Source organism: Pongo abelii, chromosome 8, assembly GCF_028885655.2.
Source record: "Pongo abelii isolate AG06213 chromosome 8, NHGRI_mPonAbe1-v2.0_pri, whole genome shotgun sequence".
NCBI lineage: Eukaryota > Metazoa > Chordata > Mammalia > Primates > Hominidae > Pongo > Pongo abelii.
Genome location: NC_071993.2, coordinates 10,181,066 through 10,253,154, shown reverse-complemented (window position 1 = coordinate 10,253,154; position 72,089 = coordinate 10,181,066). Strand labels below are relative to the sequence as shown.

The 72,089-nt window shown below is 37.7% G+C and overlaps 1 long non-coding RNA gene across 1 annotated transcript; it reads right to left on the bottom strand.

Annotated features, from left to right (window-relative positions):
* Positions 1-48,343: 48,343 nt before the first annotated feature.
* Positions 48,344-53,121, bottom strand: LOC103891583 (uncharacterized). The gene is made up of 4 exons (XR_655834.1): positions 53,046-53,121; positions 52,374-52,553; positions 50,083-50,194; positions 48,344-48,550 (listed from the first exon to the last, which is right to left on the bottom strand). It is a non-coding gene; the product is annotated as an uncharacterized LOC103891583 (long non-coding RNA).
* Positions 53,122-72,089: the final 18,968 nt, after the last annotated feature.

Genomic DNA, 72,089 nt, shown 5'->3' with positions numbered 1-72,089 from the left:
AGGCAGCCAGGGTTTTGCATCTATGTATCAGCCAGTCATCGGATAAAAGCCACCTCTAGAATTTTTGGGTGAGATAGCGTGCATCTACAGGTGATGGAAGTTCTTTGGAGAAGGGAGAGCTGTGTGCCATTAGTCACAGCAGCTGGAGATGAGTGCATTGACCCAGTAAAGGAGATGTAGGCGGGTCACCAACAGTAGCTACTAATGAGGGGGAAAGGGTTTACACAAATGTGGGAGGAGCTGGCAGAATGAAGATCTGCAAAGCTCCAGCCAGAAGCTAGGAAAAGCAGCCATAAGATCTCAGCCTCCTGCCCTGGAGCGGAAAGGAACACTGCTGCTACTAGGAAAGCCTATGATGTGCTGTAGAGTGCAGCATGGACTTGTGTTCAGGTCTGGAAGCTGCACCTGGCTGCCATGGCCTCCTGAAACCTGCCTTCTGTTCCACTTCTGACTTCCAAATCTTCCAAAGTTCTCCTCTTTGGAAAATAGTAACCAGGGAATTATGTTCTGGAAAATGAGATTGTTGGTAATAGTGCCCAGGTGACAACCATCAATCCAGCGCGTATGTCAATTAAGTCAAATTTGCTGACCATGTTTTTAGATTTTGTACATCATCATTAATATCTTGTCATTTTGCCTTATCAGTCATTATGAGAGATGTGTTAAATGTCTCCCACTGCTATTGTGGTCTGGAGTATTTATTCTTTTGGTTACATCAACTGTCTTTTATATATTTTGAGGTTATATTATTAGGTGAATGCAGATTCAGAATTGTACGTCTTCTTGGTTGTTTGATCCAATTTATTATCCCTTTTTATATCTCCATGTTATGTTTATTAATTTTATTTGCTTTAAAATCTGCTGTGATTGTTATTATTGTAGTGACACCAGTGATCTTTGGCTAGTGTTTGTGTGGTATAACTTTTTCCAAACTTTTATTTCAGTCTTTCTGTGTTTTTGTATTCGAGGTGTGTTTTTAAAAAAGGCATTAAAGAAGTTCATTATGGGCCAGGTGTGGTGGCTCATGCCTGTAATCCCAGCACTTTGGGAGGCCAAGGTGGGAGAATCACAAGGTCAGGAGTTTAAAACCAGACTGGCCAACATGGTGAAACCCCGTTTCTACTAAAAATACAAAATTTAGCCTGGCATGGTGGCGGGCACCTGTAATCCCAGCTACTCGGGAGGCTGAGGCTGAAGAATCACTTGAACCCAGGAGGCGAAAGTTGCAGTGAGCCGAGATTGTGCCACTGCACTCCAGGCTGGGTGACAAGAGCAAGACTTTGCCTCAAAAAATAAAAAGAAATCCATTCTGATAATCTTTATTCATTGGAGTCTTTGTCCCATTTAACATAAAATGCTATTACTGATCTATTTGTGGTTATTCTCATCTCCTATTTTCTTTTTATTCATCTCACTTGTTTTATTTTCCTTTCTCCTTTTTTTCTTTCACAATGATTTTTATTATTCTTCTTGTTAGTACCTTATTGATTAGACATTATTTTACTATTTTATGTCATACCTCAGACTTATAATATGCATTTGAAATGTATTACAATATGACATAAATATTACCATCATTTTCCAGAAAATGTGAGAATCTTAGAACTCTAACTACACTGTCCTGTCACAATGCAATATATTGAAAATAAAAACTAAATATATTGCTTTAAAGCAGTTATCACTGAGGAGAGGACTAATGTAGTGAAGACAGTTCAATAAAAATATTATACAAAAGCACAGACCACATAAAAGAAGAAGGAAAGTATCCAAAATAAAACTATTCACATTTTAGCAAACCTTATGAAAACCAAACTGTAAGAGTAACGGTAATCTTATAAGCAGCAAAAGTTAAAAAGGACATGTCGTTTTCAAAGGAACAACATGTAGATTGACATCTGACTATTTAACCAAAATAATAAAAACCAGATGATAGTAGAAAATCTTTAAAGTGCTAAAAGCCAATGATTGTCATCTTCTAATTATACCCAGCCAAAATATCACTTGAAAATAAACAGAAAAATATAAAATGGGGGAAAAACCCCATATTTTCAGGCAAGTTAAACCTGAAAATATGTCACCTGTATATGCATTGAACAAAACATTAAAAGTAGTTTTCAGCCAGAAGGAAAATATTCTAAACAGAAAAATTGAAATGTAAGAAAAATGCAGTACAATGGAAATGGCCTATATATGGCTCAATATAAATACTGACAGTGTAAGCAATAGCAATAATGTTTTGTGGATTTTAAAACTATGGTGATGGGGAATATATCACTGATTTTCAGAGGTTGGAATTCAGGGAAGGAGTGACAAATGGGTAGCTTGGGCAAGTTTTTTGTCTTATGGAAAGGTTCTATAGCCTGAGTATGGTAGTGCTTATACGTGTATTAAAACCTGTAGGTTTATACACCAAACAATAAAACTAGGACAATTGCATGAGTATTTTTCTGGTAAAATCTACTTAAGTTTTAGAAGTTGAAAAAAATCATAATTAGAAAGATTCAAACTGTCTGTTGCCTACAATGATGATTTGGTTACTGTTAATCAAAATAGCCAACTCATTCTTGTGAGTTCAAAGAACTTGTGATTGTGGTTTATTTTCTTAATTTATAATTAAAGTTTTCCCAGAATTGTAACATATATACTCATGTGACTCTGAGTCAGTTTCTACTGCTGAAATTCAAGGAGCCTAGTCAATTCACTCACACTTATTACATATATGTGTGTATTATCCATCACCACAAAATTATGAGGATTTAAGTAAAATATTTTTATTTCTCTGTCTATAAGACATTTCTGAAACAAACACTGTTACTACTAAATATGTGTTGAATTGAACTAAATTTTACATTTTGTTTCAGACTCTAAAGTTAAACCAATGAGTATTAATATAATACCAAAGGAAAACACAACTGAAATTTAGAAATCCTGATAATGTAAAAAATTCAAAAATATTATGATATCATCCAATGTAAATCAAAGCTAAAATACATTACTGTAGCTGCAAAATATGAAATACCTAGGAACTCATCTAACCAAGGAGGTGAAAGATCTCTATGAGGAGAACCACAAAATAGAGCTAAAAGAAAGCATAGGTGACACAAATAAATGAAAAACATTCCATGCTCATGGATTGGAAGAGCCAATATTGTTAAAATAACCATACTGCCCAAAGCATTTACAGATTCAATGCTATCCTTATCAAAGTACCAATGTCATTTTTCACATAATTAGAAAAATCTACTCTAAAATTTATGTGGAAACAAAAAGGACCCTTAATAGTCACAACAATCCTAAGCAGAAAGAACAAAGCTGGAGGCATCACATTACCTGACTTCAAACTATACTACAAGGCTACAGTAACCAAAACCACATGGTACTGGTACAAAAACAGACACATAGACCAATGGAACAGAATAGAGAACCCAGAAATAAACTGACATACCCACAAACGTCTGATCTTCAAAAAAAATCAACAAAAATAAGCAATGGAAAAAGGACTCCATATTCAATAAATTGTGCTGGGATAGCTGTCTAGCCATATTCAGAAGAATGAAACTGGACCCAACCTCTCATCATATATAAAAATCAACCAACATGAATTAAAGATTTAAATGTAAAACCTCAAACTATGAAAATCCTAGAAGAAAACTTAGAAAATGCCCTTCTCAACATTGGTTTTGGCAAAGAATTTTTGGTCAAGTCCTCAAAAGCAATTGCAACAAAAACAAAAATTGACAAGTGGGACCTAGTTACACTGAAGAGCTTCTGCACAGCAAAAGAAATTACAAACAGAGTAAACAAACAGCCTATAGAATGGGGGGAAATATTCACAAACTATGCATCTGACAAAGGGTTAATATCTCGAATCTACAAGGAAATTAAACAAATCAACAAGCAAAAAACAAATAATCTCATTAAAAAATAGGCAAAGGACATGGACAGATACTTTGTAAACAAAAATGTACAAGTGGCCAATAAACAAGAAAAAATGCTCAACATCACTAATCATCAGAGGAATGGAAATCAAAACCATGATGAGATAAAATGTCATACCAGCCAGAATGGCTATTACTAAAACGTCAAAAACCAACATGTACTGGCAAGGATTCAGATAAAATGGAACACTTATACACTGTTGGTGGGAATGCAAACTATTTCAGACACTGTGGAAAGCAGTTTGCAATTCCTCAAGAAACCTAAAACAAGACTCTTGTTTGACGCAGTAATCCCAACCCTGGGTATATACCCAAAGGAAAATAATTCATTCTACCAAAAAGAAACATGCACTTTTCTGTTCATTGCAATGCCATTCATAATAGCAAAGACATGAAATCAACCTAGGTGCCCTTCAACAGTGGACTGGAGAAAGAGAATGTGGTACATATACACCATAGAATACTATGCAGCCATAAAAAACGAAATCATATCTTTTGGAGCAACATGGATGGAGCTGGAGGGCATTAACCAGTGAATTAATGCAGGCACAGAAAATCAGTTATTGCATTTTCTCACTTGTAAGTGGGAGCTAAATATTGAATGCACATAGGCATAAATTGGAGAGCAATAGACACTGGAGATTACTAGATGAGGGAGGGAGGGAGGCATGGCCTGAAAAACCACCTATTACATATTCATGCAAATACCTGTGCTCAGTACCTTGGGAGATGGGATAATTTGGACCCCAAAACTTAACATCTTGCAATATACCCATTAACCTGTACATGTACCCTTTAATCTATAATGAAAGTTGAAATTATTTTTAAAAAGCTAAAATACAAATAATACAATAATGCAAATCATGAAAACAAAAGAACAAATGAAAGAAATTGATTTACTGTGCTCATTTATAAACATTCTTATGATTCATTCTGAAATATTGCCTTTATGACACTCATAGTCATATCTAGCCCTTATATAAAGGACATACTAAAAAGCCAATATGTATTCAAAATTATATTTTTACAAGACGTCATGAATAAAACAGCAAAAGCAGAATGATCATTTTTACTCTAAGAATTAGTAACTTTGAATTTAAAAAGTGTTTCTAATGCTGTGTGTATTTCATGCACACAGAAATCGAATAGACTGCTGAAATAAAAGTAGAGATTTCTATAAACATAATAGGTTGTATTAAGCCAGCCATTATGCTGGATATGATTTCCATTTAATGTCAGAAATTGGCTTTTGAAGATGGCACTCTAAAAAATCAAAGCTTTCAATTTTTGCAGCTTCTAAATTGATTAAAGTAGAAAAAGAAATAAGTGTTAAAGAAACATTTTGAGAATATAGGCATTCAAATCTCATTTTTGGCGGGTTGGGGGGAGGTAGTGCTTTGTTTTTGTTATATAAAGAAAGGGAAAGAAATGATGGAGAACAGCAATAAAAAGATAACTGTGTCAGAGAGGGAAAAGTATTCACATCAGAGCTCTCTAGCCCTTCACTATTAGAATATAAATGCTACATCTTGAAATAAACTAGAAAATGAAGGAATATCTCTTTCTCTTTAAAGTGCCACATCAGAAGAGGTGAGCTTTTCTCCAATCAGGAGAGCTGCCTTCTGAGGTTTCTGTGATCAAAAATGGGAAAAGCAGTGATGTGGAAAGACCGATATTTGAATCTCACAAAACTGGTTTTCAATACCAGTAGTGTTCCTAGAAAGGATGTCAGGAGGCTGGGCACTGTCTAACCCATTCACACAATGAATCAGTGCCTGGGCAGCTGGGAAACCTAATCCCAAAAATGACACAGGAGCTCTGCTCAGTAATATTTCTTGTACATGCATATGCCTTATTCATGTAAATTTTTGTTTTATTAAAGCAATAAAGGAGTATTGTTATTTGTTGCAAAATTGATGGCGGGGGGAAGTATCACTATAACACTCTGTGTCTTGAGACTAGGACAGCTTATTCACCAGGAGTTTTGCCTATGTGGGCATTGCCATTATCTCCTAAAGGAACATCTCAGTGGTGTGAGCTCAGCTTTCTCTCAGCTGCGTCACTGATGGAAAATAAATAGGAATATAGACCTCGGGCAGAAAGTTAGCCAAGGCCACTCCTTCTAACTCTCTTCCAGATTTGACGCATCTCTGATATCCTTTCATAAACCATTTCATCTGATTGTGGTCACCCCAATTACTTCCAGGATTTTATTGAAACTGCTTTAGTCTGTGTATCATGCTTTTCTTTTAGTGACTAGTACTTAGCATACATTTCATGCTCAATAAATATTAAATTAAGTAATCATTCTAGTCCACATCTATCTGAATGCCAATAAACCGGCATAAATTAGGATAAGACTACAATTATATAAATCAGTAAGGAACATCATTTACCAGGCATGTGACTTCTACATTGGACACTTTATGTAGCCTTTTTAAATTTCCGTTTTATCATCCATAAAATCCTATGTTATTGTCCTACAAATTACAACACAGCACCTACAAAAGGTCTTTCACAGAGCCTAGCATGTCATACATGTATTGCTATTATTTTTATTGTAAATATTAACATTTGCAAATGACAAATGAGCCTTCCTTTCTCAGATTTGTGAAGCTGCTTTTCCTCTTTATCCACTATCTTAATAAATGATCATTCACAAGAAGTAAAATTTCAAAGAACCAAATCAGCATGGGTCAATGACAAATGGCACTTTGTTTCTTTGGTCAATTTTATTTTTTCCAGGACACACATGCAACTTCATTTGGCCATTAATGGCAGTTTGTATTAGATTTTCCTTTTTTTTTTTTTTTTTTTTTTAAAGACAGAGTCTCACTCTGTTGCTTAGGCTGGAGTGCAATGGCACGATCTCAGCTCATTACAACCTCTGCCTCCTGGGTTCAAGCAATTCTCCTGCCTCAGCCTCCTGAGTAGCTGGGATTATAGGCATGCACCACCACGCCTGGCTAATTTTATTTATTTTTTTATTTTTAGCAGAGACAGGGTTTCACCATGTTGGTCAGGCTGGTCTCGAACTCCTGACCTCGTGATCAGCCCGCCTTAGCCTCCCAAAGTGCTGGGACTACAGACATGAGCAACCGTGCCTGGCCAGATTTTCCATAATTTCTATTCGTGATGCTACTCTTTCTCCTCTGTGTTCATTTAATAAAATGTTGAGGGCGGGCACCTTATTTTCAGTTTTTTTTTTTTTTTAATTCCATAAGGCTTTCATTCACTCTCCTTAAGTGGAAGGCTCAAGAAAAGACACTGAATGGTGTTGTGGTGGTAGTGGTTTTAACACCTCCAGAAATTGATGAGACAAGATGTTTTTGAGAGAGGCTATTCAAGACTACATTTGTTTATTTTTACTTAAATCATTTTTCTGCAACACTAAATATAAAGAATAGGCAATTTAGACTCATAGAACACTACTAAAAGGCAAGGCATTCAGTTTGGAGGAAGAGCATGACAGAGCTGTGCTCAGTTGTGAATGATAAGCTATTTGCTCTACAGAAAATACCAGTACTGGAAGATGACCCAGTTTCAATGAGAAAATCACTGCACACATCCAGCACATGTGTAAGTAGAACAATGGTTAATTTAATCTGTGAGTCACAATGAACAGGTAGTTGCCCTCTAAATTTTACAGGGGAATTTAAACCTACTGGTCATAAAGTAAGGGAAGCACTACTCATGGCTGGAAAAAAAGTGAGGATGAGACACAATGACAGCATTGTCATCAAATAATAGCTGCCACCAGCCTTTTAAACCTTTGCCATTATGATCACCTATGTGAATTCAGTTATATTTATAGGAGATTCATGTTACAAAGGGAACAATATTAAGTCTCTCCTCTCTCTTGCTCCTATTTTTAACCACCTGCCATGTCCTATTATATCTGCCTACTAAAGCTCTGGGGCGAGTAGGGGACAAAGTATTCACATCAGAGCTCTCTAGTTCTTCACTATTAGAATATAAATGTGACATCTTGAAATAAACTAGCAGATGAAGGAATATCTCTTTCTCTTTAAAGTGCCAGATCAGAAGATCTGCAACTCTAAAAACAAAGAACAGGGCCGGGCGTGGTGGCTCACGCCTGCAATCCCAGCACTTTGGGAGGTCGAGGTGGGTGGATCATGAGGTCAGGAGTTCAAGACCAGCCTGGCCAAGATGGTGAAACCCCATCTCTACTAAAAATGTAAAATTAGCCAGGTGCGGTGGCAGGTGCCTGTAATCCCAGCTACTCAGGAGGCTGAGGCAGAACAATTGCTTGAACCCGGGCGGCAGAGGTTACAGTGAGCCAAGATCGCACCACTGCACTCCAGCCTGGGCGACAGACTGAGACTCTGTCTCAAAAACAAACAAACAAACAAAAAAACAAAAAACAAAAAACAGACAATTTAGACTCAGGGAGCACTGCTAAGTGCATCATGTCTGCACTAGCAGTGCCTCAGGACTCACTTGCTACCTTGACTTTGTTTCTGGTTTTGCTCCATTTTAATCCATTCTTCTGATTGCAGAGTAATATTTCTAAGCTAAAAATAATTTACTTCCATGTACTTATTAAATTTCAACCTTTCCTAATTGCTTTCAGAAAGATACTCAGATTTCTTACTATGGCCTCTTCTAATTTTCTAATAAGGCCATATACTAACTTTTTCCTTTTTCAGAGAACAAATGAAACCAGTAGATTGTAGCTGTTACTTTGAAGGCAAGATAAGCCCAGGGGTTTGCATATTGGTAGCGAAAAGAGGGAATTTTCAGTATCTGAAAGTCTCTTTGTCAATGTCTCTCTTTATTTATAGATTATGCTTGCTTGCTTTTTTAGATGAGATGTGTATTTCATGATATATGTGTATTATATGTTTGTATATGTAAATACATATATTACATTAATATTTTCTATTTTGCTCACAGCTAGGACTTGATGTTCTGTTGTTGAACATCAACAATCTCACAAAACAACAACGTTGGAGAAGGCCAATGTGTGACCATGAAATAGAGCGAAATCAAGTCCACTTCATGTTTTTGTCTAATCACAGACAAAAGCAAGGTCACTGTACACCGTACAGCACCTAGCAGCCCCTACTTCTTGGCTAATATGAGTGACTGATGCTTATTTATTAATTATGGCTCCAACCTCACTCTAGTCTGCCTTTTTTCTAGAAAAGATTTATTAACATACCCAACCATAGAATTGTCTCATGACTTCTGATATCCTCCAATCTAGAAAAAATCTCTACTTCCTTATATCTTCACCAAAATCACCTAAACCAAGGCCATCTTAAAGAAGTCCTATCTCACAGCTTTTCACTGAAATGCTTCAACAATTCTCATATTGTGTGGTCTCCCTAGTGGCAACAAGAATGAAACTCAATGTATTCACAACTCTAGGTATGTTCCTGGTAGTCTCTGAACACTGAGCACATATATACATACACGGGTATGTGTGTGTGTGTGTGTGTGTGTGTGTGTGTGTGTGTGTGTGTGTGTGTGCGTGCGCATGTATATTCCATGCCCATCAAAGATTAACTCCTCTTTCCATCCCAATTACTTAGTGAGCACATTCTATAGGAGTCGGAGGTTTTCATGAATGGTTGAAAACACCCACATTTAGGTGGTGTTTTCGCCACCAAAATTCCTTTGCTTTTTAACACAAATATCTTCTTTGTTTACTTCTTAAAGCACACACATCTTGTGTATTTGTCCATTTATCTGTTTTTTCTCTACTTTCGCTAATAAAATAAAACCCCATTGAAGGAAGGGGCTATGACAGTCTTTTCTACTTTTGATTCTGAATGCCTAACATATTGCTTGGCATATAGCACGTGGTCAATACATTTTGTCTGAATGATTGAATGAAGGATATACCAGCAATTGTTTTAAATAAAGCATTCTATTGCAAATGATTACAAAATATAAAACATCCAGTTATAAGTCAACAAGATAATGTCTAATACCTAAAAATAGAAAATTATAAGTTACTTTGAGGAACAAAAGAAAAAATAATAGAAAAACTAAATGTTTCTGGAATCAGAAAAGAAAATTTAAATATATGAGTTCATAAAAATTCTTGATTTGTATTTAAATCTTGATTTTCAGACTTTCCCTGCTTTAAATGAACTTGACAGTTTTAAGGAGTATTGGCCTATCATTTTGCAGAACACTCTTCTCTTGCAAGTTGTATGATGTTTTCTTCATGGGTAGACTGGGGTTATGGATTTTGTTATATCTTTAATATCTTTTATTTATAGAGGCAAAGTGCCATTTTCATCACATCACAGCAAGGATACATTCCATCAAAATCATTTGTCATTATTGATACTGACTTTGATCATTTGATTGGGCTAATGTTTGCCTTCTTTCTCCAAAATACAGTTCCTTTATTATCCCTTTTTAAAATTTTACTGTATTCTCTGGAAGAAAGTGACTATGCACAGGCTGCACGTAAGATAGATTTGTAAAATTTTATCTTATGCTTCCAGTAATAATTCAATGCTATGTAATTTATCTTGTTGCTCAAATTGTTTTAGCTGCAGCCAAACTGCAAGCTCTTTCAGTTGGCTCCTGTATTTTGTTTTGTTTTTGGCATAGCCCATTAAGGTGAGTTTTCTTTTTTCTTGGAGCAATTCCTTACTTTCTGGCACTACAAGATGCTCCAGGCTCATCCTATATATTTTTTTCCCCCGTGCTTAGAATCAACCAAATTCCAAGGATCTCTGGTTCCACTTATTAGAGAATAGTAGTATAAACCAAGACATGGGCACTAGGTATGCTTGTTATTTCTTAGGTATCATGGCTTCTAGGCTCTCTCAGGAGATAGAGCATGGAAATATAAGTGCATATGCTAACCTGTATACACACATATTTATGAATATTTCTGTATGAACCATCTATATTAAGGTAAACATCAGTTAATACTTATGTCTCCAAACTTAATCCATTACCACATGGGTCATTTTATGTCCTTATCTGCAAATTTCCACTCCAAAAGTGAGAAACTCACCTTCTATTATCTGCCATTCATTTACTTAATTGTTTAATTCTGGTATACATATATAGCAGTATCAGAAGTACTAACCTATGCCACCATGAGAAATAACTTTATCAAATAGAATACATTGCTTATATCAAGTTATTTTTGCCTTAATTTTGCAGACTCTAATCATTTCTAAAGTTACTCAGGACAGCAACTTTTACCTGCATCCCCTTTACTGAGGTTGTTTTACAGATTTGTAATACAGTGAAATATTTATTTGGTGACACGATGCATACCTTCTTGGTAGCCATTAAGGACAATATGCATTCCTTCCAGGTAGCCATTAATACCCTAAATGGTTTTTAAAGACGTGTACACATTAAGGCTATAAAGTTCTTTGTGTTTGAACAAATGTGTAATGTTATGCATTTACCTTTCAGAGTCACACAGAGTACTTTCATTCACTTAAAAATCCCCTGTGCTTCACCTGTTGAACACCTCCCATCTCCTCCTGACGATCACTGATGTATTACTTCTCTATAGGTTTTTATTTTCCAAAATGCCATATCCAACCGGCCCTGCATATCTGTAGGTTCTGAATCCCCAGGCTCTGTATCTTTGGAATCAATCAATCTTGTATTGAGATATATTTTAAAAAATCAATAAAAAGTAACAATACAAATAACAATTTATTTGTATCAAAATTATACAAATAAAAACCAATACAACTACTTATATAGCATTTCCATTGTGTTAGGTATTATAAGTAATCTAGAGATAATTTAAAATAGATAGGAGAATATGCTTAGGTTGCAGGCAAATATTACGCCATTTTATATAAGGGGCTTGAACACCTGTAGATTTTGGTATCTCTGAGGGGTGGAGAATATCCTGAAACCAACCCTATGTAGATACAGAAGAAAAACTGTAATTGAAATTATATAGTAGGCAGCCTTTTCAGACTGCCTCATTCTGCTTAGACTTATGTGTGTAAGGTCTCTTTATGTCTTTTTGTGGCTTCAAAGAATGGTTTTTAATATTACTGGATAGTATTCCATGGTATGGATGTACTTCAGTTTGCTTATCCATTAACCTATTGAAGAACAATTTTGTTGCTCCCAGTTTGTAGTGATTATGAATGAAGCTGCTATAAATATTCATGTGCAGGTTTTTATGTAAACATAGTCTTCAAATCAGTTAGGTAAATACTGAGAACATGATGATTGCTTGATCGTATGGTAAGACTATGTTTAGCTTTGCAATAATCTGCCCAACTCTCTTCTACAGTGCCTGTACCATGTTGTGTTCTAAGTACATTTGGTTCTAAGTACATTTGTGTTCTTGATACATTTGGATACAAGTCGTTAATCAAATATATGTTTTCCAAATATTTTTACCCACTGTGTAGTGTGTCTTTTCATTCTTTTAACTTCTCTTCCACAGAGCAGAAGTTTTTAATTTTAATAAAGTACATCATCAATTTTTTTCTTTCATGGACCATACTTTTATTGTTGTATCTAAAATTCATCACCAAACCAAAGTCACCTAGATTTTCTGCTGTCTTCTTCTAGAAGTTTTATAGTTTTATATTTTATATTCATGTCTGTTATAAAGAGTTTCATTCTGTTATTTGATATTTGACTTTTGACAGCTTTTAAGTCAAAGGGGTAACCCTCTTTCTTCCCCCTCTTGTTACATATCTTGGCAAGCTGATAAGAAAGCTCAGTGATCCCTACTTTGACACTGGCAAGACGGTCAAATACACAACCCCTTGCCTGCACGCAGGATGCAGAAACCCTCAAACCAGCACCAGACTCTTCCACCATAAACACCCTAAGCTTTTCTCTTTTTCCTGCTTTTTCAAGGTATTTCAACCCAAGGGTAGCCTGCTATGCTCTGCCCTGAAAGCCTCATAATATAAGTAATAAAACTTTTCATACCCTAATGGTGTGTGTGTGGTGTCACCAATCTTGACATCCAGGTCAAATTTGAAGTGAAGTCCATCTTTACTTTAGAATAATTGTCTCTTTGAGTGAGATGTCCTGAAGTTGGCCACTACCCTGGGTGTCTTTCTTCTCTTGCTCTGGCTAGCTACCTAGTTCTGCTGCCTGCTGGATAACTTGCTCATTGAGCTGTGCTGCTTTCTGTTGTATTTTCTGAGTTCTACCAAGTTTCTGTTATAGATTTAATGGAACTAAGTCAGAAGTTTGGTTAACGGGCATTTCAGAACAGGAGTATGGGATTGAGGTCTTTCTTAGAGTGACTTCGGGGCCTGTGTCTCAGCCCAGACCTGTTTGGGTATCTTAGATTTAATTGCATTTCTCAATTTTAGCATAAGCTGCAACTAATGCTAGGATCAGGCAAGATGTCTTACCTTGGGACTATTGGTGCTGTGTCCCTACCAGATGTTGGCTCTTATTTAATAGAGTTCTCAATGGAATGCCACTGTGTGTCATATGGGACCATTGGGTAGTCACTTTTGTGGAGGAAAAGCAGTCACTATTTGAAGACCAGTCATTATTTGAAGAATTGAGTTACTGAAAGCCACACTCCTAAAGGCAGATTGCTGTTTATATGGTTCCACAAATGCCTTTGCTGCTGCTGTCTGTGCCTCTGTTGCAAACAAAACAAAACAAAACAAACCTCTGTTAACATGGCTATGAGGAAGAAGACTCCTAGCAGTCTTATGGTACAGAATAGGGGTTAATCCAAATGTGGTCTAAACTGGGGTCCTTAGATCCTTTAAAGAAACCATTGCCCTAAGAGAGATACTTAACCCTGACGCTACTGATTTGAAGCTCTTTGAATAAGGAAATTTATAAATATAAACAGGATAGAGAGAACTCTCTCCCCAAAGTATATCCAAAAACCACACACATGAGGCAGAAAGAGAGAGAATCTGGAAACATGGAGACATGGGAAGGAAACATCACCAACAACAATAAAATGAAACAGAGGTCCACAATTTGAGCCAACTGTAATCCAAAATTTACTAAAATATAAATGGTTGCTCATTGGCTTCTATACCTTATTGACATAGGTTGTGAATTAATAATCTTAATATCTGCTAAAAGGTACCAATGGCAAAACATCATGACCTTTATCAACACTGGGGCTCAAATAACAGTAATACCTGGTCATCCCACTAAACTTAACAAGGTACACTCTATAAGACTAGGGGAGTTACTGGACATAAAATAGAAAGAAAGGAAATTTGTCTCATCTTAACTACTGGAACTACTACCTTGCCTAAATTTCCATGGTCTTGGGAAACATTGCTCAAAAATATCTCATAGCAGGCTTGGACACTCTGAGCAATATATTAAAATTAAATTAATTCTTTGACACTTACAAATTGACTTGGCAAAATGAGACCGCAAAAATCACTCCTCTCTCAGCTCAAGAGTTACTGATTCCATGTAAATTAAAATAGGGCCTTCAACAATGAAATGCATTATACAAGAACAGCTAGACCACTCTTTCTCTATTTAACAGCTCAATTGTGCCTGTTTATAAACATGGAAAACAGGAATGATTCCTCACAGCACTACAGGAACCCTAATGCCATAGTCTCACCCATTAAGGTTCCCATGGCCGACATTATTGATAAGTATTTTGCTATGGGGAAGCATTTTGCTATTGTAGATTTGGTTAATGTGTCCTGCTCAGTGCCTATTTCAATAGCCTGCCAGCTAGTTTACCTTCCCCTCCAAAGAGGCATGGTATCCCTTTCTCCAGCTATCCATGGGTACCTGAATAGCCTTGCTTGCCATCACACACAGCCTTTCCAGGCAAGATCTGAACTGTACCCAATTTTCTCCAGGAGTGCAGGTATGATGTGAAACTGATGACATCCTACTCTGAGGAGATGCCTTTGATAAGCTCATTAGGAAAATAAAAATACTTACAAAGAAGCTCACAAAAAGTGAATGGGACATTACCCCCCACACAGTGCAAGGCCCTTCCACCTTGGCTAGATGCTGGAAGCTTATTTGGTAAACTGAGAGCTGCTCCATCCTGCTAATGTCAAGAAACAGCTGTTGAACTTTGAAGCACCCACAGTGTTAAAACAAGCCTCATCTTTTAGGCCTTTTGGAGACATGAAGGCAAAAACTGTGTTCATCATTTACAAATTTTACTTATGTGCATTTATGCTGTTACTTTGAGACTGGTCTAACTTGATGGGGGCTCCCCTGAACAAAGCACTGTAGAATCTGTCCAAATTGCAATACAATTGTGTCTCCAGAGAGTCCTTCAATATAGAAACTTCATCAACCGACTTTCATACCTCCTGCAGTTTCTGGACCACCCATCAAGTCCAACAAGTATCCATGGGATCCTGTGCCAAGAAACTAGCCTCCTTTACCCCGTGCTATATACCAATAAAGCAGCCATCGCTGGTCATGTACTGTGCTCCCTGGGAAGTCAAGGCTTTCACATACTCTGAGCTTTGACCCTCTGTTCTCAGCTTGCCATTATAATTTGGGTCATGGAAGTTCAACACAGATGCTACCAAAGAATCCTTGCTATAGAATAAAGCCAGACCTGGGCCCTCTGGCAAATTTCTATGCATGAAAGGGTTGTCTCCCTTGCCCTCAGTCTATTGACAGATGTCATGGTGCTAGAGGAGGTGAACCCTCTCCCAAACATCTTAGCTACCCAGGCAGCCCCTTGTAATCAACTGAGTGGAAAACAGTGGGCACTCATATAATTTACAGATGGTATCCCCACCACTACATGCGATGGAGTGTGTGAAGAGCTACTGCTTTTCATCCCTTAACCAAAATGTCTCTAACAAAGGTTGGGACCCAAGGATCAGCAAAATTATGCTAACTTCAGGCGGTTATCTTAGTACTGGATTCCCTGGTCAACAATTAGTGCCATCTGCACATTTTTACATGTTCTTAGGTCATTGCCAGTGGTCTGGTTATCTGATCTGGCCAATGGTAGCCACAATAATATCTTGTGTACAATTGCCCCCTTTGAAGAAAATAACTTTGGGAATCTTTTGCCTCAAAGATATCCAAAATATAAAAGTTGCATGTGTCTTTACACATACTAAAGCCAAACACAAGGCCTCATCAAGACACTCTTCCTCTTTAGAGTTCCAGACATTACTGATCGTGATGTAGGCATTCATTTAACTTCTCAGAATGTACAAAGCTGAGCCCTTTAATAAAATATTCAGAAGGACCCTCCCTTAATGGCCGCAGGCTGCAGGCCTCATAGAGTAGCATAAAGGCTTACATAAGCGACTTCAAATTCCATTCAATTTTTTAAAGGCACATTGGAGTCAGCCACTAGTTAAACGTCTGGGGTAAATTGTAATAAAAAGCTCAACTCCTCCGGTTTTTGATGTTTGACTGCTGACAGCCTTCAGACATCACTTGTCCCTTTCTGATCCACATGTGGGCAAGCTGATAGGAAGCCCAGCTGCGCAATCCTTTGGTACCAGCAGACAGTGCAAACCACCCAGCCCCCTGCCCAGGTTGGAGACCCATCACACAGGCCCCATACCTACCAGCATAAAAACCCCAAGATGGTCTCCCTTCTTTTTTCTTAAGCCCTTTTTGGTCTAGCGGGACAGTCTGCCTTGTTCTTCCCCAAATGCCTCATATGGAAATAATATATTTGTTCACAACTTCAGTGTTAACATCTGAACCAAATTTTGGGTAGGAGCCCATCCTGTTTCATCTGAGTGTCTGTAATATGGTCTACAATTCATTTTAATTTTTCTGAAAGATAAAAGGTCTGTGCCTAATTTTTTTTAACAGAAGGACATTCCAGCACCATTTCTTGAAAAGATTGTCTTGTTTTGTTTTTTAAAATTGGATTTAAATTGGATTGCCTTTGCCCCTTTGTCAAAGATCAGGTGACTTTCGTGTGTGTGTGTGTGTGTGGGTCTATTTCTAGACCCTGTATTCTAGAAATAGACCCAGTATTCTATTCCATTGGTCTATGTGTCTGTTCTTTTGCCATGCCACACATTGTAGCTTTATAGTAAGTCTTAAACTCAGTTATGTGAGCCCTTAAACTTGGTTCTCCATAAATTAGCTATTCTTGTTCTTTCACCTTTCCATATAGGCTGTACAATAAGTTTGTTAATGTCTACTTGACATCTTTATTTTATGAAGTCTTCCAATCTGTAAGTAGAGAATAGCCCTCCATTTATTTAGATCTTGCTTGATTACTTTCAGGGTTTTGTAGTTTTGTACATACTTTGTTAGATTTATGCCCAAATATTTTATTTTACTCATGCCAATGTAAATTACATTTTGGTTTTAATTTTAAATTTTAACTGAGCATTATGGACATATAGGAAATCAGTTGACTTTTGTATATTAATCTTGTATCCTGTAACCTTGCCATAAACACTTATTAGTTTCAAGAGATTTCCTCTACTCTCATCTCACCCATATTTTATTTATTTTTTAATTTTCTACATAGACAATGAGGTCATGTGTAAAAAAACAATTTTTTTCATCTTCCCCAATCTGTACATATTTTATATCCTTTTCTTATCTTATTGCATTAGCTAGGACTTCCATTATGATGTTGACAGGAGTGAAGAAAAGAAACAACTTTGCCTTTTCCTCAATCTTAGAAGAGTATCTAATTTCTTACCATTAAGTATGATATTAGCTGTAGGTCTTAAAAATATGTTATTCATCAAGTTGAGGAAGTTCCCCTCTATTTCTATTTTGCTGAGAGTAATTATAATGAACAGTTATACAGATTTTCTAAAATACTATGACATTATTTTTCTGCTTCAGCCTGTTGATGTGGTATGTTACCCTAATTGAATTTCCAGTGTTGAACTAGCCTCCCGTATCTGGAATAAATTCTACGGTGTTGTGGGTATAATAATTTTTACACAATGTTGGATTAATTTGCTACTATTTAATTGAGGATTTTTGCATATATGTTCATGAGGGATATTGGTCTGTATTTCTTCATTCTTTTAATGTCTTTGTCTGACTTTAATATTAGGGTAATGCTAGCCTCACAGAGAGAGTGAGAAAATGCTCCCTGTGCTTCTATCTTCTAAAAGAGATTATTGATATCATTTATTTGTAAACATTTGATAGAATTCACCAGTGATATCTGAACCTCGTGCTGTCTTTTTGAAAGATCATTAATTATTCATTCAATTTTTAATAGATTAATGGCATGCAATCCACACGCCTCACCCTCCCCAGTATTTGGTACTACAGGTGCATGCCACTATGCCCAGGTAATTTTTCTATCTTTTTTGGTAAATATGGGGTTTTGCCATGTTGCCCAGGCTGGTATCTCTTCTCTATGAGTGAGTTTTGAAAGCCTGTATCTTTGAAAGAACTGGTCTATTTAATACAGTTTTTAAATTTGTGGCTGTAAAGTCTTTTATTGTATTCCTTTATTACCGTTTTACTTTTTTGGTGTCAGTTGTAAGTGTCCTTTTTCATTTCTGATATTAGCAATTTGTTTCCTTTTTTATTCTTAGCTTGGCTGGAGGCTTAGCAGTTTTTATGTTTTCAAAGAACCAGCTGTATTGTCTGTTTTATCTAATTTTTGTTTTCCATTTAATTGATTTCTGATTTAATTCAATATATAAATTATAAAATATGTTCAAAGTTATATTGCGGAGGTCTATTTATATTTGAAACTGAATTCTAATATTAATAGCAAAGTCAAATGTCATATCTTGTTCATATTACTAACGTTGTTAAAGTGATTAGATATAGGTAGGAATCCATACAATCTCATAATCATTGACTTCACTCAATTTTGGGAGTGGCAGGAATGATGCTGCAGAATGCATTTAGATTCGAAACTTCAAGGAAAAAGCCAAAGACAATTAACAGGATTTGGGAAAATATCACCTGAAGCTAAATTTTGGTGCATTACTAGTTCCATTTTATTTTCCATTGTGTCTTCAACCTCAGAAAATTATGGATGCAACGAATAAGACATACATAAAATAAATGAGTGGTGGAGAAGTAATTTGTTGTAATATTTTCTCAAGAGCAAATTGGCAATATATTTCATGACCCTTAGATTTTTCAAGTTCATTGATTATAATTTTCAGAATCTTATCTCTGATTTTCCTAATATCTTCAAAGAAAAATCTACAAGAATATTAACTATTTGGTTATTCATAAACATGAAACAATATAGACTAAGTAAGAAAATGAAAACAAATGTATAAATAATTATAAGTATGTATAAATGAAATATTGCATATCCTTCAAAATTATGATTTCAAATAATTAAATCCATAAATTTGTCTTCAAATTAAATGTTGTAAAGTATAAATTTATGAGAAAATAAGGTCAATCTTATGGAAAATAAGACTGAAGGGAAATGTTAATTGTGTTTTCCTGAATGATGTGATTGCAGGTTATTTTATGAGGATTAATTTTCCAGTTTGTGTTGGCTATCATTTTATTAATATTTTAAACTTCTTTTAATTAATTTCCTTTAATTTCTAAATTTTCTAAATTAAGAATGCTTTATTCTTATGATAAAAATATTAAATAATATAAAGGGGACATTTCATAATGTTACCTTCTTCCAAATTTACTCCTTTAAAAAATTATAAAAAAGAGTAATTTAAGGTTTCAAAAGCTTGTGACTAGAAATGAAGACTTTGAACTATTTATCCAGATGGTGGAAAACGTTAGCCATAGAGAAAAAAAGAGGCAAGGATTAGAAATTTTTCCATTTCATATAAAATCTGTCACTTTCAGCATTGTCAAAGAAGGGGTCCTTAATAATGATATAAATTAGTCTTTGCTGTAATAAACCCTGGAGCAGGCTTCATATAATTACCTGCATAAGAAATAGCTTAATGGTACAGCTAACCCTGGACTATGGCACCTGCAAATTGGTGCGTCTGTTCTTCTGACTTTCCACATGCAGCTCTGATTTGCAATTGCTATTTATATTTTTGGTCCATGGTGTTTTAATATGTCTTGGCAATAGGAAGGGCCGCTCATTGTACCTTATTTCAGCTGTTCAAGAGGGAACCGCCTATATCATTGAGATCCTAATGATAGCAGAAAAATGAGAATCTTAAATTTATCACGTAGTTTATAGTTTCAGACAGAATATTCCAAACAAGACTTCCCAATAGGGTAAAAAAACAAACAAACAAACAAACAAACTACTCTTTTAATCTGATATGGCAAACAAATATACAGAAGCTTCTCTTTACTTATGAAAATATTATTTGTAAGTTGAAAATGAAATGGGACTTTGAATATTTGGAGAAACTCACTCTAAAATCTCAAGGATGTGATGGAAGCTTTATTTAACTATCATGATGCAAAAAAATAGATTGTAATTGAAAAATAGCTTTCATCTGTTTAGAGTTTTCTGAGACACTCATTATTTGTACTTCTCTTTTGATAATGGGATTATGAGGTTTGACCTTCCACTTAGAGATGAGAAAATCTAATCATAAGTTTATATTCCTTCATATTTCTACTAGTCAGAAGACCGCCTGAAGAGGAAAGCTATGTAAGTGATCTCAAAATTGTGCAACTTGACCTTTTTTTTCTGATTGCAATTCTTGAACACTGAGGCTGTGCCTGCCTACTCAAAGTGCTACTTTTGGGACAAATGGATCAGCCTGTTTCATGTCCATATTCATTAGTGAGTATAGGCTGGGTTATCCTGCACTAAGAACAAATTCCCAAATCTAGACCTTGAAACCCTGTTAATTATTATACATGCTGTTTGCTATAGGCCAAGGATGCCTGCCAGGGCAGTAGTCTTCTATGTGATGACTCCATGTAACTTCTCCATACCATCAATTACATTCATGATAGCCACAGAAGAAGAGAAGACTGACAGATGTGTACAAGGAAATGCTCCTGCCCAAAGTGACACACATCATTTCCACTCACACTTTTTGAACAAAACTAGTCACATAACCACACTTAATTTGAAGGTCAGGGTAAAGAAGGGCACATGGACATACAAACCCACAGTACATCAGGTCTTCCTGGTGTAAACCAGAGATACACAGTTGTAACATCTGCCACGTCTTGCACTTGAGATTTGCCAAAACCCGGAAGTATTTATCATTAGTAAATAAAAAATATGCCGTCTTGATTCCATGTTTGTGTTTGACAGAGGTGAGGCCTGTAGGCTCTGGGTGCATATTTTTACACGTTAACATATATAACTAGTTGGAGACAAACAATATTCAAGCATGTGCTATATGATCCTCCTAATTGTGAATGTCACCTAGACTTATTCTCCAAGAAAAAAAAAAAATCTGTCGAAAGCATTTGAAAAAGTAATGATTCCCTTTAGTTGCCTAGTACAGGTGAAAGATCATCGATTATAGAGAAAAATCTCAATTTTAATTCTAGGTTTTCAGAGTGTCAGGTAGCTTTCATATATTGACTATATATATAAAATATATTATATATATATATATAGTTTCTATTTTATTGATAGGACTAAATGAGACACACATACATGAAAGGAGGCCACAACATTGTTTGGCAGATACAATGGCTGAGATTAGAGCCATATCAGCCTGACTGTTCCTCACTTAAGTACATCATTGCTTTTTAAATGGTTAAATATCTTAGATCTCATCCTAAGATATAAAATAATGCATGTAAATCACATAAAAACAAATGCTTAGGATAAAACACATATAAAAGCAGGAAACATGGGCAATTCATTTTTTTAGAAAATAAAATATTTTATGGAATAAAATATTCCATATATTTGAAAATGTATGTTACTGTTGTTACACTATCATGGTAAAAGTTACATGGTAGCAACTTCTACCATAACATTATAAGATATGGTTTATTCTCATTAATATCTAAGAACATAATATATAAGAAGTGATATCATTTATTCTTATACATGTATATATATTCTTATCATGTATCACTCAGAAAACACGAAGTTATAATTATACACTGGTAGCAACATCTACCATGACAGTATTAGTTCTAATAACATCCTAATACTACTTTTATCACAGCATATAAATGACACATCAAAATTATAAAGTATACCAGACACAACAGAATACGGGTTGCCATCAATGAGTCATTAAAGCCTTCCCCTTCCCAGACCCAGCATGATCCACCTCTGGGATTCTGAACAAAACAACTGTCCTCTGCCAGCTGCTCCTCACCAGCAGTTCAATGTTTTGTTTTGTGAAGTGATGATGTAGTGTCAAAAGCTGTTCTCCAACCCAAGGAGTTACAGCTTGGAAAAACACGTTTCACATTCTGTTAATGGTTTTTAGACCTGAAACTTTGAGTTTACCCTCTGCTGCAATAACAATGTACGTGTATTTACTTGTCTTTTGCTTCTTATGACGATGAGATTGTTTAATCTATTAACCGTTTAAACTTTAGGTCATGGCTTACTTTGCAGACTCACAGATTTGTTCTGTCACATTCTCTAAGAGAAAAATTATTTTGTGAGTGAACCACAACTAGATTTAAAATACTGGCTCAGTGACATGGCCCATTGGTTTACAGAATAAATGAAGTTTAAAATTTTTCTCTCATGCTAGAATTATCAACGGATATTTACAAAATAACTTTTCATAAAGCTTTGATAAATATGCTCAAAGAATAGCCCCTCTTTGGATACACATAAGCTGTAATGAAGAAGGATAAGGGAAAGGAAACTCACATTTATCGAGCCTTTCTGTATTATTCAGTTCCAAATACTTCTTGATGTTTTGTAAGTATTTCCAAACAAAACATTTACAAACACTCAAACATGCACACAGCTGTATTCAATAGAACTAGAATTGAGGATTGTGTCACTCTGAAATCCATAGTCCTTCCATTGCACCCAGCAGTGGGAGGAAATGGCACTATTAACACTACCATTAATGGAACTGTAGCTACCACCATGTCAACTTCAACAACGAGGTAAACACTAGCATTCACTCTATTGAGTTCTTCCTATATTTCAGGCAATAATTTTTAATTCATTTCATTTCATTTAATCCTCATGAGCCTCTGAGTTGGACACCATCATCCTTGGACCCATTTTACAGATGAAGAAATTGTGGTTTATTTATTTTATTTATTTTTTTGAGATGGAGTCTTACTCTTTTGCCCAGGCTGGAGTGCAGTGGTGCAATCTCAGCTCACTGCAACCTCCGCCTCCTAGGTTCAAGCAATTCTCCTGCCTCAGCCTCCTGGGTAGCTGGGATTACAGGCATGTGCCACCATACCCAGCTAATTTTTGTATTTTTAGTAGAGCCGAGATTTCGCCATGTTGGCCAGGCTGGTCTCGAACGCCTAACCTCAGGTGATCTGCCAGCCTTGGCCTCCCAAAGTGCTGGGATTACAGACGTGAGCCATCCTGCCTGGCCAAGCAAATTGTGATTTGGAGAATTCATGAGATACTTGCCCAACATTACACAGCAAGTAAGTCAGTTAATGGTGAATAGGGAATTAAAACCTGTGTCCATTTGACATCAAAGTTAAGGTTCTAAACCACTGCTTAGCAAAACTCAGAATCATCACTGAGAAGTGGATTTCCTTCCTCACTTTAAATAGTCACCTGGGACTGAAAAAATATTTGTCCAGTTGAACCAAGGTGGCTACCATGGAGGCTTCTGTGAGTAGAAAGAAGGTGCAGCTCTACATTTTTAAGAATCTGAATGATAATCAGAAATTCCTGATCATTGCAAACCGTGATTATTTAAAGGAAAGAGAAGCATCAGACTCATTTGCAGGTTATTTCAGGATCTGTTATGGCTCATTAGCTTTCTCTTCCCTTTCATTTTGCTTTGACATCTCTGTGAACATTTGTTCACAATTAATCAAGCCCGCCCAATACAAGGTCACAGAGAGTGCCTGGGTTGACACAAACCTACCAGCTCAACGGCTAAAGACAACCCATTGCTTTTTGTCCTGCTGATGAGTGGGTTCAGAGAATCTTTTCTATACAAAAAGGCTAGCAGTTCATGGTTCCATATGCTGCTTGGGGCTCTCAGCTAGAGCATGACACCTCAGCAGGGACATGGAACTCATTACCTGTTTTCTGCCAGAGGACAGGTGGCCCGATTTCACTCTCTCAATTCCACAATCTCTTGGGCCTTTCATAGCTGGCTGTTTACTAATAACAAGCAGCAGTATTGATTGCACAGGATCACGGATGTTGCCAGTGTCCCGCCCATATCCGTCAGCCCCTGCCAAGCCAGTGTATCCCGGCTGATGTCTAACTGCTGCCTCTGCATGTTCGCATCTGAGGAATTTTCTCTAGTACTGCAAGTCCTCCTGTCAGCACGCATGAGGCCAGAGGTGCCAGGGAGCCAGGACCACGGGAGCAGCCCTCTGTCAATGACTCATGACAAATGCTATATAAAACTCCAGGCCACACACCCTCCCTAAAAAAGGAGGATTCTGAGGGCTGCTTTTTACACTAGTTCCTAAAGTTTCCATGGGATTAGATGCCTCTTGCTGAGACTTAACAGTCTTTCCTGGCTGCCTCTTTGTTCCTATGTTACTTCCCTGCTTCCCCAATGGGGATTTTTATACCCTATACAGAAAGTAATTTTCCTTGAATCTCTGTTTTAGTATCTTCATTGGGTAAATACCACAGTTTTTTTTTTTCTTAAGTTTAGGAAGAGAAAGTCAAATCTAAAAAACGTGAAGAAAGCCATATTTGATGAATAAGTGTGTTTAGTGAATTCAGGGAAAAGAAATTCCAGGCAGAGAGAATGGCATTACCAAAGGCGTGGCTGCTGCTCAGGGCAGGCTGTTTCCCTGCCTGCCTCTCAGCACAGCATGCAACCCCAATTCATGCCCCCACACTGCCGAGGAATTAGTTTTCTTTTTCTTTTTCTCTCTTTTTTTTTTTTTTTTTTTTGTTTGAGAGGGAGCCTCGCTTTGTTGCCCGGGCTGGACTGCAATGGCACAACCTCGGCTCACTGCAACCTCCACCTCCTGGGTTCAAGTGATTCTCTTGCCTCAGCCTCCCGAGTAGCTGGTATTACAGGCACCCACCACCATGCCTGGCTAATGTTTTTGTTTTGTTTTGTTTTGTTTTGTATTTTTAGTAGAGACGAGGTTTCACCATGTTGGCCAGGCTGGTCTCAAACTCCTGACCTCAGGTGATCCAGTTATCTCTGCCTTCCAAAGTGCTGGGATTACAGGTATGAGCCACCGTGCTCAGCCCAGAATTAGTTTTCTTAAGGGACAAAAGGTCAAAGGAGGAGAAATCCTGAACAAAGTAGTGAGGTCTGAAAACTTAATAATGCTTTTTTTTTTTTTAATTGACCAGAGATTTAATTCAAGATCTTCTTTGCTACCCAGATTCACACATTTTACTACAGAAGATATTGTTCTGAGCTACTAAATAGAAACTGTAAGACCTGTCTTCCAGAATTGTTACAAAAACTACATGAGACCATGAAGCTTTGTTGAGAAGAAGGTACTGGGGGATTAGTTCTACCTGTTTGCTGAGAGATCAATTCCTCTACCAGCACCTACTCACTTGTGATTAAGAAGACATTGGGGGTTGCTCCTGAAAATTTTAAATTTAGAACTGTACATCCTCACAATGTAATGTCTTTTTGCTGTTACCACGGGCAATCTTGGTAACGTTAATGAATCTCTCATCAGATTATCAAAAGTGATATTGTAGACTAGATATCAGTCAAGTCTCTGCCAACATTAAAGATTTTTGGATCTTCGCTAAACTTTGGCAATCCTCCAGTGCCCCTATAGGGCTCCAAAAATCTAAGTCTAAATGCCTTAGCCTGGCCTTCAAGGCCCTGCCTCATATTCTCCAGTCTACTGACTCACCACTGTCTTTTACACTATCACCAAACACTGCAGCCAATAAGAGTAACTTCCTCCTTGCTAAGCACAACTGGGCCTTCATGCCTCTGCTTTATGGTCATTGCCTTCACCTGCCAGTGAATTCCACCTACCAGGTCATTTCCACCTACCAGTGGCTCCGTCCCAAAGCTTGGCCTCATGTCAGCCTTCTTCCTAGTTCCGCTAATCAGGGGCATTGCTCCCTCCTCTCATTTCTCCTGTGCACCTTGCCACGTTTTATCCTGGATTATAGACATTTAAGCTCATATCTAGTCTCCCCTACTAGAATATAAATCCCTGAGTTAATATCACGTTAAGCTTACACTTCTCTAATTCCCCAGAGCGCTGTATCAGTGCACAATGGATGCAGTAAATGCTCTATAAACATTAGTAAGAAAAAATGTAATAGTACCTGCATCTACTTCCCTGGAATTCCCATAAGGTATCAGCAGTTAGGGAGCATTTTAATTCCGTCTTCATGAGAGTCTCTCAGGAACGTATTTAAGTCTTCTGGTTTCTAAGGGGAGAAAAAAAAAGAAATCTCAGTTTCCTCATCAGATAATAATAGTGCATGCATTTTCTGCTTTATAACCTTTAAACAAACCATCATCTAATTAATTCAACATGGACTTTGGCATAGGAAAATTGCTCAGTGCCCCTTAAAATATTTAACTAAAATTAGCCTTATTTTTATGTTCCAATTGATTATTAAACAATATTTGATACTGACATTAAATGGTCGTCTTAACACCATATATAATAGGAATTACATGTAATTACACATATTATGTAATCCTACATATTAAGTCTATTCTACAAAGTGATTGCCAGGGTCTTCTTGATGGGATGTCAGGAATGAAAGTCTAGAGTTTCCAAAATATTTAAAGACCCACCTACAAGAGCCCGTTCTGACTTCCAGTTTCCAGTCTGGCCTGTAAGAGGCTCAGAAGTGTCCCCTTCATCCTAGCAAGTACAAAACTGAAAAAACTGAAAATTCTCATTATTCAGCTCCCACTTATAAGTGAAAACATGCGGTGTTTGGTTTTCTGTTCCTGACTTAGTTTGCTGAGGATAATGGCTTCCAGCTTCATCCATGTTCCTGCAAAGGACGTAATCTCAATCCTTTTTATGGTTGCATAGTATTCCATGGTGTACATGTACCACATTTTCTTTATCCAATCTATTGTTGATGGACATTTGGGTTGATTCCATGTCTTTGCTGTTGTGAATAGTGCTGCAATGAACATACACGTACATGTATCTTTGTAATAGAATGCCTTAGATTCCTTTGGGTATATACCCAGTAATGGGATTGCTGGGTCAAATGGTATTCCTGGTTTTGGCCCTGTCATGGAGTAGGTGGGATGCGGCGAGGGAAGGTATTAAGAAAAATAGTTAATGCATGCTGGGCTTAACACCTAGGTGATGGGTTGATAGATGCAGGAAACTACTATGGCACACATTTACTTATGTAACAAACCTGCACATGTACCCCAGAACTAAAAATAAAAATTAAATTTTTGAAACACTGAAAAATTATCAACTCTCCTTAGAGCTGTCAGAGAACTGAGGGCACAGGGTACACTGTGGCCCCCAAAATCGGAGAAACAGACAGGACCCAGAGAATCACAACTTACCCAAGCCAAAATCTACCAGCAGAAGCCTCTGCAGGAACAGAGCCAGGATGGGAAAACCTGAGCTGTGACTGATGAACGACTGGAGGCTTGGTGTGGACGAGTCAGGATAAAAATTCCAGGGAGAATGAGTCACAGGCAGGCTCCCATATTTTGTGAGATTTACCTCCAGGAGCTCGACCAGGTCCTCACAGTGAATATCAGAGAAAATCCCCCAGTGCTTCCGGCAGGGAAAAGGGAAAAGGAACCATTTTGAAATACACCAGAGCCTTCTGCTCTTCTTAATGAGGTCTGCTCTCAGGAGAAATTCATTAACAGAGGCTAACCTGCTGGGGTTTTATGAGAGTCTGGCTCTCCTGGGCAAAGGGATGTACCCAACTCCAGGCCACTCCGGCCATCCTGTATCACCTCAGGGAGGGAACCCGAGAGTTTATGAAGCTCAGAGTCTGGGGAAGAGGCCCACCAGACACTAAGACCTCATCATGGGAATGTAAGACAGTTCCTCCCACTGCACACCTTGTGAGCAGATCACTAAAGGCCTACTTATGTTTTTTTTTTTTTTTTTTTTTTTACAGTGTGTCATGTACATCTTGCTTCTTTTTTAAAATTTAGTTTTAATTGACAAATAAAAATGATTTCTATTTATCATGCATTAATACAACATGATGGTATGTCATTGGTGTTCCTGTTTTTTAATTTGGTATTATTATTATTATTATTATTATTATTATTATTATTTTGAGAAGGAGTCTTGCTCCGTCACCCAGGCTGGAGGGCAGTGACACAGTCTCGGCTCACTGCTACCTCCACCACCCGGGTTCAAGCGATTCTCCTGCCTCAGCCTCCCAAGTAGCTGGGATTACAGGCGCCTGCCTAGCTAATTTTTTGTATTTTTAGTAGAGACAGGGTTTCACCATGTTGGCCAGGCTGGTCTCGAATTCCTGTCCTTGTGATCCACCTGCCTCCCAAAGTGCTGGGATTACAGGTATGAGTCACTGCGCCTGGCCAGTTGCTGTTATTTTTGAGATAGGGTCTCACTCTGTCACCCAGGCTAGAGTTCAGTAGTGTGATCCTGGCTCACTGTAGCCTCAACCTCCCTGGCACCACTGGGGTGGACATGTTGATTGGGTTCACAGGGGTGGGTCTGCAGCCTATAGCCTGGCACTATGGCAGACTTGCAGTCTGAATCCATGGCAGCAGGCAGGCCTGGGTCCTGAGTCCATGGAGGCTGGCTTGGTGTCTGTGTCTGCAGGAGTGGTCCTGGGATCTTGGTTTCTCAGGGCTGGCTTATTACTAGAGTTTATTGAAGTAGGACTAGACCCTGGGTCTGCCAGAATACACCTGGACCCTGGGTCCTCTAGAGCCTGAGGCCCCAAGGACTGGCCTGGAGCTAGACAGTGGAATATTATGTAGCACTGAAAAGTAATGAGCTATCATGCCATAAAAAGACATGAAGGAAACAAAAATATATATTACCAAGTAAAACAAGTCAATATAAGAAGGCCACATATACATAATTTAATTACATAACATTTTGGAAATGTGAAAATGGTGGTAGAGCAGGGGTCCCCAAGCCCTGGGCCATGGACCAGCACTGGCCCGTGGCCTATTAGGAATTGGGCCCCACAGCAGGAAGTGATCCCAGGGTGAGTGAACGAAGTGTCATCTGTATTTACAGCCACTCCCCATGGCTCACATTACTGCCTGAGCTCCGCCTACTGTCAGGTCAGCTATGGTATTAGATTCTCATAGGAGCATGAACCCTAGTGTGAACTACACATGTGAGGGATCGAGGTTGTACATGCCTTATGAGAATCTAATGCCTGATGATCTGTCACTGTCTCCCACCATCCCCAAATGGGGCTGTCTAGTTACAGGAAAACAAGCTCAGGGATCCCACTGATTCTACATTATGGTAAGCTGTAGAATTATTTTCTTCTGTATTATAATGTAATAATAATAGAAATAAAGTACACAATAAATATAATGGGCTTGAATCATACTGAAACTACACCACCCTCTCAGTCCATGGAAAAATTGTCTTCCACAAAACCAGTCCTTGGTGCCAAAAAGGTTGGGGACTGCTGTGGCAGAACACCAAAAATTTTTATGGCAATAAAGCTACTCTGTATGACACTATAATGTTAGATTTATGTCATACTACATTTATCAAAACACACAGAATATACAACATCAAGTGTGAACTCTAATGTAAATTCTGAGCTTTAGAAGATAATGATGTGTCAATGTAGTTTCATTGATTGTAACAAATGTAACACTCAGTTTGGCATATTGATAGTGAGGGAGGTTTGCATGTGTAGGAGCAGGAGGTATATGGAAATTCTCTGTACATTCTGTTCAATTTTGCTGTGAACTTAAAACTTCTCTAAAGAAGTAAAGTGATTTCTTTAAAGCATGTTCTATCACCTAAAATTATTGCCATTCATTGTAGAAGTAATTTCTTTGAAATCTTTGTTATCATCACAATCTTTTATTAAAATTAAAATTAAAATGTTACTTGTAAAGAAGCCACTCATTATAAAATCAAACTTCAACCCATAAAGAGATTGACTTTGTTATGGATATCATATGATGTAATTGTCACTTATGCAGATTTGAAGATGTGAATAATAAGGGAATAATGAACCATAATAAAATGGGCTCCCATATCTCCAACTAGCCAGAAGAAGATGAGAAAGTGATTATAAGATTGCAACAAAAGACCATCCACATATAAATTAGTGCTATTACTCAGCATTCTAAATGCTCTTTAGCAGGTTTGTGAAAATCCATAAATTCTTCTTATTTAGAATTTTATGTATGTTTCTTTTAGAGAGTGAATGCTTTTAGTCTGATAATACATCTTTAAGTGAGATGACAGGTTTTTAATGTTATACTAAATAAAAGCCATTGGATAAAGGTTATATGAATCCACACTTTATATTTTTCAAGTTTGAAACACTAGTTATTCACTTTTACACTGTTAGTGGGAATGTAAACTAGTACAACCACTGTAGAAAACAGTGTGGAGATTCCTTAAAGAACTGAAAGTAGAACTACCATTTGATCCAGCAATCCCACTCCTGGGTATCTACCCAGAGGAAAAGAAGTCATTATATGAAAAAGATATTTGCACATGCATGTTTATAGCAGCACAATTCACAACTGCAAAAATATGGAACCAGCCCAAATGTCCATCAATCAACCAGTAAATAAAGAAAAGGTGATATATATACATATATATAGCTAGATAGATAGATTTAGATAGATAGATAGATACATGGATAGATAGATAGATAGACACACTTGCACACCCTGGAATACTACTCAACCATAAAAAGGAACAAAATAATGTCATTTGCAACAAGCTGGTTGGAATTGGAGACCATTATTCTAAGGAAACTAACTCAGGAATGGGAAGTCAAACATTGTATGCTCTCATTCATAAATGGGAGCTAAGCTATGAGGATGCAAAGGCATAAGAATGATATGACGGACTTTGGGGACTCGGGGAAAAGGGCAGGAGGGAGGTGAGGGATAAAAGATTACACATTGGGTACAGTGTACACTGCTCAGGTGATGGGTGCACCAAAATCTCAGAAATCATTACTAAAGAACTTATTCATGTAACCAAACACCACCAACTCCCCCAAAACCTATTGAAATACAAAAAAAAATTAAAAATAAGCACTAGGCCAGGCGCAGTGGCTCACTCCTGTAAAACCAGCACTTTGGGAGGCCGAGGTGGGCAGATCATGAGGTCAAGAGATCAAGACGCTCCTGGCCAACATGGTGAAACTCCCATTCTCTACTAAAAATACAAAAATTAGCTGGGTGTGGCAGCGCACACTGTAGTCCCAGCTACGCGGGAGGCTGAGACAGGAGAATCACTTGAACCTGGGAAGCAGAGGTTGCAGTGAGCCGAGATCGTGCTACTGCACTCCAACCTGGTGACAAGGTGAGACTATGTCTCAAAAAAATAAAAATAAAATAAAAATAAACACTAGTTATTGCTGTAGTTCCAGCAATTCTATTTGGGTTACTTTTATATGAAATGAGAGGAATTAGTTAAAATCATCACAAATAATTCCCAAGAACAAGTAGTTCTTTTTCTAGATCTTAAACAGAATTGGACCACATAGAGCTTCAACGCAAAGTTATAAAACAAATGCTTTCACTTTAGAATTTCCGTATGAAGTCTTGGAGCAGTTACAGTATATTCTAGAATGTGGTAGATTCACAATTTCTTTGAAGAATGTACATTCAGGTGACTTTGCTTATAGTTGCTTACCAGTTATAATTTAATAGGTACACATTAAAATAGTGGGATTTTTAAAATGTGTTCAAATATTCAGGAAAGAGATGTTTGTCCTGCTTTTTAAATAATGTTTGTTTTTTAAATTATTCAAATATTGTAAAAATAATTGTGTATATAAAGTTTGAAAAGTATGCCAGCAAGAAACTAGAACTTTAAGAGAGTAATATTTAAAAGGTTACTGCAGGAGCAACCACATGATATGTATATGATTTTATATTGAAAATAAATATTTCATTTCATTTCTCATCCAGAGAAAATTGTAGCTACGTTATTGACAAGAAAAGGCAGAAGTGTTTCAGAATAACTTGACACATCAGAATATCTCCTTCATTGATAGTGGCTGAAAAGGTGAAACTGTTTGCTTAATTAGTGGGAGAAGAAAGAGTGTTAGGTATAAGTCCAAAAGTGTTGAAAGTGTGAGAAAATACATAATTTTGAGATAAAAACTAAAGTATAAAAAATCCGTGCCTGAAAGAGTTGAAAGAAAGTGGAAAAATACTAGATCTTGATGAAAATGGTAAAGAAAGCAAAAAATAAAATCTAAAATGCTGCAAAGAACCTGACCCCAATTTCCTCTCAAATTACTGAGTTGTATCATTCCTGTAGCTCTGGATGACATACTCACTAGGGTATTAAGGGATTAGCTAATGAAGTTACTGGAACACTGGCAATTATTTTTGAAAAGTCTTCTAGAAATGGGAAAGTGAGATGTTAAAGGACTATAGAAAAAACTGAAGCAATTATATTTCTGATATTCAGAAAGTAGGAGAGCAGTAATCCATAAGCTCATTGGACAGTTAGTTCAACTTTAATCTTCGATTAAAAAAAAAAAACAAAGAAAAACCTTTCACCACCTGTATCATTCAGCAATTTAAAAAAAAATTTTAAGGAATTTATGACAGTCAGCAACCTGTGTCCATGCAGGGAACTGGGGCATGCGGAATTTGTGTTTCTCAATAGATAGATAAGAATCTAATGGTGTTGAGGCCGAGACATAGGAGGGATATTGTGGTGACATAATTTTATTATAACACAAAAAGGACCTGATGCTTTGAAATTACTGAGGTATTTAGAGTTCCCATTTGTTTAGATATGAGCATTCTGAGTGTAGAGTTGACAAGGCATTCAGGACAAAGAAAAATGAGAAATTACATGACATCATTTCAAGTGGGGAAGATAAGTCCAGAGAAACTCTACAGATCGATTGATTGAGGGCTCTTTGAATGTGATGTCTTCTCAAACGATCTGAGACTGAGTAGAAACCAAATATTAATAACATTTGCAGATGATACGTGAGGGTGAGTGTTATAGACACCAGTCATGACTAAGGCAAAATTAATACTTTTTTAAGGCCCACAGGGAATTGAAAAATGTGGAAGACATAACAAATGAGGTCCAACTTGGAAACTATGAGCTGACATATCAGGAGGAGAATATTCTGAAGCAGAGACCAACAGAAGGAAGCTGAAGTTGAAGATGGAAAATGATTCTGCTAAAGAATGTTTTAAAGTCTACATAGCTTCCAAGGTGGTTTCTAGGTAGCCCAATGGGAAAACTCTACTGTGTGTTTATTCCATCCCATTCAAAACTCGGTGTATTAGTTCATTCTTGCATTCCTGTAAAGAAATGCCTGAGAGTGTGTAATTTATAAGAAAAGGGGTTTCATGGGCTCCTGGTTCTGCAGGCTGTCCAGGAAGCATGGAGTCATCTGCTTCTGGGGAAGCCTCAGGAAGCTTCCAAACATGGCGGAAGGCAAAAGGGGAACAGTCATGTCACATAGCAAAAGCAGGAGCAAGAGAGCAAGGGGGAAGGTGCTACACACTTTTTTTTTTCTTTTTTTTGAGATGGAATCTCGCTCTGTCTCCCAGGCTGGAGTGCAGTGGCGTGATCTCCGCTCACTGCAAGCTCTGCCTCCCCACTTCTGGTCATTCTCCTGCATCAGCCTCCCGAGTAGCTGGGACTATAGGCGCCCGCCACCACACCTGGCTAATTTTTTTGCATTTTTAGTAGAGACGGGGTTTCACCGGGTTAGCCAGGGTGGTCTCCGTCTCCTGACCTCGTGATCCGCCCACCTTGGCCTCCCAAAGTGTTGGGATTACAGACGTGAGCTACTGTGCCCGGCTGGTGCTACACACTTAAACGACCAGATCTCTCACGAGAAGTCACTCACTATCAAGAGGATGGTAGCAAGGGGGGTGTTCCTAAACCATATTTAAGAGATCCACACCCACAGTCCAATTACCCCCTACTATGCCCCATCACCAACATTGGGAATTACATTTCAGTATGAGATTTGGGCAGGGACACACATCCAAACTATATCACTTGGTAATATTTCAATAGTTATCACCAGAAAATGATTAAGAGGAGAGTTTATATTAACTATGAAAATGTGCACAAATATTTGAATTGGTGGTTTTACTGTTTGACACGTTTTTCTATTTTTTGAAAGATGCCCTGTGCTTTTAAAATTAATACACAACTAAATGACTGATGTAACGCATCAACCCTGAATTAACTGAATACACCTTAATGTGATATACACCATTCTAATTGCTTTGAATAATAGATTATTATGACATAGTCCCTACCTCAAGAAGTTCAAAATCTAAGATATGGTGGAAATAGGGGGTGGGGATGGCGGCATATCTTAGAGACATTCATTAACCTATAAGGTCTCTTTTGCTCATTTGTGGCTGACTCCTCCATATATATGCATAGGTATAAAGGCTATCTACTCTATAGATTCATGGGTGAATTTATGCAATCTGTGAGCATGACATTAATCAACCTCAGAGTTAAATTACAAAGCACACTATATAGTTCCATGAGACTATTGTGTTTTTATTTTTCATTTTATTAAATAAGTTAGGGTGTATTTGTGTGGCTAAGTTAGGGTGAGAAAACAATCATACTGTATTTTCAACTCCAAGAACCTTTGATGTTTCTACAGTTTCTAACTATGATCAAGAGTGACTTGGAAATAATCCTTATATTTAATTTTCTTAATATGGGGTAAATGAAAAAGAACTATCCAAAGTACCCACTCCTCAATGAGATGCTGGTTGGGTGACAAGGCATGTATGTGTATGCACCGTAAGAGCCGTATATTTGAAGTTTAGAAGTCTTCTCTGCAGAAAGGGAAGTATCTGTGTTGACCTTTCTAGGGTTCTCATTCTTCCTCTGCAAATAAGTCTAGGAATTTCCTGGAGATGAAACCACTGGCTCTGGAAATCTGGCATAATACAGACTATACATATCAAAAGTGCATCCTCCATTTTGTCAGAAAACTCCCCTTCTTTCTTAGGTCCCTGGAAACATTCATTTACCTGGTGAATTTCTGCTTTTATTAAGTGTCTCCCAAACATTTGGAAGTCAGGGTCCGATGACTCCATGGGGCAATCAGACATTTCTCAGTGGTTAATTGGCAGAAGAGGAAATTGTTGGTTAATCACGTAACTAGAAACCAAACTCAGGTTTGGCTTCAGAGACTATGCTCTGAAGCTGCCCCCAAATTTGTCTCTCACATCCACTTTGAAATTTACACACTTTCTATGAATCCATTTGCTCATATCCTTAAACCCTGGACAACTTTCCTGAGAGTCTCCAGCAAAAGGCGTAACATAGCTGATTCCTTCCAATGGAGATTTTTCTCCATAATCAGAAACCCGAACTTCTGCAGAGGTCAGACATACCCCAGGAAGCCTATCTGTATCGTGTAAGACTTCAGGGCTAATTGCACAACCCCAGTCTCTCCATGGGCTTAACGACATTGAGTAATTTACAACTTTAAGAAAAGTTGGGCCAGGAGCGGTGGCTCATGCCTGTAATCCCAGAACTTTGGGAGGCCAAGGTGGGCAGATCACCTGAGGTCAGGAGTTCAAGACCAGCCTGACCAACATGGAGAAACCCCGTCTCTACTGAAAATACAAAAGTAGCCGAGTGTAGTGGCACATGCCTGTAATCCCAGCTACTCAGGAGGAGGAGGCAGGAGAATCACCTGAACCCGGGAGGCGGAGGTTGCAGTGAGCTGAGATGGCACCATTGCATTCCAGCCTGGGCAAAAAGAGCAAAACTCTGTCTCAAAAAAAAAAAAAAAAAAGAAAAAAGAAAGAAAAGAAAAGTTAAATCCAGTGTGTCTTTGTTCTGCAGACCCAGCACCCAAGAAAGAAACTCAAAAGCATCTGTCCAATCTCCCATTATAATCCCCATTGTGTTCTGTGTGTCTCTTCTCCTAACTTAAAGTCATGTTCTCTTTCCAAGTTTTCTCTCCCGTTCTGTGAAATTGTCCCTGATACACTCCTGTCCATCCTTTCTCTCTTCAGTAAAGAGTACATTTCTCTCTTGGTGCTGTGAAAACCTTGGCTTGCTGGACAGGATATCATTATTTTTTGCCTCTAAGAGTCTGACTTGAGAGCTTCTCACCTGGCTCCATTTCCAGACTATCTCTCCTTGATCCTTATGTACACTCCCTTGGTATTTTGTGGCTCATCCTCTAGGTTTTCTGTCTCTCATCCCTTTCACTGCTGCAATTAGCAGACTTTCATCAATAGTCCTCATTTCCTAAAGATGTTGATATCAGACTTCTGATTTTCCTTCTATCCTGAAGTTTTTCATCATCCCAAGACAGTCCCTTGTCTATCCAACACTTAGGATCTTCTTCAGTGACCTGCTCTTCCATTTACTGAAACGACCCTCTGCCTTGGCTACACCTTAACTCAGCCGTTACTTGGTAGAGCCAAATTTCATAAGACTATGATTATGTGTACTGTGAAAAACTCAGCATCAAACACACACACACACACACACACACACACACACACACTGGCTTTGGCAGAATGGGACAAGATATGTTTTCTCCTTTGAAAGAAGGACAATAAGGGTTACTAGATTATAGAAATATTTTCCTTACCATTGAGTAGCTTATGAGACATATAAGAAATAGGTAGTGTAATTATACCCCTATATTTTCCTTAATCAGAAAATTAAAAACAATAATAACAACAGAAACAACTTCTCATATGCAGGTTGAGCCTGCATATGAACTTAGGGTCTCCCTAATAAGAACTCTAAAATAATGGGAGATAAATTAAGATTCAGGGTATCTGGGGACCAGGCCCAGTGACTATGTCATTTTCATTTAATCTAGGACCATTTTGAAAAAAGGAGAATGCCGTATGAATAAGGATGCTATGACTATAGATGAAAATTGGGTCTGTTCTGAAAAAAAGATGGGATATATGGCTTAGGTGACAATTTTTAAGGATAATAGGACATATTATAGCCCTGAAATATTCCAAAGTATATACCCCATCCTACTTAGGCATTATGGGGACCATGAACTTCAGCACCTAAAACATCCTCAGATTATCCCCCTACTACCAAATCTCATCATAGTGCTGCTTTGCTTGAAATCCTTTAATAGTTTCTCACTTCCTGTAGTTAACATGACATAGGTCATACATAATCTGCCCTTCTTCCAAATTTTCTGCTACAGTATTATTAATATTATTATTACTATTACTACTTATAGCCTGACATACTACACTAAAGCCATACTGAACAGCCTTTATTTCTAAACCTTTGTTCCCTCCTTTACCTTTTAGGTTTTTTTTCACATGTTATTCTATCTTCTTGCAACTATTTTAACTTAATCATTTTCACTTGGTCAATTCATCATCCATCAAATCTCACCTTCAAAGTCACTTCTGCCAGAAACTGTCCTTATTCCCACTTGAACTAAATTAGCTGGCTTGTTCATGCTTCCTCGATACTGTATACCTCCTCTCATAGTTTGGCACATTTTATAGAGACTGCATATTTAGTTTTTGTCTTTTTCATTATGAAGGAAACTCCCTAAAATCAAAGGCATTTTTCAACATTGTTTCTCTGGTACCGGATTTAAGGAGAAGTCTATTGAAAGATTAAGCACACACTTAGTTGAACACTTACTGTGTGTCTGGCATTTCATCTTCTAACTGTCCCTATAAAATAAGTATTAGTAATTCTATTGTAGAGATGAGGACATTTGGACAGAGAAATTTAACAAATTACCAGAGTTTACACAGCTAGTAAGCAGAGCAGCCAAAATGCAAATATTCACGTTCTCAAAAGTTTGGAGGCTTCCTGTGTGGAGGATTTAATCCCTTAGTTTGTGTGTGAAGGAGATTAATTAGAACTCTAAGATATAACCATTTCAGTATAAGGCATATGTAGAACAAGTTCAATATGAAGTAGAACTTAAAGAAAACAGATTTAAAAAATTATTAGCTTTGTAAAGTAGTGAGTTCTCCGTCATTGGAAGAGTTTAAACTAAGGCTGGTTAGCCTTGTGGTCAGGGATATTTAGAGGACTTTCCCGAATTGGTTAGAAAGATAGTGAGCTGACCAGGTAGGACTCTAAGAGTCCATGAAAATAATTGTGTGACACTTAAAGGGCAATTGAATGGCTGCTCAGCTCAAAGACGAAGCAGTCTTAGAGATGACCTGCAATTTTAGTACTTATCAAGCAATCTTTAGCTGCTGTAAATCCTACCCAGTAGGCTGGCATCATAGACCTTCTTTCCACTTACTTTGCCGACATCCAAACTTAATTGGACTCTAAATGTTTTCCCCGTAGAGCTCTTATCTCCCAAACCAACTGCTTAATCTATTTTGGCAGATCCAGGATTCAACATTCTTCAGGGAGCTGTAAAAATGCCTTTAAAAAAAAGTCAGCCCACTCCAATGGGACAGCCTAGTGACAGGCTTCCTGTTCTATTCTGAAAATTTTCTCTTGCATGGTTATTATATTAAGATGCAATAATTTCTAATGTGTCTTGGAGTTTTAATGTCATTTTATGACATTTGAACACTAAGGCTATTTCTGTAATTGTCAAATTAATCCAATCAATAAAGAAATCACTAATGTCTCTTTAAAACTGTGCAAAACAATACTACAGCAGTTTTTCAAATGAGATGAAATAGGTTGAGTCTTCAGTGATGAGGACAAATGGTAGCATTCCAGAGTCAGAAAAAGACTTCCCTTAAATCTCGCTTCCTGCCCCAGATTCATTTGCTGGGAAGAAATTATCTGCAGGCCAAGTGCTCTATACTCTTCAATGTGCCAGTATTGATTTTACTGGGAATAATTTATTTCTCATCTGATAATATCTCTATTTATACACTTAGTACTTTTGTGAAGTGTGAGAGTTATTTTTGTTATTCTTTGTCATGACTTTTGATTCCTATTCTTCTGTCTAGATACTTATATCTGTAGGGAGATTATCACTCAGAGTTGAGTAGATTTCTCTTCCGAAAAGAAACCACAAAATGTGAAAAAATATATGGATAGAAAGAAATGAGAATTTGACATGAAGCAAACGAATGTAAGGGACTTTTTGAAAGAGATTATATGTTGTATGCATTTTTAAAAGTACTTGACTTATATAAGTACTTTGTAACATAAGTATATGCATAGTATGGATAAAAAGTATAAATTGCCTCTAAAACACTATTACATATATAATAGAAATAATATGTATTAGAAATAGTGTGTATTAGAAAATGATGATACAATCTAGATTAGATGGTTCTACTTAATCCTAGGTTGGATCATATTCTAGTTATGGCTTGCTAATACTCTGAAAATAATTGTTGAAAGAACAAATGAGTGTTCTTTGTGGTGAGCATCAATCTTTTTATTTTAATCAGCTTTACACATTTTGAATAAAGGCCGTCATGCTTATGCATTACGTATATATATATTCCATGAAACAAAACATAGGCAACATTTGTAAAATGTAGTGTTCACATACAGTTTCCAAATTAATACATTTGTTCTTCCTATTAGCATTGCTTATTAGACATTTAAAAAATTGTTGAAAAAGGAAAAATGTGAAGAAAATAGTATAAAAGTTGAACCTTAAGCATATTCTTACTAGCATTATGGTTTTGACAGAACAGGAGAAATAATTATTTTGGAATCAGAGGGTTTAATTTTTCTCAGGATCTCCTCTCTATCTCACCCCCAAAATTATATTCTTTGAATGCCAGGAGAGAAGTTCACATAATCATTTTTGCTTGGTCTTCCAGAAGCTGACATCCACTAAATAATCACTCTGTTGGAGAACAACAGACTTGGTATTTAGGGAAGGGTCATAGAATCAGATTAAAATGACGCTAAATGGAAAATATGATTATCAGAAAGATGAGAGTTGAAAATTCCAAACAGGATAAGCCGTTTTAAAATCTAGAAACCACTGAAATGTAATAATAAAACAATCGCTAGGATTTATAGAATTCCGTATCTCATACCTACTTCTTCCTTGTCAGTGTTATAGACTGTCTTTTCTGGACTATTATCCAAGCCAAAGTAATACACATGAGCATTGGAAAAAATTCCCTTATTGCAGGGTCATTTTTAAGCAATAGTAAGTTCATCTGTTTGAACAGGCAGCCAATATCAGGAAATCTTTAGGCTCCCATCTTAAGTGAGCCTTTATTATATAATCTATTTCTGCATAAAGAAAATGGAAGATATTCTTATAAAATTTAAGGAAAACATCTTTCCTAATAAATATGAAAAAGATGAACCAAGCTCTTTTGTACATTTAATTTTGGAATTTATTATAATTAATACTTATTGTAAATACCTCCAAGTCTTAAAATAGTTCAGTATTAAAGTCTTTTCACGTAGGTATTCTTTTATCATTATGCACTCCATGTTTTCATCTGTTGTGAGCTTTTATGTTGTCCTCAAAAGAGGAAAGTTACAGAATTTAAGAGAGAAATACTTGTCTAATTATGAGAACAGTCTCTAAAAGTAGGAATGCATGCTTCCAATATTATTTATTACTTTTGTGCATTTGCTGGGCTCAACATGGATGTCAAGGATTATAAGAGCAGTGCCAACCTTCTTATCGGAACTTCTGGGTAAAACTATTAGCTTTATTTTATAACCTACAAAATGAATGTGCATGATTCTTAAATAAACAAGGTGATAATAATTATCAAAGCTATGACTCTAGATGTCTACATCCTTATTGTGATATATTTTTACTTAGTCCCTGTATTTGCTATAAATTGCTTATGCTTGTGTATATACACATATGTAAATAGCAAATATGTTATATATATAAATAAAACATATAACAAAAATAGAAGAATGAAAGGGTATATTAGTCCATTCTCGTGCTGCTAATAAAGACATACCAAAGAGGGTAATTTATAAAAGAAAGAGGCTTAATTGACTCACAGTTGAGCATGGCTGGGGAGGCCTCAGGAAACTTACAATCGTCACAGAAGGGGAAGCAAACACTTCCTTCTTCACACGGTGGCAGGAATAAGTAGTGCCAAGCAAAAGTGGGGCAAGCCCCTTATAAAACCATCAGACCTTGTGAGAATACAGTCACTATCACCAGAACAGCAGCATGGCAGTAACCACCCCCATGATTCAATTACCTCCCACAGGGTCCCTCCCATGACACATGGGGTTTATGGGAACTACAATTCAAGATGAGATTTGGGTGGTGACACACCCAAACCGTATCAAAGGGAGATAGGGCAGGAGCAAACAAGAGCTCACATACTTAATATGGATCTACTTTTTATGGATTGATTATCTGAGATGTTAAAGTGCTTAAAAATATTATGTGCTGTGTTTGGTAAGGTGGTCATTAACTCAGATGTTGTGGACCCTCCCTAGACTGGTGGATTAGATTAAATATGCCTGATTTACATAAGGTTTATGCAGATGCCTTGGGTTACTGCCTACCTGTAACCTTACCAGGTACTAGGACTGTTGTGTCTACACTAATTGCCACCTCCCTTCCTATGGTTTAATGTATGTATTATTACTTTAGAGATGGGGTGTCACTATGTTGTCCAGGCTGGTCTCAAAATCCTGGCTTCAAGAGATCTTCCTTCCTAGGCTTCCCAAACTGCCGAGTTTACAGGTGTGAGGCACTATGCCCAGCCCCTATGGTTATAACTGTAAAACATGTAAACCACAGTTCTATTTTATTATTATATGGAACATAACTTCTAGGAGCTTCATTTCCTCCCAGTTTGGTAAAAAACAGCATGGGTTTGAGGAACAAAATGTTGCAAGAAAGGAGACCTGTGGCTTTTTCCAGTCATCAGTGGAAGAATTCCTGTGGGATCAGTTTTTCCCTTTATCGTCAGAGACCCATGACGCCAGGAGAGAATTGAGAAGCCTCCATTCCACTTTCCAGCGCTTTAAAAGATCTCTAGACATGAGAGTTTTTCCAGATATTACTGCCGAGGGCCACACTGAACATAGTTGGCTGCTCTGAAGAACCAAAAACACAAGACTCTAGGGAATAACAGTGCATCTGATTTGCCATCCACAAGGAGCTTTTAAGGCAGATGAAGGTGGGGTGGGTGAAATGAATAAAAACACTGTTATTTTGGAAAGCAACTTGGAAGATGCTTCAGTGGAGTGAAGATGGATTTCATATAAATATATGCAAAAATCCCCATACAAGCCCTGAATCTCCTACCCAAGATATTCATAAAACAATAAAACAGAAACAAATGAAAACACTCACTGTTTCATATGTTGCTTGTCTGACCTAGCTATTCATAGTGCTTGAAGATTGGGTCAGGTGCAGTGGCTCACACCTGTAATCCCAGCACTTTGGGAAGCCTAGGCGAGAGAGGACTGCTTGAGTCCGGGAGTTCAAGACCACCTTGGGCAACATAGTGAGACTCTGTCTATACAAAAAAAAAAAAAAATTTAATGATAGTGCTTGAAGATCTACTGATGCAGAGTTATGCTCTGGATTTTGAAAGACAAACAAAAGGCAGGGGTCATGTATAAATAGCAGCTGTTTGCGTTCCTACCTGTTTTGTAGAACTGTGATTAGTAAGCTGTAATTCAATGAGACTGGATGATAGATTTGTCTTCTAATGAATAGCAAGACACTTCTAAGGTAGAATTGCTAGGAGTAGTTGCTGAAGTTGTGTGAGCAGAAGAATGAGCTGTCAAAGTTGAATGTGTCTTCCCGAGGTTGGACATTTGAGTGAATGGTGATTACACATAAGAGAGATAGTGATGAACTGACTTCAAAAGTATAGCGACGCAAAGAAATGACCAATGTTTGAGACAATGGATATGCTAACCTTATCTGATCTGTTCACTATACATTCTACGTATTGAAACATCCTTATCCACATCATAAATATTGCAATTATTATACATCAATTTAAAAAACAAAATAAAATAATATATAGCAAGAGCTTCAAGCCTCCTTGAAGCTAGTTGAATTTTATCTAGCTCTTCTGTCAGAAAAGTTAGGCAGAGTTGAGTCACTTTATTACCTAATAACAAGCACCTTTCCAAAATATTCAGGAGCAATATCTCAGTATTTCCATTCCAGGGACTAGAAATCATTCCTCCTTACTAATTACCTTTCACCCTATGGTGAATGACCTTTCATCTTATATGGCCAGTTAGATATAAACTGCCAACCTGTCTCACTGCTTACCACCTGAGCGGTCATTGTTACTTTTTACTATGCACAAGATCTATGTAGCAAAAGAATACCATTAATTAAAAATAAACCAAAACTACCACCACTACCAAGCCTCCATCTATTGAGTTAGCCAAGAAATTCCACTAGAGTCTTTGTTGCCATGCTTTAATAACGTGTTGTAACTAACACGTTAGTTGTAACTAACACGTTAGTTGTAACTAACAACACTAAAATATGTTAGGCTTAACCTATAATTATGTCACAATAGATTCAGCCTTGACATCTTGTTTAATGGTTGCTCAAAATTGTCCAAACATGTCTTAAGAAGATTAATTCTGGCATCTTGCCCAAAGCCTGCAACGTTGACCTCCAGTTTATATTTATTTGGTTTAGTCTGAGTTTGCCAGTGTATTGTATTCAATTTTGTGAACCTCCACAAATCATTTGTGGAAAAGAGAAAGTGTACAAATAAATCAAAATAAATTAGCCCTCAGTTTTGCCTAAAGACCAAACCCACAGCTACAAACAGAGTATACATATGTATATATACTGTAAGAAGTGAAATATATTTATATATATATATATATCATCAGACGAATTTTTTTTCATTTTCATTTCTTTTTGTTTCACTATTGAGTCCTTATGGAAAAACTTTATGCTCAAACAACAATCATCTGTGAAAATATACAAAGTCACTAGCTCTATATGGAAATTCTGATATCAGAAAGCCTCCTCACCTTAACCTATTACTTTAGGTGATTTTATTTCAACATTGGCATTATTCTGAAGACTAGACTGTCTAAACTCATAAAGTGAATGTGAAAGATATTTCCAGTCAAGATTGGCTGACACAATTCATTTTACAATCTGTCAACTTGACTCATTAGTTCATAAAGGATACCACTTACTGGTATCACACTGGTCTTTAAGGGGAAAAATGGATACTACTGAAGGAAAATTGTATTGTTATATAAGACAATCATCAAGTTGCTCTGCAATATCAGTATAATTAAATATTGTTAATGGGATAAAGGTTGTTTGAAATGAATATAAAACATGCCTGGAAATTGCCTCATGGAAACATTGGTTATATGCTATTACATATAAACATTTGGAATACATTATATAAACATGCAGAAACACACAAAGGAGTATAACACTAGCCAGCTTATTCAGCATACATTTCTGAAGTTACCTAATTTTCAATAAGAAGACTTAGAAAACAAAATATTTCAGGCCAATTTCTAAAGAAAATATTTATTTTAAGTGCTTTCTTCTAGAATATTCAAGTGATCATCCATTAACTCAGTTCATTCAACAATTATACTCCTGTGGAAGTTATATAAAATAAAATGCCAGCCATTTTCACAATGAATCTGTGTTTATCTAAGTAAGTTTGAGAAATCTGTATTTAAAAAATCACCTTATTAGGCATCTTAGTTTTAAATGAAGATAGAGATTATCAATAATACTACCTCCCTAGCTTCTTGAAGGAAATTAGTCAAAATCTACCCATATTTCTTGCTACCACCTATCTTTGTTGGCTAAACATAGGAGCCAGGACTCCTGTGTTACATAATTTCAAGAGGCATCATTTACACTGCAGTCTAAGTCAATGGTACTCCTGGAGGTTTTGCAGTTCACAACCTGCACAACCGAACTTGGCAGTTCTGGAAAGAATCACTGCTGCAGAATGAGATCTCAGGACTTTTCCTAAACATGCTTATTCAAATGTCCATGAGGACTAAAAGATGAAAATTATATTTTTATTATAACAAAACTAAAAAATATAAAACCAGTTACATAGTTTTTGTCAATTGTATCTTAGGAGTCTGCTAAAACCAAGAAAATAATTATCAAGGGTTCTTGGAGTCTGGGGAGCAGATAATAGATAGGGCAGTGAGGTATTGTCTAATTGACTAAGTGTCTTCCTCTCAGGGGAGGTGAAATCAATAGAAATATTAAAAACATACCATCTTTACAATGGTCTAGCATATAGTCCTTTGATAATACTACCTGAGGCCATACTGGAGCTGTACAGTAAAAAAAGCAGTGATTCTGCTCTGGTAGTTGTCAAAGTATGTGGTTCTCAAACTCTGCACATTTCAACTAAACTTCCAGGTCATACTGATGCTGTTCATCAGGAGGCCACAGTTTGAGAATTATAGCACTAGTGGAGATTCTATAACCAATGAGAGTTCACATAGACTAAAATTTCCAGATCAACACTCATGTTAATGTGTGTTAAGATGAAAAGACAGGATACAAGTCTTATGCATGATATGTTCCAAAACTTGTAATACATCATACATTGTTGATGGACTAAAGACTATTTGAAATGCATAAAGTTGTCAACTGTGGTTGTTTTTTGATATCAAGATGAGACAAGTCCTAGAGTGATGCTCCTGTCTGTTATCTCAGCACTTTGGGAAGCCATGGCAGGAGGACAACTTGAGATCAGGAGTTTGAGACCAGCCTGGGCAAGATAGCAAGACTCCATCTACACACACACACACACACACACACATACACACACACACACACACACACAAATTAGCTGGGCATGGTGTTGCATACTTATAGTCCCAGCTGCTCAGGAGGCTGAAGCAGGAGGATGGCTTGAGCCCAGGAGTTCTAGGCTGCAGTGAGCCATGATCATGCCACTGCACCCCAGCATAAGTAACAGAGTGAGATGCCACCTCTTAAGAAAATTGATCATGGAAAATTATTTTATGTTTTCCACTCCATCTTCCAAAGTTTAATGTATTTTAATCAAGCAGTAAAACAACAATGCAGCTTTGTTTTAAAAGGTGAGGAAATCAAATGAGTAATTTTGTATTCTGGGGAACGTCGGAAGAAAGGAGAGGAAGAGAGACATTAGGTATGACAGAAGGTTAGAAGAACCCTGGAACTAGTGACAATTTGTACAGTAAAGAGAGGAAGCAGCCAGACATCCCTAAAGCAAATTGCAAGCCACAAAGAGAAACATTAATATGCATATATATTAGTTAAAAGTGAAGGCACTAGGCTGCTGCAATTCAGTAACATGTTTGCCCTTTACATTCCTTTGAGTTTTAAACCACAGGGGTTTTAGTGGGTGATATGGTTCAGGTCTGTGTCCCCACCTGAATCTCATGTGGAAATGTAATCCCCAAGGCTGGAGGTGGGGCTCAGTGAGAGGTTATTTGATCCCAGGGGCAGTTTCTCATGAATGGTTTAGCACCATCCCCCTTGGCACTGTCCTCGCGATGCTGAGTGAGCTCTCAGGAGATCTGGGTGTTTAAAAGTGTGTAGCATCCGCCACCCTCTGTGCTCCTGCTCCCACCATGTGAGACACCTCACACTCCCTTTGCCTTCCACCATGATTGGAAGCTCTCTGAGGCCTCCCCAGAAGCAGATGCTGCCATGCTTCCTGTACAGCCTATAGAACTGTGAGCCAATTCAACCTCATTTCTTATGAATTACCCAGTCTCAGGTATTTCTTTATAGCAATGTGAGAACAGACTAATACAGTGAGATTATGACAGAATGAATAAAAATCTCTGTGTATTTTCTGTTAGCATTACACTTCCCATTGCCAGAAAATCTTCCAAAATCATAGATCTAGCCATGCTATATTCCTACTAAAAGGCCTCCAGTGATTTCTATTCTTCACCAAACAATTCCCAACTTTTTAGCCAACTGCAAGTGGATTCTGTCCTGTCTAACTTTTTTTCTCATTCATGAGGTAATTTAGTTCATCAGATGTTTGCCTAGGCGTGTGGCCTTTGTAATTTCACTTCAGTCTCCGATTGGTTGTTTATCCAGTCATTCACTCCTTTGAGAAATCTTGAGATTGCTTATTTTTTATAAAATGGATTTAGCACCAATCAGAATTCCTTGATCCTTACACTTACTTTGATTACAAGGTAATTACTATGCATTGAAATGTTCTTTAATTCATCCCCACCGAGATGTCAAAGCAAGAGGAACTCATATTTCCGTGTTTACTCTGAGAGACCCTGGAGAAAATGGTTTGAGGTGGGAGACTCCTTTAACAATTCCACAATTTTCTAAAACAACTCCTATTTACATATGTTTACAAAGTTGTAAATATTATATATTTATTATAATACACGTTTAGGCTGGGCACAGTGGCTCACGCCTGTAATCCCAGCACTTTGGGAGGCTAAGGCGGGTGGATCACCTGAAATCGGGAGTTCAAGACCAGCCTGAACAACATGGAGAAACCCCGTCTCTACTAAAAATACAAACAAAAATTAGCTGGGCATGGTGGTGCATACCTGTAATCCCAGCTACTTGGGAGGCTGAGGCAGGAGAATCGCTTGAACCCGGGAGGTGGAGGTTGCAGTGAGCCGAGATCGTGCCATTGCACTCCAGCCTGGGCAACAAGAGTGAAACTCCATCTCAAAAAACAACAACAAAAAAAATTATAAAACTAAACTATGAGTTCTGGAGATCTGGGGACAGGAGCACAGGAGGAACAGTAAGAAGTTGTCCAGTGGACCACATTCCTTTCAAAGAAATTGAAATCAACAAATCTATGAGAAGCACCTTCTTTGCAGCTCCCTGGGGCCATCAATTGGACTCTTGATGGTTCTTCCACTCAGTGTATCATCAATCCCCTGGAAATCTAACTCAGGTCAGCGTCTTTAGAAAATTGTAATAGCACCCCTTGCTCAAAAACCCCAAACTGAGAAATGCTGAAACTCAAAATACTGAAGCAGCCTTCTTCATGGATGGACTGGGGCATCTAAAAAGAAAATTCTCAGTACTCTGCTAGGATGTCCTTTTGCTAGTGGTTGAGTCCATTCAGTGCCCCTTAACTTAGGAAAGATTTTTCACTACTTTGCAGGGCCTTCACATCATGTTAAGGTGAAGAAAACCTATCACTCTTTGTTCCTGTATGTCAACTAGCATTTATCATGAGTGATAGCAGCAAGATCCTGTGCTCACATTTCTTCTTATAATTGTGTGTGTGTGTGTGTGTGTGTGTGCGTGTGGTGTCATGGAGGGAGGTAACAAAAACCAAAAAAGCCCACTTTCTCACCGTGTCCTCACTCTGCCAGTCCCTAGTTGTATGACTTCACTCTCTGGCCTGTATTTCTAAAATTAATGAGTTACCATGAGCAGTGGTTCTCAAATCTGGCTGATGACTAGAGATATTTAAGAATTGAGAGAATCACTGGTCCCTATTAAAATCTAAAAATTTACTTTCTTTTGTTTCTATGATTTCCTTCTCCTACCAGTAATGAAAAATACATTATATAAAACAATAGTTATGGATAAGTAGCCATTGACCTTTCACAGTATTTTTTAGGAAAATATAAAATTGATGCTGTAGGAAAAAAATCTTCATTTTGATTTTTTCCATCATCAATGCCAGTTACGTCACTTCCTTAAGTTAGAGAAAACAAGAAGTGAGTTAAGGCAGTTAATCACATGTCCTCTTTAAGGTAATGAAATCACCGTTACTATTTAAAAATAATCAGCGCATGCTTTAGAGTAAGCTTTCCATAGTTTAGGCAGTAAGAGAGTGAGAGAGGAAGAATCGAGCCTATTTTTCTTGACTCAGTTGGTTTGTCACTGTGAAACTTAGTTGATGAATGCTCACTGAGTACTCCTACACACTCAATAGCACACATATTATTCTTACTCAATACATGGAGAGGAAACATACCCTTCCAACTATGATTTTTAAATTGTTATTTTCTTAAAATAATGCTTTTTCAGTCACCTTGGAAATATGTGCAAATGCAAATCTAAATCCCATATGCAGTAATGATTTGGTCGAAACAAATACTATTCCCTTGAGCTATGTTGGTTTGAGGGGGAAAAAAATGACTCTTCTAGTGGGAAGATTGCAATGGCTCTGCTCCTAAGGGGGAAAAAAGCCATACAGATAAGATGTTCTTATTTATAACATGTAACAAGATATGTTGCTAGACACAAGCATCTTTCTGATGACTTATCCTGCTGATCAGAGTACCAATGAGTTTATTTTCATAATTACAACAGATGGAAAACAATAAAATTATATTTTAGGCTAATGTACTCTCACCCTTATTATCCTTTCTTTTTGGTATGTGTGTCTCCCCTGAAGCTATTTTATAACAATATAAAACTTGCAGAAATATGGCACCACAAAAGCCTGACCAGATTTCCTAATTATCTGTCATGACTCAAGAGTGCAGTAAGAAATTAGCTCTCCGGGGAGAGAAAAAACTTGATGGAACTTAAAATAATAGAAAGAATCCTATGATGTCTCTCCTCAACAAGTTGAGAAAGAAATCTGTCCATTTTTAGTGGGTTTACTAACTTGCTTTCCTTTTTTTAAAAAAATTGTAGTTTTATGTCAGCTACAAAGAGTTGTGTTAATCAGATCCCTTAACACATGACATGCTGTCATGCAAAGATTTACTCTTGTTTAATTAATTAAATTTTATTTATTTCACCCTCAATTCTATTCCATTCCTGTCTTCTCATCACAAGCTATTAATTCTGGAATAGAATGAATGAGATGTGTGTACTTGGAATAAATATGTATAATGTATATATCATATATATTTAACACATCTACTTCCTTAATCTCCATATTTCCCACCCTCCCATGTACTTATGTGTGTTCATGTGAACAAATAATTCTGGCCAATGGGGTATAGACAGAAGTGATATACATCTGGACCAAGAAACTTTCCATGTGCTATTTTTTTTTTTCTCTCTCTCTTTCATCATCCTTTGGATGGATAACAACACATAGAGTTGCTATAGAAACCACCCATTGAAAATGTCAAAACCTTCATCAGCCTGGGTCCTTGAATGACTGTGTGGATCCATTCTCTCAACACATACCAATGACTATACTCTCACATGAATAAAGGACTTTTCGTTTATTAACTCACTGAAATGTTAAAGTTTATCTGTACTTACCTCACTGTTTATTTCACTATAAGGAATCATGAGGTTTACATGGCCTACGTTGCTGACTTTGTCAACTGATTTTTGTCTATTGTAATTCAGTTAGAATGCCTGGAAAGCCAGTCTGTAAGAGAGACAACAGAAAGCCAACTGAAGTTTTCTCTTAATCTGGCTCATTGTCACAGTGTTGGAAGCTGGATTTTATGAGAATCTTAGGCGTTCTATTGCTCATTCAACCATCAATTGCTCAGAGCACTGAGTCTGCATTAGCAGCTTAAGGCAAACTGCTTTAAACAACATAAATTGTATTAATATGGCAACATCATTTGCCTTGAATACTTTAACAGTCAGTAGGTAAGAACATTGAAAAGAACCCATTCAAAAGATCAAGTTACACCTTGTTTCTTGAAAAAACAAAAAAAGCAAAACAAAGACAACCTCTTCGCCAAACTAAATTACAGAAATGTGTGTTAGGAAACATGTCACTACCCTGCATCCACTTATTGTGCAGGAGGACCCCAGATATTTAGATGGCTTTGGAATTCTCAGAAATATTGGACATGGTAATACTAGAGTTTTCCATGTGTTGGAGCTGATAGTGTATTTTCTATTTGTTTTTAATGGATTTTAATTTTTAGGATAGTTTAAGGCTTACAGAAATATCGAGGGTAAAGTACAAAGAATTTCCATAGACCCCATCTCCTCCATACCCTCAGTTTTCCCTATTATTCCCACCTTGCATTAGTGTGATATATTTGTTACAACTGAGGAAACTATATCAACATATTATTATTAACTAAAGTCCATGTTGGCATTGGGGTTTATTCTTTGTGTAGTAGTACAATTTCGTGGGTTTTGCCAAATGCAAAATATCCTGTATCCACCATTACAGCATCGTACAGAACAGTTTCATTGCCCTAAAAATAGCCTGTGCCCCAGGTATTTCCCTCTTCTCCCCCATAACCCTGGCAAACACCTATCTTTTTGCTATCTGTACAGCTTTGTCTTTTCTGGAATGTTATATGCCTGGAATCATACAGCATTTAGCCTTTCCACATTGGCTTCTTAAACTTAGTAACACGCAATTAAGTTTCCTCCGTATTTTTTTGTGGTTTCATAGATCATTTCTTCTTATCTCTGAATAATATTCCATTGTATGGATGTACCAGAGTTTGTTTATCCATTCACCTATTCACCTATTGAAGGATATCTTGATTGCCTTCAAATTTTGGCGATTATGAATAAAGCTGCTATAAACATTTGTGTGTAGGCATTTCTATGGACATAACATTTTCAATCCATTTAGGTAAATACCTAAAAGCACAATTGCTGGGTTGTATAGTAAAACTATGTTTAGCTTTGTAAGCAGCTGTCAGATTGTTTTTGACAGTGGCTTCACTATTTGGCTTTCCCACTAGCTGTGAATGACAGTTCCTGTGGCTCCACATCCTCACCCACATTTGATGTTGTCAGTGTTTTGATTTTTTTGCCATTCTAATAAGTGTAGTGGTATCTCATTGTGGTTTTAATTTGCAATCTCTAACGAATGTACAGTGTTGAGCACCTTTTTATATGTGTATTTAACATTTGTCTATCTTCCTTGGTGAGTTGTCTGTTTAGATTTTTTGCCCATGTCTAATTGGGTTGTTTTCCTATTGCTCAGTTATAAGAGCTGGTTGTAGATTTTGGAAACAAAGTCCTTTATCAGATACATGTTATTCAAGGATTGTGTTTCTCTCCCAGCCTGTGGCTTATCTTTTCTTTCTCTTAACAGTGTCTTTCAGAAACAGATGTTTTTAATTTCAATAAAGTCCAACTTCATTTTCTCTTTCATGAAGCATGCTTTTGCTATTGCATCTAAAAAGTCATTTCCAAATCTGAGGTCCCCTAGATATTCTCCTACATTATCTTTTGATACTTATTTTTAATCTAAAAATATTTTATAATTGTTATACCATTGGGGAAAGAAGAGTCATGAGTTTATGATTTACATCACTGATTTTATATAATTTTGATTGGTGCACCACATTTCTGATATGTACAGTATTTCCCAACTCTGAGAAGTTGTGATATATTTGTTGGAAATGGGTACATGCTTTTTTATACTAGATTAAATCTGTCCATTTTTTTCTGAGTCTTTCAGGTAATCTCCAGAGAGTAGCACAGCACACTTTTATTCTTGGGAAGAGAGGAAAGCGTACCTGCTATGGAACCATGATGTTGGTCACTTTATACCTCCAAAGTCATGCCTATCATCATATCTGATTTATTGAAAGCTTCCCATTATAAGAGGGGAACATTACCTGATTCAGTGATTGGCAACTGCAGTGAATGAACTGCTGACGTCTTCCCCAAGGAAGAGCTCAAACATCATCAATTAGCAGAGATGGCAGAAGGAAAGGTCTATCTTCTCTACAACACATCTGAGAGAGGAAGGAGACCAAGCTATGCAGGCGCTCACCCTTGCTAGTTGTAATGTGCATCTTTGAAGAGAAGGAGGCAGATACTAGCAATGGAAAAACTGTCCCTGGGAAGTCTATGTTTATCTTTGAAAATGTGGCTGTATAATAAAGCACAGTAAGCTTAGTTTTTTCAATGTAACACTCTAAAAGGCTACTCATTCATTTTGAAGTTGCTGTCATTGCTCAAGATATTCTTAGAACTATTGTTTGGAATTAGACTTTTTAAGGTGTTTACAAGAGGTACAAGAAAAATAATTCAACTTGCTTTTAAATCATGCCTCCAAATAACAACCATTGAAAGAATAAATTAATAAACTTAACTTTAAAACCTAAAATCAATAAGCTATTGACTTTTTCAGCAGTAAAATAAAATAAAAAATCAAGGTATAATTATATGATAGAATTAATGATTAGAAAATTAAGGTATTGCAAAGATCTACAAGAAACTACATGTGTTTTGAATGCTTATTTTCCATTAAATGGAGTAATAATGCAGTTTTCTTCCTTGTTTACCATATCTCATACTATATTCACTTAGTTTTGTTTCCTTTTCCACCCAGACTGACACTTTTTCACCTCACCAGTAACTACAGTATTGGCTAAAGTTCCAGAACCTTATTCCTCCCTTAAATAATTACAAAGAATCTAACATTCTGTGAGGTTACTTATTCCCATTACAACACTAAACTACTCTCCGAATGGAGTCAGTGCTATTAGAACTCATTTCCTTGAAGTCTATTTCGCTTTTACTTTTTCAGCCAACTCACTCTCCCTCCCTAATCTGGCTTATAAACTCAGAGGAAGGGACTGTGTCTTACCCTATATCAACTAGTTGTTCAACGAATATTATTAATTATTATTATTAAAATTCATAATGATGCCAGGCTTGGCCTAATCAACTTTAATTCAGCTTAATCTCTTTCAATTAAGTTTAATTTAGGAGGTGCTGCCCTGATATTTTTCTTTTACCTAGATTTCTAATTTACTTCTGCAATAGGCTCCTCCTTTCATCTTTTTTTTTCTTGCCTCATAAATTTCTTCTACAGGCAAGATGTTTTCTTTATGCCATTGCTAAGGTGCATTTTATCTGACAGATGCTTTTAAAAGAGACTGCTTTCCTTGCCTATTTTAAAGCATTATGCACAGCTTTTTGTATTAAAGCTAATTTTTCTCCCAGTGAATTGAAAAAAGCTGACTGAAACAAACCCACCTCTAGGCAGTTACGGTTCATATTAGCAAGTGGGAAGGGTATCTGATGAGCAGTTTCTGTGCTTTGGAGAAAGTGCTCCTGTAGCCGTGTGGAAGATGGATTAAGCTGTGCAAGAGTAGAGACAACAAGATCTGTTTGGAGGCTACTGAAATTATCCATGTTAGTGTAGCAAGAGATTGTCCAAAGCTCTGACAGTAATGATAGAGAGCTTTCAGTATATACTTTGAGAAAGGTGACCAAAGAGAACTTGCTGATGACAGGGAGATGTGAGAAGCGGATCTGAGCAGCTGGTGATACAGGAGGAGAAGCAGGGGCAATGGCATGTGTTCTGGGTACTGCTAGTTTAATAAATAAAGACTTGTAAGTGTCCAGGCCTGGTGGCTCATGCCTGTAATCCCAGCACTTTGGGAGGCCAAGGTGAGAGGATCACTTGAGGCCAGGAGTTCGAGACCAGCCTGGCCAACATGGCAAAACCTCGTCTCTACTAAAAATGCAAAAATTAGCCAAGCGTGGTGGCCCATGCCTGTAATCCCAGGGGAGTAATTTACTGGGGAGGCTAAGGCAGGGGAATCGCTTGAAGCCAGAAGGCGGAGGTGGCAGTGAGCCGCGATCGCGTCTCTGCACTCTAGCCTGGGCAGCAGAGTGAGACCCTATTTCAAAGACTTGGAAGAGTTGAGGATCACCTTTCCTTAGGAAACAATAGTACCCTCTAAAGGGAATGGCTGGGTAAAATACTGAAGATGGCTGAGGCTGGAAGTATAGAAAATGCCAATATTTATGGAGATAAATAAAGAAATACAAATTCAAGAAGTATACCAAGTAGCGGTGAACAGAAAAATAGGACAATGAGGAAAACATCTGGTTATGTAAGCCATCTGGTATTTTATCATCAGAGGCTCTGGAAAGGGAGAACTGCACATGATTCTGAGCCTCTAGGGTGTGCTCTCTGTCAAGAGAGGGAATTCACTTAAAAGGCACTATTAACAGGGCTGATGTGTGGCTAGGGGGCTGTAGCTAGCAGGCAGGCTCTGGTACCTCTCTACAGTAGTTTGAGGTTAGCATCCGTTCTGATATGTCAGCCTGTTCAGTGTTACATATTTATAATATCACTGGACTGTAACAGTAGCTATCTCTCTTTCCTTGCAACTGTACTTCCCATCTAACTTGTTGCTCTAAGAAGATAGTTTCCTGCCTCTTGTTCTTATATAAGACCATCTCTAAAATGTTTTGTGACAGGGGCATGATGCAGCTGAATGAGGAATCATACACACACTTGGATCTCAGTCCTAAGTATGACACTCATTAGCTTTCTGAACTTGGGTAAGTTGTTAAAACTTTCTGAATTTCAATTATTTGCATAAAAATGGAAAAAAAAACAAGAAAAATCCAAAAAGTTTTAGATAGTAAATGAGATGCCACGTATGACACTACTTATCATATAACCAATAAGATAGAGGCGCTGAGTAAATGTTGATTTTTCTTTTGCTCTGGCAAGTCAGTTCTATGTCTCCTTTCCAGGAAGTTTTTGTACCCTGGTATTCCTGAAATCCTAAAATTAGGTCCTCTTTACTGCTAGTCCCTCTTAGGATGATGATCAATGCCACCTTTTCAGAGAAGTCTTCGAAAGAATCAACTCTTCAAAGGGGAACACAGAGTTAACACCTATATGAAAAGATGGCACTATTCATCCTCTTTTTACCCATTGTTACTTTTTTGCCTATGTTTTCTTACTCAATCTGAGTAACATTGTGTCTTTCATTGTTCACTCCTTCATCCATTTCAGCTGTTATCTTTTTACTCTTTAGCCAAATATACAGTGATGGCTCAACAGATGAAGTGTTGAAATAAACATCTGCTCACACACATCCTGTTGAAATGCAGACTAGAGCCTCAAGCATTTTTAGCTGACAAGTTATCTGTACATATGCAGCATTTTACACTTACCAAGAAGAATTCTATGTGCTAAACACATGCAAAAACGTAATTGCCAGCCCCATAAAAGTAAAAGATTTTCCTTTACCTTCTGTAATTTCCATGATGGTTATAAAGGTTTTGAGTCTTCATGTGAGTGGTCAAAATTAAGTCACTTTGATTTATTTTGAATCAAACAAACAACAAAAGTTCGTGATTTCCAGAGCGAGGCATTTTCAATTAGAGATGAAGTGGATGAGAGATTTCACAAGAAAAAGTTTTGAAATATGAAACCCAACTAGGCTTTTCTTCAAAAGAGATAACATGAAGCAGAATACAGTAGTGAACTGGGCACTTAGGCTTGTATCTGGAGTCCTGGAGTTTCATGCCTGACTCATGGGTAAAAAGCAGGAATTAATGCACTTTATTCCACTATCAGTGTCTCTAAAATGAAAATATTGGACAGAAGAGCTCAGAAAAGAGGCAACCTACAAACACATGGAATATAAAAGGTCATCAACAAATGCTAGCTGCCTTCCCCTAATTCTAATCTTTTTTTAAAAAAATTATTATTATACTTTAGGTTTTAGGGTACATGTGCGCAATGTGCAGGTTAGTTACATATGTATACATGTGCCATGCTGGTGCGCTGCACCTACCAACTCACCATCTAGCATTAGGTATATCTCCCACTGCTGTCCCTCCCCCCTCCCCCCACCCCACAACAGTCCCCAGAGTGTGATGTTCCCCTTCCTGTGTCCATGTGTTCTCATTGTTCAATTCCCACCTATGAGTGAGAATATGCGGTGTTTGGTTTTTTGTTCTTGCGATAGTTTACTGAGAATGATGATTTCCAATTTCATCCATGTCCCTACAAAGGACATGAACTCATCATTTTTTATGGCTGCATAGTATTCCATGGTGTATATGTGCCACATTTTCTTAATACAGTCTATCATTGTTGGACATTTGGGTTGGTTCCAAGTCTTTGCTATTGTGAATAATGCCGCAATAAACATACGTGTGCATGTGTCTTTATAGCAGCATGATTTATAGTCCCTTGGGTATATACCCAGTAATGGGATGGCTGGGTCAAATGGTATTTCTATGTGAATAACAGCACTACAATCATGGCATGTTAAGATTAGAATTAGGGTACCATTTGACCCTAATTCTAATCTTAACATGCCATGATTGTAGTGCTGTTATTCACATATGGACGTTCTGTTTTGCTCGACTCTACCACAACGTGTTTGAAGTAACAACTCCGTAGTAAATATAACAATTAACTCAATCACTCTCATTCCTTACCTAAAGTCTTTCATAGTAAATGTGAAAGCCATGTTTTGGCAGTAAGAAAATAAATTATATGAAGCCAGGCCGTAATATGAGAAAGCTTTATATATATTGCTTGGTCAGAATTAACACTGTAGATAATCTAGTCAATAGTTTCCATAATAGTGCAACCATTAAACACTTCAGCTCAACTAATTACGTTAAACTAGAAAGCAAATGTGTCCAAAAACATGCTTATACATTCATTTACATTTACATTATGAGGATATATAATATATGGGCTTTTGACCAAGACATACTCTGAACATGGCTGGCATGGGGCTTTGTGTATCACATAAACATCTATTGCATTAAACTGATTGATGTGAGTTGAAATCACAGAACCAGGTCCTAGCCCAACAGGCAATAGAAGGCTTGGGTTGATTAGCCTATTTCACATTTAAAGTTCAAAGAGAGATTGTGGGTGACCCAATCAAGGTTGATTGGTGGAGAAACCTGCAAGGCAGTCAACACAGACAAAAAAGAGAAAATTTAATAACAACTGAAAAGTAAAATCAAAGGTAATGACTTGACCTGAGCTTACAGAGGCTGGGAGACTCAGAAATGATGTTTTTCACTTCATCCATAACACACACTGCTCTTCTCTGGTACTGAAAATAGCATGTGACCTATGAAGCATCCTATTAGCTGTTTCAGAAAAGCACATTTTCTTCTGAAAAGAAATCGGTTTAAGAATCAAGGAAGCAAGTACACACACAAAGCCAAACACACTGGGTTCGGCACTCATTCAAAATGTCATGTCATTCGAATACGTCTCTGGTTTTTAATGGTGCTTCACTTGGGTCTAATCACATTCAAACCCTGCTGGGTTGCATGCTATTATATGCTCTAAAAATGTATAGCCAAGACATAACAAAAATAAAAAGCTCATACAAGCCAGTAGCTGGAGCACAGGAAGAAGACGCCTTTGGGATTCCATATCGTTTGGTGCAACTGGCTTACGAGGTCATCTATGACTTGTTGCCCACCTGTGTCTCCGTTCCCTCATTGTGAAAATAAGAGTGATCATTAGAAATGATTTATGACCTAGATTTGTCATATTTATTTTCTTTAAATTACATTTAGGAGGCTGTTTTAGCGAAACAGAAAAACAGCTCTGATTGTCTCCTTTTCTCTCCTATTACAACATGAAAGACACTGGGAAGACATTTCCAAATGTCTATTTCTACCAAAATGGGAGCAGTGTTATTTCTACATTTTCCAGGAATATCGTGGTTATGAAAAGTTTCAAGTGAAAGGATAATATAAAACTCTCTTCCCAAATATTTCAAGTGATGAATTTTCTTGTTCTGATCATTTTAGCTTTGTAAAAGGTTATATTAAATTGTATGTGCACATCAAACAGTATTATGTATCTTTAGGCAAGTACATAGGAATAACTGGTCCTTTGATTATTTTCCCCCTGAAGTTCGAACATTTGCTCATGAAGGCTTTGCTATTTTTTTGTTGTTGTTGACATTCAAATGGAATTGAACCAAGAGTTTTCTGGTCAGAAGAAAAAAAAGATAAAACTGATAGAAGTCAAATAAACTTGTGATTGTGTTTGACAATTTCCCAACGTGGTTTCTTCTTCATACCAGCTGCCAGAGTGATGTAATCAGAAACAAAATGCATTTTATGATAAATGCCTTGGGGTAAATGTAGCTCACAAAAGATACTACAATTTTCCTCTCTTTGGCTTCCTCAAAAATACATCTTTATCTTGAATTGCCTTAACATTAGCTGGTTATTCAAAGACAAAAGGAAACACATACACATATATACACAGGTATACTCATCAAGTTTGGCTCATAGAGCCAAGAGATGACCACATTATGTTTTATTTTCCTAATCCCAGGACAACTAAACATTAACATGTTTTGCCCAGAGTAACTGAATATGACAAGAAATATGAAAGAACATATTGTAGGTGCAGACAGCTCTTCCCAAAGTAAATTTAAATGGCATAGGTTTAAAAAACACTGCTGTAGGAGGCTTCATTCCATTTGCAGAACTCAATCTGTGCCACTGACAAAATAATCAGACACCAAGGAAAGAAGCGTGACCCATTAAGTGAGCTGGGGTTTTAAGTTCAGAGGCATTTGGTGGAACATGTGGATGGGCTAATAAGACGCTGTGGATCCATGGGAACAGGATGGGCACGAGAAGATCCTGTAAGACCTGCTAAAAGCCCCAACAGGGGAACAGGACGTCAGCAGATGCGAGGGCCACTGTGGCCACAGCAGTGCTGTTGGAGTGTTACCATGGTTTGGCATGGGCCATGTTGACTAACAGGCATAGTATATGTACATTACCTCTGGCCTTGATCACAGAGTGGGAAGCCCACTAAGTGGAACCAATACTCCTCAATCAGATCAACAGTCACGGAAAAATAGCCTTCTAATATCATAAGAAACAACATTTTAAAATAATAAAGTGATCTGATGTATGTAGTAGCAGGAATACCTAACCATCTCCTTGCAGCCAAGTCCTCCTTTTCCCAGGTTAGGTTCAGGTGGGAAACCAGGGAGACTGATCTGCTACTCATAAAACTATATGAACAAACTCTTAATGCCTAGATATAAGAGTGTTAGGACGTCTGCCCAGGGACCAGTCTAGAAGATTACAAGAGGTGCTCAGACAAAAAGACTAAAAGACAAGCTAGTCTTTTAGTGCTGCATTAAAACAATTTATTTTTTCAATACCAGGGAACACTGTAAGCCATGAAGCAATCATAAGCCTCTTGCTAAATGATCTCTAACCCTTACTCAGCCCAGCCCTGTTGTTCAGAGCTCTCGTGTCCCAGGGGCTCCTGAGTGGCTCATCTCCCTCCCACCTATGCCTGCTGTTCCTTTCTTGCCCTAGAGAAAACATAAATCTCATTTAATTCACACCATTGTGGTATGCGCAGTGTGAGTGCTGAAGATTGAAGGAGGTTCCTCCCATCAGAAGTTCTCAATTTGCTGTGCACTAGACACCCCAGGAGGGCTTGTGAAACTCAGATTGCTGGGCCTTACCCAGAGTCTCTGAGTCTGTATCTCTAGGATGGGGCCAGGGATCAAGCATTCCTTTCTTTTTTTTTTGTTTGAGACAGGGTCTCACTCTGTCACCCCAGCTGGAGTGCAGTGGTGTTATCATTACTCACTGTAGCCTCAACCACCTAGACTCAAGCAATCCTCTTGCCTCAGCCTCCTGAGTAGCTGGTACTATAAGTGCATGCCACCATGGCTGGCTAATTAAAAAAAAAATGTAGAGATGGGGTCTCACTATGTTGTCAAGCTTGGTCTCAAACTCCTGAGTTTAAGCAATCCTCCCACCTTGGCCTCCCAAAATGCTGGGATTACAGGCATGAGCCACCCTATCCAGCTGGAACAAGCATTTCTAACAACTCCTGTCTTAGATGATCATTACTCATGTTATAATTGTTTTCCACACTACCCTCTTCATTACGTGAAGAGAACATTTCTAGAGCTGAGAAGATTGTGGAAAATACCTGGTTCAAATACCTCCTTTTAGAGAAAAATAAGTCCCAGAAAGGTGAAAGAGTATGACAACGCTATATCTCAGGTTGCCAGATTTTCAATTCAAAAGTTCTCTCATGATGTATCCTCCATCCCACTTTACAGCTGGCTACTTCCAGTAGCTTTTGATGAGCTTTACCTCTGCAAAGCTCAAACTAATTTATATTGGCTACCCAAAAACATTATGTGAACCTTTCAAAAAAATATGACTTCCCTACGTTAAGCCCTAAATTAATAATCAAACTCAAGTTTACCATAATTATCAATATTTAATGGTAATTTTTTCATTTTTATATGAATGGCATTATTCTCAGATATTTAGTAGAGACTAAAACATTAGAAATTTTTGAGGTTTTTGAAATAAGCTTTGTCTTCTTAAAAAATTTTTTGTCAATAGCTTGTTTGTTCAATTTTGCTGAGAAAGAAAGCTAATATCTTTCTGAATAAATGTGAGATGACACATTTCTTTCTACTAGTGTTGAATTTCAAAGTATTTTTGTGACATCTCTCAGCACTCTGTGTGTGTGAGATTGTGTGTGCTTACGTGTCGTAAGGAAATTGGGTGATGCAAGAATGCTCTGTTTTGTAGCTTCATTTTCCTTTTTATTGGACTCTTCTTGACAAGTATCACTGTAAAACTGTTCCCACTTTTCCAAGACAGAGCTCGTTCTTTGGTTGTATTTATAAATAAGATTTAAGCTGTGCTTATGCTATAGCGAAGAATGGATCACCATAAAATACAAACTCATATTGTGTGGGAAAAAGTCTCATGCCTTGTGACTTACCTGGAAACTATCTTGTAGATATGGACAACTTCCCACATGGCTTCTTCTAGACTCCTGAGGAGGATTTTCATGTCTTGGTTTTTGGGAAGATGTGGATTTTAAAGGGAAAAACTAGAAACCAAGACTTTTCCTTTGGTTTTGTTGTTTTCGTTTTTGCTATTCTCACTGCCAAATCCCTTAAAATTGGAACTTTTCCCATTTTAAGAGGCGTGAGATAGTCTGCAAGTATCTTGCTGCCAAGGCCAATGCCTGGTACAGAGTAGTTAGAATGGGGGAACCAGGCATGATGGTCACACCTGTGGTCCCAACTACAAGGGAGGTTGAGGGGAGGATTGCTTGAGCCCACGAGTTTGAGACTGCAGTGAGCGGTGATTGCACCATTGCACTACAGCCTGGGTGACAGAGCAAGCCCCTGAATTTTCCAAAAAAAAAAAAAATAAGGGAGCAACAGAAATTCTTCGGAAATGTTGCTGCTTCCAGAACATTGATAGGTGTTTCCTCCAGTATCTTTACTTCCATAGGAGGTGTCAATTATTTTCAGCCCATCTAAACTACTGGCATCCTTAGTTACCTGGCAACTGTGAACAATATTCCATTGAGGTTATCCATAGTCACAGTGATTCAGACACTAATTCCTAAAGCTACCTCTCTAATAAAAATGAGAAAAAAAAAAGCATGAGGATTTCAAATAGTTTGGTATGTTATGGATTTTTAAATTTGAGCTTCTAAGAGATAAGGGGCTATGAATACACTTCTTCTTGTTGACAGCAGAACCTTAGGGACTCCCAGTATGAAATTCAGTGTGAATCACCTTGAACACCAAAGCCAAGAAGTCTGTTGTATTTCACATATCTGAAACTGTCTGTGGGAATGCAGCATTGGCATAATAAAAAGAAATTTGAGATATCATCTGGTTATAGACACTTTTGCTTATGGAAATAAATATTTAATCTGCAACAAATGTTGTCTATTTCCTTTTTGGGAAATTACAAGAGTTATTGGTTCTGAGTTAGCTTTTGTTTCACTTTGTGTGTGTGTTTTTTGTTTGTTTGTTTTAGAGACAGGGTCTCACTCTGTCACCCAGGCTCGAGTGCACTGGGGCAATCATAGCTCACTGAAGCCTCGGACACCTGGGCTCAAGCAATCCTCCCACCTCAGCCTCCCAAGTAGCTGGGACTACAGGAGTGTGCCACCATGCCCAGGTAGTATTTTTTTTTTCTTCATTTTTTGTAGAGACAGTCTCACTTTGTTGCCAGGCTGATCTCAAATTCCTAGCCTCAAGCAAGTCTCCTGCCTGAGCCTCCCACAGTGCTGGGATTACAGGTGTGAGCCACTGCACTCAGCGAGTTCTTTTTTACTTGTCAAAAAAATGAACATATTAGAGGCATAATGGGCACTGGCTACAGGAATCTTAAGATTGAGTAGGACAAACAGCCATGTAACTACTTGTTTAAAGGTTAGGTAATAATTAAACACATGTTACAATTTAGATAAAATCAAAATGCTATGGAAGAGTAGAGGTGGTAGGGATTAAATTTACCCAGAGCCATTGAAGAAAAGCATCTAGCAGAGGGTTGCATTTGAGCTGAACCTTTAGGATGAAGCCAGCTTTGGCAGGTAAAGAGAGCTATGAGAAAGTTACGAAGAGTTAGGATTTGTCTGGGAAGATAGTGAATGTAACCAGAGTGGAGAATTAAGCAGGGTGAAGAAGTGACACTAAACATATTGCAAAGTCCAGTTTGAGCAAGACTTTAAACGTCATGTTAATGAATCTGAAATTTATTCTTCAACCAACTGCAATATATTGAAGGTTTAAGGAGGGAGACATCACCATTTACTATACTTTGGGGAAATTAGGTTAGTGGTAATTTCCTCTCTGAACCCATCGTTTCTTACTACTTACTCTCACCCTACTCCACATCCATGGCCTCCCTGCTGTTCCATGAACACACCAAGCATGTTTCTATCTCAGGGACTTTGAATTTGTTATTCCTTCTTCCTAGAAAGCATGTTCCCAGGTATTCACATGACTTCCTCTTTATTCCTTCGCTTGTTTCATTTAGCTGTACAAAAGTCACTGTCAGTAAAACTTTTCTTTTTTGCCTGCACTAAAATGACAACCCCTCCCCTGAATTTCCACCTTTCTACTTTATTTTGTCTATAGTGCATGCAACCATCTAATGTCATATAGCACCCTCCTATAATTTGCTCTCCTTGAGGGCAAGGATTTTTGTTTTGTTTCCTGCTTTGTTCATTGCTAGAATGGAGTCAAAGGCATACTTGAGGCTTAGCAAATATTGTTAAGAGGCTAAAAAAGAGACGGAGAAGATGTGTGTCTTAGACTGCTCACACAGCCATAACAACAGGCGGCGGCTCACGCCTGTAATTCCAACACTTTGGGAGGCTGAGGCAGGCGGATCATGAGGTCAGGAGTTTGAGATCAGCCAGGGCAACATGATGGAATCCCGTGTCTACTAAAAATACAAAAATTAGCCAAGCCTCATGGTGGGTGCCTGTAATTCCAGCTACTCGGGAGGCTGAGGCAGGAGAATCGCTTGAACCCGGGAGGCAGAGGTTGCGGTAAGCCAAGATCATGATATTGCACTCCAGCCTGGGCAACAAGAATTAATTAATTAATTAATTAACTGAGTGGTAAAAGCAACAGAAATTTAATTCCATACAGCTCTGGAGACTGGAAGTTCAAAATTCTGGGTACCCACATAACTGAGTTACAAGAGGGCGCTCCTCCTGACTTACAGGCAGCAGCCTTCCTGTTGCATTTTCACATAGCAAAGAGGGAGCTCTCTCTCATGTCTCTTCTCTTCTCATCATGGAGGCCTCACCCTCATAACCTCATCTGAATCTTATTACCTTCCAAAGGCCCTATCTCCAAACACCATCACCTTGGGGGTTAGGGCTTCAACATATGCATTCTAGGGGTACAAAAACATTCAGTCCACAACCAAGCAATCAAAGAAGAAGGAGGGGGAAATAGACATGGGGTGCTTTCTGATTCCAAGGGAGTAGGTGCTTCTGGGCAGCACTTAGCCAACACTTCCTCAGCCCCCAATCCTCTCTGCAACTGATAGACCCAGAGGAAAACTGGGAATTAAGAAAGATGATGACTACAGCATGTCAGAAATTTAACATGCCTCTTAGATAAAGATGGGAAAGTAGTAAAAGAGGCAGAAAGGGCCAAAGGGAAATACAAAGAGGTGACATTGATGAAATCTCCACCCTCCTCACATGTGTCCTTTCTGGGAAGGGTGAGGGATGGTGAGCTATGGCAGAGGAGACCAACTCTTCTCTACAGGGCTGAGCTGCTGCAAGGCCTGGCCTCGCTTCCTTCCCCTCCATGTGATAGACTTGCGGCCTCTCTGTTGGATTGATTCCTGGTGTGGGTGAGGACAATGTGGAGGAAATTATTGGGATTTTACTGGGAACCAGGTGGCAACACTCAGAAGAAAGGCCAGAAATGAGTAAAGAGTAGAGAGGAGGATTTTTGTGTGTGTGTGGGAAGTGTGTATATTGAACAGAAAACGAGTCCAGCTGTGCTTACCAGTGGGTGGGAAGAAAATAAAAACCATTACGCCTATAAAAGGATAAGTAGGTCAAAAACGAGGGGCCAGCCTACTAACAGGAGGAGAGCAGCTCTCTGAAAGGAACATTTGGGATGAAGCAGAAAACCTAAATTAATTCTGAGACACATTCTAAAGAAAGTCAAGAAAACATACTCATTAAACTCCTTCAAGTCATCTTCTAGAAGAAAAACACCTTGGAGATTTAGGAGACAGGGACAGAGTTGCCAAATTAAAAAATTGGAAGAGATACCACCAACAACGAAAGGTGGAGAACATGAATATGAGGGTAAATGATAGACTTTAAAAACTCACCAAGAACTCAAGGGAAAGGAGAAGGAGAAAATATAAGCAACACGGGAAAGAAACCATAGAGATCCAATCTATATGTAAAATAATTTCCAGAAATTTCAAACATTGTTATTCTCGGAAAAAAAGGAACAGATGAAATATTAAAGAAATACAAGTTCATAAATAGGAGAGAGACTAGTTATGTATGAACCATGGTAGACTATGGTACGTACATCTCCCATTGCCCTGTCCTCATCCCAACAGACCAACTGCCACTCTCTTGTTCTCTGACCACCTCTTGCTTTGAGACTTTTCCCCATCCATTCATCTTATAGTCCCTGGCTTCTCACAACTTCTCCCGGAATTGGACTAAATTTCAATGGGATGTTTAAATAAACATGGCATCACTGATTAGAATTAGATAGATGATGTGTAATATTTTCTTTTCCTACATTTATCACTCATATATTTGTTAAACTAAGAAGAGTTCTGGATATGCATACTATCATAAAGACACATGCACATGAATGTTCACTGAAGCACTATTCACAATAGCAAAGATGTGGAATCAACCTAAATGCCCATCAATGACAGATTGTATAAAGAACATGTGGTACATATATATGATGGAATTCTATGCAGCCATAAGAAAGAATAAGATCATGTCTTTTGCAGGAATATGGGTGGAGCTGGAGGCCATTAACCTTAGCAAACTAACGCAGGAACAGAAAACGAAAAAAATACCATGTGTTCTCAATTATAAATGAGAGCCAAATGATAAGAACTTATGAACACAAAGAAGGAAACAACACACACTGGGGTCTACTTTGGAGGCAGGAAGGGGAGGAGCAGAAAACATAACTTTTGGGTAATGGGCTTCATACCTGGGCAATGAAATAATATATACAACAAACCCCTGCGACACTTGTTTAGTTATGTAACAACACTTCATATATACCCCTGAACCTAAAATTTAAAAAAATAACAAAGATTTTTTTTTTTTTTTTGAGACGGAGTTTTGCTCTTCACTCTTGCTACCGAGGCTGGAATGCAAAGGCACAATCTCAGCTCACCGCAACCTCCGCCTCCCGGGTTCTAGTGATTCTCCTACCTCAGCCTCCCGAGTAGCTAAGATTACAGGCATGCACCACCACACCCGGCTAATTTTGTATTTTTAGTAGAGATGAGGTTTCTCCATGTTGGCCAGGCTGGTCTTGAACTCCTGACCTCAGGTGATCTGCCGGTCTCAGCCTCCCAAAGTGCTGGGATTACAGGCATGAGTCACCGCGCCCGGCCCAAAAAGATTTTTAAAGTGAATTCTGGGTGTGCTTACTTTAAAAAAAATAAACAGCAAATGATCCCTTTTTTCATTGCTTTGGAAACCAGTCTTGACTCTAGACAAAACAAAACTAGAAACAGCTCTTTGTCTGATGAAAGTGACTCAGACACTAATAAAACTGATGATTTCTTCAGTTCACAGAATGGGGAGTTGGGAGCTTTGATGACTTTGTTCAAACTATTTCTGGATTTGGTCACTTTCAGTTTTTATATACTGTCAGACATAAGTAACTTATAGACCCTAAAATTATATCACACTTTTGCATTAGAAACCATACCAAAAACAAGAACAACTGGCAATACTCAAATTAACAAAGAAGATGATATTTTAGGGCCACACTGAACTGTGAGCACAGATGTCTACCTGACCTCTGACAGTCGGAGATGGGCCCTTGCCCAGCTCTCTGGGAAGAAGATCTGCAGAAGCCAGCTGCTGCCTGTCCCTGTGATGGATGCCGGCATGGTGGGGGCACCTACACTGTCACATCACTTGCAGGCCTTGTTCCTCTAATGACTTACATCAAGAGCTTGCAGATACTTTATATCTGTGGATCCTGTTATAATCTGTACACAATGGCATTGTGCACAATGCCAATTACCTGATAAAGCACAACCATTATGGACAAACAGAAAGCATGCAGATGCCTACCTAAGTGCAGGATGCAAGGAAGCATCACTCACTTTCACTCTCCCAGGAACAGCTCAGCGCAGCATGGTCCAGCTCAGCACAGTACAACTGAGCCCAGCACAGCTGTTTTCTGTCTAACTAAAAGGCAACATTTTGCTGTATCTTGAGCATGAGCAGTCTTCTGTAACAAGCAAAGAGAGTCCCAGGGGCACCCAACCAGTCACATTTTAAAGAGAGACTCTTGTGGAAGTAAAATCAATTTGTTTTAGCTCCAGTGTTCAGCGGAACAGATATTTATGGAGGTTTAGGGCAATATTCTTTGATGTAGTTAGTCTCATTTTTTCTCACTTCTAAAAGAGAAAAGAAACAATATGGTAGAATATAAAACAAACAAACACATGAATAACAACATTCAGCTGTATCTGTCAAATGAGACGGGACATGAAAGTCTTCATCCAGCATATGGCAAAGCCTAGACAAAGTATGTAGGAAGTGTGTGTGTGTGTGCGTGCATGCGTGCGTGCGTGCATGTGTGTGTGTCTGTGTGTGTAGGGCCATGGGATACAAGAAATGCAAAGGAAAAGAAAAATCATACTGATCCAGTTTCCTCCTATTATGATATGCTGGGTTTACTAAAAAAGAGTTAAATTTGGTTGTTTGCTTTTGTGCTAGGATTTCATTTTAGGATGATCATTGACAAGTAATACACATGATATTTCCATCTGTAACCTCTTTGGGTCTCTGTAATAATAACGGGTAAGTATTGTCTTTTAAACTTCTCCAAGAATGCAACCCTACAGTGATATTTTTAAATTAATGAAACATAAATTTGAAAAACCATGTAGCCAAAGAAAATAAAAATAACTTAAGAATCTACTCCCCTCCCCCGAAATGAAGACCAAGATGATGGAGAAGAGAATAAAAGAAACACAACAAACGAACTGTTTCCAGTTTTTACCTGGGGTCCTGTACCTTTTGACTTATTATTTCATGGAAAATAGAAGTGAAATCAAAGACTGATTTTCCATGAATCCTTTTTCATATTTTCTAAACTTTGTTCTGTAGAACTAAAAATGCACCTTGAAACACTAATGGGTGTTTTTTTTGGGAAAAAAAGATTCCATGGTCCAAATCCATGTTGGTAATGCTTTATGCTGTACCTGGTCTTGGAGAGAGGGTATATGAAAAGCTCTGAGAAGTCCACAGAAACCTATTTTTGTGAACTGTGTTTTTAATCCAGAATTCCTCACAATTATTTTACCTTGGACACCCACCATCCCTTTTATAATGGAGGTCTGGTTTACATAATTAGATGGGAAGAACAAGTTTCAGTGTTCTATAACACTGTAGGATGGCTCTGGCTAACAAAAACATATAGTTTCAAATAACTAGAAGGAGGATATCGAATGTTTCCCGAACAAAAAATATATAAATAAATGTTAGAGATGATGGTGCTAATTACCCTGATCTGATCACTGTACATTCTATGTATAAGCACATTATGTACTCCATAAATACGTACAATTATTATTTGTGAAATAAGATTTTAAAAAAAGAAAAAGGAAACTTGGTGGCTCCCGTCTGTAATCCCAGCACTTTGGGAGGCTGAGGTGGGCAGATCACCTGAGGTCAGGAGTTCAAGACCAGCCTGGCCAACATGGTGAAACCCCATCTCTGCTAAAAATACAAAAATTAACTGGGTGTGGTGGCACACGCCTGTAATCCCAGCTACTTGGGAGGCTGAGGCAGGAGAATTGCTTGAGCCTGGGAGACGGAGGTTGCAGTGAGCCAAGACTGTGCCACTGCACTCCAACCTGGCCAACAGAGCGAGACTCTGTCTCAAAAAAAAAAAAACTATTATTTTAATATGTATTAAAATTTCCACCTGGATAACAATAACACAACCTCATATAACCAATTCCCTTAAAGTAGGAACTCTCCTTATCTCCTCACTGATGTCTAACTCAGTTCTGGAGTAATGATTTCACAATCATAAACTTTTCTGTGCTGCAGTGCTGATAAAGTTTAAGACAGGCCTTTTGTTCCTAATAACATCTCTAGTGGTATTTTTATTTTCCCTGTGCTTTCCTGGTTCTCAGAATGTGACCTTTGTCTATTTGTGTCTTTTGATGATTATGGGCATGAAGAGACTTAGATATGGAGAGAAAAAGATAACTTTCCTGGGCCACAGGAATAAGTATGACTAAGTGTACCGGGAAGATTATACATCTTGAAATCCAGTTTCCCCTGGCACCAACATTACTGCTGCTGCTACCACTCCATGAAGTCAGGGAGCTTACTGAAACTAGTTAATAACAAAACAAAGATCAAAAAAAGTAAACAAACAAAACCCTATTCTGTCTACCTTATTCTATTTCTGGCTAAATACATTTGACACTACCAATTTGCATTCATTATATTTGATATGTACACCTATGCCCAATCATTCAATTGTAGCCTACTTACAAATCTAGACTACAGCAAAACAGTTAAATTCATGCCCGTAGCATAGCTAGCTGAGGGTGACTTGGGTTCTGATAATATCAACGTACTTAAAAGTGCATTGACTGTATTATAGATAAGTCCAAATACTACACAGGCAAAATACCAGAAGAGAGAAACAACTTGAGAATGGTTGATATGTTTTGCTTATTTCTTTGTTCATTTCTGATAATGGCTGCTTTTTGATGGCAGGAGTGTGTTGGTGCAACAAATCTGTATGCTTTTGGAGATCAGCAGTTAAGGAGACTTAATATTAGGGAATGCTTTTTTGCTTCCTTGTGAAGGCAAATTGAATACCTTCAATCTCCTTTACTTAATCGATGTTTATTTGGGGCAAAGATTTTTGTCTGAGTGGAAGGAAGCTGGCAAACACTCCCATGAAATGCTATCCATGACAAAGTCGGAGGCATTTCCTGCTAAACATCCTGGAAGGAAGGAAGTGGAATTAGATAGGTTGGCCAAATTAGGCAGTGAGCATTAGGGAAATAAGGTTTTCTTTTTTTAATTTCAACTTTTTATTTTAGATTCAGGGGGTATTTTTGCAGATTTGTTACAAGGGGATATTGCAGGATGCTGGAGTTTGGGTTACAAATGATCTCATGTCCCGGGTAGTAAGCACAGTACCCAACAGGTAGTTTTTCAACCTTTGCCCCCTTCCCTTCCTCCCAACTCTTGGAGTCCCCAGTGTCTATTATTTCCATCTTTATGTCCATATGTACCCAATGTTTAGTTCCTGCTTATAAGTGAGAACATGCAGTATTTGATTTTCTGTTTCCGTGTCAGTTAGGATAAAGGCCTCAAGCTGCATCCATATTGCTGTAAAGGACATGATTTTGTTCTTTTTGTATGGCTGCATAGTATTCCATGCTGTATATGTACCACATTTTCTTTATCCAGTCCACTGTTGATGAACACCTAGGTTGATTCCATGTCTTTGCTATGATGAATAGTGCTGTGATGAACATATGACTGCATGTTTCTTTTTGGTAGAATGACTTATTTTTCTTTGGGCATATACCCAGTAATGGGATTGCTGGGTTAAATGGTAGTTCTATCTTTAGTTCTTTGAGCAATCTCTAAACTACTTTCTCCAAAACGAAGCAACATACATTTCAAGGGGCTGGCATCTAATATTTGCCTTGTGGCTTTCCAATCTGTCCTCTTATGTCTGATCTAAGTTAGAAGTAGGTCCTGTTCTCAGGAAACTCACAATTTCACATTTCCTAATTTTTGCCCCAATACGAAATAAGGGCAGTGCTAGATGGATTTATTAATGGTCATTTGCTTATAAGGACTAGTAACATTAGCTCATGCCTCTCAGGCAAGTTTTATTTATTTATTTTTTGTTGGGATTTGCTTCTGTGGTGCTGCATCTTCAGAAGTTACTAACTAGATTTTGAGACCTTAAAACCTTTAGGTAGAAAGACAGAAATGCCTCTGTTCAGCCACAGCAGCAGTAAGTCCATACATCCCCTCTAACTTTAAGAATCTACTCCACTTAGAATAATAGTCTCCAATCTCATCCATGTCGCTGTGAACACCATTCATTCATTCCTTTTTATGGCTGAGTAGTATTCCATCATATATATATATATATGTATATATATATGTATACACATATATATATATACACACACACACACCACGGTTTCTTTATCCACTCATCGATTGATGGGCATTTGGGTTGGTTCCACGTTTTGCTCACTCATAAGTGGGAGCTAAGCTATAAGGATGCAAAAGCATAAGAATGACACAGTGGACTTTGGGGACTCAAGGGGAGAGAGCAGAAAGGGGGTGCAGGATAAAAGATGACAAATTGGGGGCAGTGTATACTGCTCAGGTGATGGCTGCACCAAAATTTCACAAATCACCACTAAAGAGCTTACTCATGTATCCAAACACCACCTGTTCCCCAGTAACCTATAGAAATAAAAAAATTAATTAAAAAAAGAATCTACTCCCACTTCCCAATCCATGAAAGTTGAGACAATCCCAAATACTTGAATGTACCAACATACTGTCTGGCATTCAATAAAAATTTCCGAATGAAAGGGGGGAAGGAGTGACTAATTTTAGAGCATTTTTCAATCTTTCAGTTTCTTTACAAAATTGGATGTGGTATGCCCATGAACACATGCACACACACTTTAAAATAATTGAGTCAATTTGAGTCTCCCTAATGAAGTTAAAAGGCCCTTCTGGACTATTTCCAGTAAAGCAAATCTCATTTGTTTTGATGAGGTTTTGAAAATATACCTTCCCTCTTTAAATAAATAACCCTATTCAGTTACAAACTATATGACATTAATTACTCCTTAGGTAGAAATTCTACTTGCTTACTTATAGAAATTCCAAAGTGATCTATATCTTAAATAGTTTGCTCTCTGTGTGAGTTTCAGGATTTCTGACGTGGTCATACAATTTAATCACACGTGCATTTTTATATCTTTTAGGAGAA